Raw genomic sequence first — 68,653 nt, forward strand, 5'->3', positions numbered from 1 at the left:
GTCGTCCCAGGGCGTCCGGGACCCCTGTGTGATGGGCTCGTCAAGCTGCCAGCTCGCCTGTTCCGGCTCCTCCCTTGCTGCCGAGGGGTCGCCTGGCACCCGCGCCTCTCTCCTGCCACCCCCATCTGCTTCTCTCCTGGGCAGTGGGCGCAGAGCAGGGCTCCGTGGGGCCCCAGTGAGGAACTGGAGACGCCCTCAGCCTGCACCCCCTGCCCTGGCTCCAGCACGCTCGGGGCTGGGCCTCAGGCCGGGCTCCCTGCTCCCAGCGGTTCTTGGTGAGACCCGGGCTGGGAACGCCGCTGGGCGGTGCAGCGTGGGCTCTGCCCCCTCCAGGCCCTCTGGGCACCCTGGCTCCAAGCTGACTGCTCGTGAGGCTCTGACTGCTCGTGAGGCTCTGACCGCTCGTGAGGCTCTGACTGCTCGTGAGGCTCTGGTTCGAACTTGATTCGTGTCTGCTCCTTTGCTGAGAAAGAGATGGAGACGGGGCACGTGGGCAGGCCAGCTCCTGCTGGGGGCTCCACCTGCAGGGGAAGCACAGGGGGTGTGGCCCAGGGCGCCTGTCCAGGTGTGGTCCAGGTGTGGCTCAGGTGTGGCCCAGGGCGCCTGTCCAGGTGTGGCCCAGGTGTGGCTCAGGTGTGGCCGAGGGTGCCTGTCCAGGTGTAGTCCAGGTGTGGCCCAGGTGTGGCCCAGGGCGCCTGTCCAGGTGTGGCTCAGGTGTGGCCCAGGGCGCCTGTCCAGGTGTGGCCCAGGTGTGGCTCAGGTGTGGCCGAGGGTGCCTGTCCAGGTGTAGTCCAGGTGTGGCCCAGGGCGCCTGTCCAGGTGTGGCCCAGGTGTGGCCCAGGTGTGGCCGAGGGTGCCTGTCCAAGTGTAGTCCAGGTGTGGCCCAGGTGTGGCTGAGGGTGCCTGTCCAGGTGTGGTCCAGGTGTGGCTCAGGTGTGGCCCATGGCGCCTGTCCAGGTGTGGCCCAGGTGTGGCCCAGGGCACCTGTCCAGATGGCCAGTGGCTGAGCTGGGGCGCCTGCTGCTTACATCCTGGGTGCTGCCCAGAGGCATGGGATGGTATCGAGGCGACAGCCGAGCTCAGCGGGCACTGGGCTGTGGGCACTGCACAACGTGGGCTCCCCTATCCTGCTGTGGAGCTGCTGCAGGGGTGCAGGGTGCCTGGCCTCAGCGGCAGGGGCTCAGCTATAGACAGGAGCCAGGCTCGCCACGCCCAGGACAGGAACACTGCCACCCACCGTCCCGCCCACCCACGGCTTGTCACCACTCCCCTCCTCCGGAATGCTGGCGGGCACGTTGCCCAGGCAACCAGAACGCCAGCGCTGCTCCCCGAGCGTCTCCCGCAGGCACCTGAGAAGTCGGCCGAGTGGCAGCCCCCGAGCCCCAGCATTGCTGCGGGACCCCTGCAGCAGAGCCCCCCGGGATGGGGTCAGAGGGCACCCTGACACCGTGTCATTCCCAGGACACCCCTGCAATGTGGGTACCTGCAGTCGCCCCATTTCAGGTGGGGGAACTGAGGCACAGAGCTGCTACGCAGACTGCCCAAAGCTCTCGCAGCCCAGCTTCCAGTGCCGGAGGGAGGAGCCTGTGGACCCCCAGGCCTCGGCACTTTGGCCTGCGTGAGTCAGTACAAAGAGCCGTGCTGTCCGTGAGCCTCGTCCCCTGCCTGCCCAGGCCCGGGAGGGGCGGGCGATGCAGGTGTGGCGGTGTCTCCCGGCTCAGCCCCCTGCGGGTTTGGGGCTGAGTGCGGCTGTGGGCACCACCGCCTGTTTGCCAGCACCCTTGTCCCCATCAGCAAACGCAGCAGCACCTCGGGTGGCGGTGACCCAGTGGGTCTCCAGGCATTGCCACTGTCCCTGGGCCAGATCGCCCCCAGATGTGGATGAGTGATGTCACCGTAGGATGCCAGGTTGTGACCTTGTATGGGAAGGGGTGGCCTGTGGGGCCACCGGGCCAGGAGGCTGTGCAGGTGTAGGACGCCCCCCCACCCCGGCTCCTCCCGCTGGTGCAGAGCTGTGAGGGGCACCTCTGTGGTGGAGTCACCTCTGTTACAGGGGGCAGAACCGCGAGGTTTGCTTTGCTGCCGCTGGCTTGTCGCTGGCGCCGTGGGTGTGGGAGGCCAGGACCTAGTTCCTGAGCGGTGACTCTGGGCCTCGACCCAAGGCCAGCTCACCCTGCCTTGAGCTTCATCCTGTGCACCGTTGTCATTGTCAGGATAAGACCGCTGGTTCCTGACACGTGGCCTGTGACGTACGATTCGCTGCCCTCAGACCTTCCACGGGAAAGACACGCCACGCGGCCCAGTGCTTCCCGGTGAGCGTGGCTGTGGAGCCCTCTGCCAAAGGTCCCTACGCCCTTGCTGGTGTCCCATGTCCCAGGTTAAGGGCCGCGCATGGAGTGGGCCAGACCACACCTCCCAGCTGGGACCTCCGTGACCCCTGGGGTGGGGCGGGTGAGGGACAGCAGGTGCACCTCCACGAAGATGCGAGCTGCCGTGTTGGAGCAGGGAGAGGTGCTCCGCTCCCCAGGCCCCTCCTAGAGCTGGCCGAAGCCTGACCTTGGGCAGGACTGAGTCCGGCAGCCACGGGGAAGGGGCGAGAGGACCCGGGGACCCTGGGCTGCCCCTTGCCACAGGCTCCGGCATGGCAGATGGAACCCGCCTGTCCCCAGCTTTCCATCCAACCCGACCAGTGGTTCCCACGCCGCTGCCTCTCACGGCGTCAGGCACCACGTGTGTGTCTGACACGGTGATGGGGAGAGGGCGAGTGGAGGAGTGGCTGTGACAGGACACGCCGTGACGTCAGCCGTTAGTGTAAATCAGGACTCGGCGCCAGAGGGAAGTGGGTGGCCCCTCCTGGCAAAGCTGGGACAGCTGCTGGGTTCCCGCGTCGGGGAAGCTGCTGGGGCCTCGGCTCTCAGGTGGAGGCCTGCACCGTCTCAGAAGTTACTCTGGGGCAACCGGTCAGGGTCGGGTGTACCACGTGACGTGGGGGTCAGGTCAGTGTCGGGTACCACGTGACTTCAGGGGTCAGCTCAGGGTCGGGTGTACCACATGACGTGAGGGTCAGGTCAAGGTCAGCTGCACCATGTGATGTCAGGGTCAGGTCAGGGTCAGCTGCACCACGTGGTGTCAGGGGTCAGCTCAGGGTCAGCTGCACCACGTGACGTGAGGGATCAGGTCAGGGTCGGGTGTACCACGTGACATCAGGGGTCAGGTCAGCATTGTGGGTACCACGTGACATCAGGGGTCAGCTCAGCATTGTGGGTACCATGTGACGTCAGGGGTCAGCTCGGGGCACCTGTACCATGTGATGGGAGGGTCACATATACCACATGACATGAGGGTCAGGTCAGGGTTGTGTGTACCACGTGATGTGAGGGCCAGGTCAGGGTCACCTGTACCACGTGATGTGAAATGTTCCTTAATTCTGAAGAGTCCCAGCAGTGTCTCTGCTCTGGCAATTCTTAAGAACGTCTGAACATCTGCTGGGATGAGCCACTGATTGAGGCAAAGTAGCAGCAGTGGGCAGCAGTGGCTGCGTCTGAGCTGCAGGTGTGAGTGCTGGGGCTTCAGGCCTGGGGGGCTTCCAGGGGGGAGCCAGGCCCAGGGCTGCAGGGTCCGGCTCCCAGGCCCGGGGCTGCAGGGTCCGGCTCCCAGGCCCGGGGCTGCAGGGTCCGGCTCCCAGGCCCGGGGCTGCAGGGTCCGGCTCCCAGGCCCGGGGCTGCAGGGTCCGGCTCCCAGGCCCAGGGCTGCAGGGTCCGGCTCCCAGGGTCAGGGCTTCGCTAAGGTGGGACCAGCACAAAGCCCATTGCAGCCGCGTCCTTGCAAACACCTCCGTGCCTGCTGGCCCTTCTCCCTGGGAACCAGCTCTGGCTGTGCCCCGTGAATTATTGATCACAGAGCCCTGGCTCTCAGAAGGAGCCCATTGCCCCGTGGTCTCCCGTGGTCTCCTGTGGTCTCCCGTGACGACGGGAAGGCTGGGGCTGGCAGAGCCGAAGCCGGGAGCCCAGGCTCAGAACTTTTCCATCAGTCCCCGCGGTCCCCCCTGTCCTGGAGCCAGGGGTGTCAAGACCAGGCAAGACCAGGAGCCACTCGGGGTGGACGGGCCACCTGCCAGGCAGCTCCAGGAGCCTCTGGGCCACCCAGCCCCTGGGCCCCGGCCCGGCCTGGCTTCTCCCTGCCCGCGGCCCTGGGGAGCAGACGCTGCCAGCCCGGGAGGTGCGGCGTTCCTGACCAGAGACGTCTTTGTCTCCTTCAATTGACAGCGATTTTCCTCTGTGAAGAAAACAGGCAGAAGGTGGCGAATGGCAGCTCCGTCCGCCGAATCTTATTAAGCTGTTCTTTGGGAAAAAAGATTTCAATACAAATTTAAAATGGAGAGAAGCCAGGAGGCTACAAACCAGAAAACGAAGGCAGAGGGAGCTGCGGAGCTGCATTTGACAGGCGCCGGGGGCGTGGGCGGGGGTCCCGGTGTGCACCCCGGGAGTGAGCTCCGTGCTGGCGGCGTGGATGGGTGTGGTCTCCCTGGCATCTTCCTGGCAGTGCACCTGCTGCTCGGAGGGGCTGCCCAGGCCTCCCTCCCACCTGCTGGACGGCATCCCAGACCCGCGCACCCCCGCACCCCACTTCCCCGGCCCTGGCTCCAGCCCGCCTCTCCGGAGTGTTCCTTTTATTTTTGTTGAGGGGTAATTTGCATGCCATTAAAGCCAGCTTTGAGAGGCCCAGAGCTCAGCGGGTTTCGTGTCTTCACAGACCTGGGCACTGCCACCCCTCTTCTCATCAACCCCTCACCCCCAAAGAAGCCCCCGGCCCCTTCCCTCCCTTCGCTGTCCACCCAGCCCCAGCAACCCTGCGGGCCCTGGGCCCTCCTTGTCCAGTGGCTCGTCCACCACGTGGCCTCGTGTGGGACTTGTTGCACCTCGGGGTGCTCGTGAGGCCCAGCGCACGGCAGCGCATTCCGCGTGAGATCTCCCCGTCCGTGGTTTGTCCATTTCCCATCCCTGACGTGAAACCCGGGGCCGGCCACCCCACACGAGAGGTTGATTTGTGTGCTCAGCCCTGGCGGCCAAGGTCCAGGGTGGTGTCCTTCTTGTGGGCGTCGTAGGGGGTGCAAAGCAGGAGTGGGGGTGGCCGTGTCTGGTTTCTCTCCCTCTTCTTGTAGCCGTCATGATGGGACCATGGGGTCTGCACCTGCTGACCTCACCTGGTCCTCCCCGCCCCCCACAGGGCCCTCAGAACAGACAGTGTGACTTGGTTCTACACTCCTGATGCCTCACGGTGGGGGTCCCACAAAGCCCACCCAGACCCTGCGTCCACGGATGGACATTTGGGCGGCTGACACATTCGACCTTGGGCTGCTTGCACTCTTGAAGATTTATTTATCCATTCAAAAGGCAGAGTTACAGAGAGGCAGAGGCAGAGAGAGAGGAGAGGCGGAAAGAGAGAGAGAGAGAGGTCTTCAACCCATTGGTTCACTCCCCAGTTCGCCACAATGGCTGGAGCTGCACTGATCCAAAGCCAGGAGCCAGGAGCTTCTTTCAGGTTTCCCAAGCGGGTGCAGGGGCCCAACGACTTGGGCCATCTTCCACTGCTTTCCCAGACCATAGCAGAGAGCTGGATCGGAAGTGGAGCAGCTGGGACTTGAACCAGCGCCCCTACAGGATGCTGGCACTACAGGAGTTGGCTTCACCTGCGTGCACTTTTGACGTCGTGCCGTGTGGCAATGCTCCAATGCTGTGCAGGACAGCGTGTGGACGGCCGTCTGCCTCTGAGTGTGGACAGCAGGGCCCTGGGTAACCCCACGTTCCAGGTGCTGAGGGCTTTCCGAACTCCCTGCAGCCGTGGTGAGGGTCCCTGTCTCCCTGGTCCTCACTGTCCTTTGTGGGACGCTCTCTCCATGGGTGTGAGCAGGGAGCATGCTCAGAGGGGCCTGTGGGTGCCCCACAGGTTCCAGGGGAACCTGGCACCCCCTGGCCTGACCCGCTGGCCCGGTGGCCGTGTGGGTGCCCCGCCTCCCTGAGTGGCTCACAGCCCTGTGGTATCTGCCTGGGGTGAGGTCCTCCCAGAGGCCCCTAATCATGGAGTGGGAGGAGTCCGCCCCGAGCTGAGTGCCTTCTGGGTTCTTCTGGCCTCGGAGCTGGGTGGAGGAGCAGGGAGGACCCTGGGGCTGCCCAGGGCTTTTTGGAGACACAGCCTTGTACTGGGAAGGCCCCCGCCCCTGGGTGTTGGGCCCTGGGGGATCCAGAGCTCCCGTGGGCCTGGGGCAGCGTGGAGGGCCTGGGGCCTTTGTGCCCTGGAGAGACCCACGTGGGTTTTTTCAGGGCCTCGTCTCAGTCCTGCCCTTGCGTGGGAGGGACTCTCTGGGTCTCCCCCGGCCCGTTTCCTGGCTGCTGGGCGTGGGGTGGGGCCTCTGTCCAGGCTCGTCCGCCTGCTGTCTCTCTTCTTGCCCTGAGCAAGTCCCTCACTTCAAAGAGACAGAAACTGGACCTGCGGAGGAAGGAGCAGCAGGCTCATCCCTGCACCGCTGCTGTCGCTGGGTTTTCTGCATAACAGCTGGGCGTCTTGGAAATGAGGGGTTTCTATGGTAACGCGTTACAGCCCAGGACTGGAGAGAAACCACAGAAGTATCCTGTGTGTGAGGTGGTGCCGGGCGCCCGGCACAGGCTTAGGTGCTGTGGTTAGCCTGCCGGTGCCTCGGAGGCGTGGTGAGGCCTGGTTTGGAGCCTTGTGCTGCCTGGTTGACCTGGCGAGGCCTGGGGTGCATGGAGAGGCCCAGCGTCAGCGTAGAGCAGCACTTCATTGCCCGGGCCCCGACCCCCAGCCAGCTGTGCAGGCTGTGTACGGCCAGAGGTCCTCGCCCAGGGGTGCCGTGTGTGTCTGTGTCGGGGCCTCGCGCTCCCGGGCAGTGACGCTGGCCTGGTCCCTGCGCCGAGCCGGGTCGCTGGTGCGCAGGTTCTGCACCCAGGAGCCCTGCGAGCAGACATTAGCATGACGAGCAGGCCTCCCCACTGCAGCAAAGCACTTTCAGTCTGATTAAAACCGGGCCTTGTTATTTGGAGATTAGTCCTTTTCGGCAATTAGCGCTCATTAACGCGCGTTTCTTCCTCCCAGCGTCCCCATGACCCTGGGGGAGCAGCCCGTTCCAAGCATCCGTGACTTCAGCCCCAGGCGTGCTGTGCAGGACGAGGCGAGGCACGCACCCTCCCGTGACACACGGCTGACACAGACACCCGTGGGCACGCCCACACACACACTCGCACTGGTGCACATGCTCACACACGCACACACACGCTGGTGCCCACACCCGCTCAGTCTCCCCCACACTCACGCTGACACACTCGTGCAGACACACACACACACGTGACATAGAGCACGCCTACACAGACCACACCCTCGTGCACACTGAACTCCCACGCACGCACAATGAGACACACACACTGATTCATTCTTGTAAAGGCAGGGGATGCTGTAGAAGGCAGAACTGCCCGACGCGCTTCCAGGCCTGGCTGAGTGGCGGCTCTGGCGGGGGTGGGTGCACCTGACTCCCTCGCCCCCACCCCCTGGCAGGGAGGTGCTGGATTCGCTGTAACTTTCACATGCGAGGCTGGTGACGACAGCCGACTTTGAATGGCACCTGTAATGACTTCTCAATTATCCCTGCTGGGGGAGCAGGACGTGGGCTGCAGCCTCCAATCCCTCCTCGTGGCTGGCTTGGCACCACGTGTGCACCCGCCCGTCTGGAGGCGACCTTAGCCCGGGGGCACGAAGCTGCTCCTGGGGACGGAGTAGGGGGGACCTGCCTTGTGGGCCCGGGCCGGCCGCTGCTGCAGCTCCATCTTCCGCCGCCGCCAGCCCCTCCCTCGCCGAGCTGGGCAGGGCTCGCCCTTCCTCCCGCCTGCGCCCGCTGAGGAGTTGGAGGGGGGCTGCAAAGGGCACGGCACTGCAGATAAACAGGAGCGAAATGTCAGCACAACAAACATCTGGCCGCGCGCGCTTCAGCTTATCCAGAGCAGATCTCATTCCCCGTGACGCCCAGCCAGGCCAGGAGCACGACGCTTTCCCACGGAGGCGGGACAGGCGTGCTCGGCCTGAAGGGCAAGTGCTCCGTGAGCGGTGGGTGCCCCCGGCCACGCCCACCCCGGGGGACGGGGACCATGCAGTCCCCTGGGAGTCTGCAGCCCGGTCCTGCTGGCCCTCGGGAGCGCAGTGGCCACATGAGCAGGGCTGCTGTGTCACAGAGGAAGGGGCCTGGCCGGGAACCCCCCTGGAGCCCGCCCTCTGCCCTGGGGTGCCCACGTTCAGGTCGTGTGTCTGAGCCTGCGCTAGGTGGGTCCCGAGGCGCCGTGTTCCCACCCCGCAGTGACCGTGTGCTGGCCAGGTCCTCGGCACCCGGTGCCAGGCGACAGCTCTCAGTGGCGGTGGTGCTGACCCTGAGGGGCCCTGAGCTGTTCCCGGTCCCGGGGTCCCCGTCTCCACTGGGGGCCTCGTCCAGGTCGCGGGTGGAGAGCGTGGGCTTCCGGTGACCGCTCTTCTCTCTCTCCGCACAGCTCCATGTCCATCCGCTGGCCAGGCCGCTCCCTGGGAAGCCACGCGTGGATACTGATGGCCGTGCTCCAGCTCGCTGTGGACCTCCCCTCCTGCGAGTCACGGGGCCCCAGCCCTGACTTCCGGCTCCTGCCCCGGCCGCCGCCCCGGCCGCCCCGGCTGTGGAATCTCAAGAGCGGACATCTGGCCAGGCCCACCACCCCCGTCTGGAGCCCCCGACCGCCCCGCGGGGAGCGGGCGCACGGGCCCATGCAGACTCCACGCGCCAAGCGGGCCCACAGGCCCAGGGACCAGGCGGCAGCCCTCGTGCCCAGAGCCGGGCTCGCCAAGCCCCCTGCGGCCGCCCAGTCCAGCCCTGCCCTTGCCTCCTCTGCCTCCGCCCGGGCCCCGGCGGCGGCGGCCGGCGGCACCGCCACGGAACAGCACGACCTCCTGAGCAGGGCCAGGAGGCAGGTGCAGGGGCTGGGTTTCGGCAGCTTTGACTTCCGGGGCGGCCGGCCCACCACGGAGACAGAGTTCATCGCCTGGGGGCCCACGGGGGACGAGGAGGCCCTGGAGTCCAATACGTTCCCGGGCGTGTTCGGCCCCACCACGGTCGCCGTCATACAGACGCGGAAGACCACAGTGGCCACCACCACCACCACCACCACCACGGCCACCTCTGTGCCGCTGCAGACCAAGGGGGTCACCGAGCCCCTGGATCCCGGGAAGAGGATCCCGGTTGGGGTTAGCACAATGGAGCCTCCCACCAGTCCCGGCAGCAATGGGAAAGACATCCAGCCTCCACGGATTCTGGGGGAGACGTCAGGTAAGGCCCTGGCTGTTGGCTGATTCGGGGCTGGGTGGGGTCGGGAAGGGTGCCCAGACCACGGGAGTCCGTGCCTGTGGCCTGTGGACTTGGACGCGGCCCCAGCCACACCTCTGGCATCAGAGAGCTTTGTGATGGAGTTACAGGGCGGGGGGGGGGGGTCTTCAGAAAGCTTCAGGGCTCTGTGCCCAGCAGGCTGTAGGAGGATGGCCGGTGGGCTTGGGCCAGGATTGGGCATGGCCTCAGGGGCAGGGAAGATGGAGGCTGGGCAGAAGGGGAGCTTGCCTGGCAGCTAACGGGAGCATCACCGGGGTACAGGGTCCTGTCGCTGGGCTGGGCTGGGCTGGGCTGGGGCGTGTCTTGGGGACAGCTTCCATTCTGCACTGTGACCCTGCCCCCGCCCCAGGACACTTGCACTGGCCGGTTCTGAAATCTTCCTCCTGCCTCCGCTGGAGCCCCGGGGAGGGGACTTGGAGCCTGGGTCCCCTGCCGTTGCCCCCACCTGAGGCTCCCTCTGCCTCTTCCCATGGGCCCCGGCAGGCCCCGAGGTCCCCAGACGGTGCGAGTGCGCTTCGGGAGACACAGCAGCAGGCGTGGACTTTGCCGAGTGTGAAGGCTCCCCAGGGGTTCTGCTGCCAAGAGCCAGGGGTGCCGGGCAGCCTTCCCTGCTCGCGTCCCACAGTCTCCAGGCTCGGCCCTGCAGAGTCCAGGAGAAGGAGGGGGACTCTGGGAGTGTCCCCACGCTTGGTGCTACTTCTCACCTGGACAGGCAGGCAGCCGCCAGGGGCTGGGGCAGACGGCGTTCGTCTTTCAGCCTGGGACTCGCCGCCCCCCCTGCCCGTTGTGTGCTGAGCTCCTCCTTCCTGACAGCTGAACCTGAGCCCCCCCCCCCCAAAGCTGGGCTGCTGGGGGTGGGCGCTGCCCAGGCCGCCTCCCCTCTCCCCTCCTCGATGAATCAGTGTGGCGCAAACGACTCGCAAAGCCTTTGTTTTTGCTGCAATAAACTCCCCCGGTGTCGGTGGTCGGTGGAAATCAGGGCTCCTCTCGGTTGCCGTCACCGCCTCGGTACCCGGCGCTTGCCACAGAGGCACGGATGAGAACACGAGTTCCCGTTTATTGCAAATTACATTTGTTATTACTAAAGTTAAACGCCCGGGACAACATTATAGGGCTTAGCAAATTAATTCACAGTACATTGGATGTTGCTAATCCAACACGACAGATGCTTATCTTGGAAAAGATTTACGGTTTTCCATAATGTAATCTGGTGCTAGATTAATTTGTTTGGCAAAACAAATTTAAATGGGGGGAAAATATATGTGCTGGCTTCCAGCGCAGAGGAATGTTAGCTCGGAGGGCGTGGCCGGCCGGCAGAGTTGGGGAGGAGGCACACCTGGCCGCTCTTGCTGGGCGCTGAGCACGGTCCCCAGCGGCCATGGGAGAGGGAATGTGGAGAGGATCCTCAGGGCCGGGTGCGTCACAGCCCTGCGGGTGCTGCAGAAGTATGTTAGACACAGCAGGAGATATTCCGGTTAGACACCAGGCAGAACTGGCTCATGACACAGGAGGTCAGCTCTCTCTGGGCTCCTTCCAGCAGGCTGTGCGGTCTCCTTGTCCTGAAATCGCAGGTGCAGGGGCTTGGGGTGGGGGTGGGAGGAAGGAGAGTGTACAGTTGAAGCTGCCTGGGTGGGGCAGAGAGCACCAGGCCCCAGAGGTGGACCTGGGTCCCCCCGTTTGTGGACTGTGACCACTGCTCACGCTCCAAGGCGGTGAGGGAGCCCGCACGTGAGGGCTGCGGTGGGCGCGCACTCCGAGGCCGTGGTCCCGGTGGGCTGGGGTCTGCCGCCTGCAGCTGCGGGTCCCTGGTAAGGTCTCCTTTCTCTGCGGCAGAGTGGAGGCTCGGCCGCGGTGTGGACAGCGTGACTGGGCACGAGTGTGCGGGCGGTGGCCGGTCCCTGAGCGTAGCTGGTGCAGTGGCTCTCAGGCCAGGGCTGCGGTGTGGGGGGACGGGGACCAGGCCCACCTGGCCTTGCCCTCCAGCCTGGGAGCCCTGTTAGGGCTGTGGGAAGTGGTCGGAGCATTCAAAGCTGGGGTTCTGCCCCTGGAACCGGGCTGTTCCTGTCTGCAGTGTGGGGAAGTAGCTCAGGCCTCGCTGGGCCCGGGACGCTCTGAAATCCCCCGGGGCCGCTGTGGTGCGGCAGAGCCTGCACACTCGGCAAAGGGCCGGTTACAGCGACAACAGCAGTTGCCTCCTAAATGTGGCAGAGGCTCACCCCCAAGTCTCGCGTTCGTGCCAGGGGGAGCAATGCTACAGTGCATGGATGCGGGGTGCAGACTGGGCCTGATGGTGGCACCCGGGGGAGGCCGCAGGGCGGCTGGGCACTGGCCCTTGGCGGGTGGTTCGGGGCAGCGAGTGGGCTGTGTGAGCCAAGAAGCTTCTGTCTCTCCTGGTGTGTCCGGCCCTCAGTCACCCTCTGCGTCAGCAGACGTAGGAACCAGCCGGGCCGCTGGATGCTGGGCTGGGAACAGCTCCCTCCCAGGAGCTCCCGCAAGCGTTTCTATGAGAGGCGGAGGGCTGACCGTGGCAGGGCCTCGGGAGTCCCAGCTGCAGGCGAGACAGCTGGGCCAGCTGCCCTAGGAAGGTGGCTGGGGGCGTGGGGGCATTGCGGTGCAGGGGACAGCTCAGGCCCCCACTGCCTTCCCAGGCCTGGCTTCCCTGCGTGGGAGCTGTGTGCGCTCAGACCACCTGCTTGACTTCTCTGTGCCTCCGTGGGAAGGAGGAGGCCAGCCCTTGGCCAGCTTCCTCGTGAGGATTCCAGGGGACAGCGCAAGCCCAGCGCTCTGTGCCGGCACACGAGGATGGAGCAGGTGGGCCTGCTGCTCCCGATGCCGGAGGACAGCGGTGCTGGCGCTGGGATGATGATGGTGGTGATGGTGAGGGTGGTGTTGGGGGTGGACATGTGTCATCTGATGATGGTGGTGATGGTGAGGGTGGTGATGGGGGTGGACATGTGTCATCTGATGATGGTGGTGATGGGGGTGGACATGTGTCATCTGATGATGGTGGTGATGGTGAGGGTGGTGTTGGGGGTGGACATGTGTCATCTGATGATGGTGGTGATGGGGGTGGACATGTGTTATCTGATGATGGTAGTGATGGTGAGGGTGGTGATGGGGGTGGACATGTGTCATCTGATGATGGTGGTGATGGTGAGGGTGGTGTTGGGGGTGGACATGTGTCATCTGATGATGGTGGTGATGGGGGTGGACATGTGTTATCTGATGATGGTAGTGATGGTGAGGGTGGTGATGGGGGTGGACATGTGTCATTTGATGATGGTGGTGATGGGGGTGGACATGTGTCATTTGATGATGGTGGTGATGGTGAGGGTGGTGTTGGGGGTGGACATGTGTCATCTGATGATGGTGGTGATGGTGAGGGTGGTGATGGGGGTGGACATGTGTCATCTGATGATGGTGGTGATGGTGAGGGTGGTGATGGGGGTGGACATGTGTTATCTGATGATGGTAGTGATGGTGAGGGTGGTGATGGGGGTGGACATGTGTTATCTGATGATGGTAGTGATGGTGAGGGTGGTGTTGGGGGTGGACATGTGTCATCTGATGATGGTGGTGATGGTGAGGGTGGTGTTGGGGGTGGACATGTGTCATCTGATGATGGTGGTGATGGGGGTGGACATGTGTCATACGATGATGGTGGTGATGGTGAGGGTGGTGTTGGGGGTGGACATGTGTCATCTGATGATGGTGGTGATGGTGAGGGTGGTGTTGGGGGTGGACATGTGTCATCTGATGATGGTGGTGATGGGGGTGGACATGTGTCATACGATGATGGTGGTGATGGTGAGGGTGGTGTTGGGGGTGGACATGTGTCATCTGATGATGGTGGTGATGGTGAGGGTGGTGATGGGGGTGGACATGTGTCATCTGATGATGGTGGTGATGGGGGTGGACATGTGTCATCTGATGATGGTGGTGATGGTGAGGGTGGTGATGGGGGTGGACATGTGTCATCTGATGATGGTGGTGATGGGGGTGGACATGTGTCATTTGATGATGGTGGTGATGGTGAGGGTGGTGTTGGTGCTGCTGGCTGTGACAGTGAGAAGGGGGGAGGGGAGCAGATGGTGACGGTGATGACGACGGTGTTCATGGTTATCGTTGGGCTGACTGCCACCAGCTTTAAGGGTCATTTGACGGGGTCACCTGATGAAGTCATCTGATGAGAGCTCAAGGCCTCCCCACTCCCCGGCCTTGGTGCCCCCTGCAGAGGCGCGGGTGGCCCCGGCTGGGAGTGGCCTGGGGTGGATGGAAAATCCCCTGGCACAGGTCCCCAGCAGTGCTGCGCCCTTGGCTCTCGGGAGCAATGGCTGAGGGCAGCGTCACGTGGGCGAGAGTTTGCTTGAGGCCGCAAGCGGAGGCCCCATCCTGTGGGTCCTGTTCTGAATCCCAAATCACAAGGTCTCCCCGGAGAGAAGCAGGAAGGCGTTTCCTGAGCTGTGAGCTGCTGGGGGCCTGCGCCGCCCAATGCCTGCCCCAAACACACCCCGCAGGCCTGCCCGGGGCCTGGGCGCCTCCAGACGGTGGCGCTCGGGAGAGGAGTCTGACCCTGCTCAGTGAGTCTCACGCCCTCCCCATCTCTCAGGAGGCGCAGCCAGGAGGGGCTGGGGAGCCCTGGGGCCCCATTGTCATTCACGGTTTGTCCCTGTGGGGCTGGGCTAGGCTGTGTTGTGTTGGAGTCAAGGATGGGATGGCTCAGGCGCCACCCAGCCTGGCCTGGTAATTTTTGTGTTGGAATTCACCCGTGCGTGTCCAGGAATGATTTCTACGTTGCTTTGTCCTTGTGGTCAGAACGCCTTCACCAGGGACAGCCTGGTGCCCCTTCGTCCCTTCGTCTTCATCCCCCAGCCAGCTGACCCGGTCAGGGACACAGGCTGGCCAACTCGGGCCAGTCTCGAGAGATTGAAGCATTCCTCCTCCTTCTAAGATTTCTTCCTTCATTTTGGAAAGAGCTACAGAGAGAAGGGGAGAGAAAGAGAGAGACCTTCCATCTGCCGGTTCATTCTCCAACTGGCCGTAATAGCCAGGGCTGGGCCAGGCCAAAGCCAGGAGCCAGGAGCTTCTTCTGGGTCTCCCATGTGGGTGCAGGGCCTAAGCACTTGGGCCGTCTTCCAGTGCTTTCCCAGGCTCATCAGCAGGGAGCTGGATCGGAAGAGGAGCAGCCGGGACTCGAACCTGCACCCTTACGGGATGCCGGCGTCACAGGTGGCGGCTTAACCGTCGCGCCACAACACTGGCCCTGGCATTGAACTGTGTTCCGAGGACCAGATGGGAGCGGGAGGGGATGAGGCATGGGTGTGAGAGAGAGGCAGACCCTCCCCCTTCTGTAGGGGCCTCTGCGGCGATTTGAACGCTGAGCCTGTTTTAACTAAGTAGTCGGGGACTGGCTGCCAGGGAGGTGACTCTGTCCTCAGTTTAAGGATATTGGAAGCCAACGACTCACGGAGCTCAATGTTTTGAGGGCTTAATTGGGATCAGAGCAGCAAAGAGCGAGGAGCATGGGGGCAACTGAACACCCTGGACACTGTCCAGAGCGAGGCCGCCTCCCGGGTCTTCACGGAGACCCTGTACGTGGACACAGCACGGCCAGTCCCCAGGACGGGGGTCTCAGGGCACCGGGGGGCAGGGCGACAGAGAGCCAGGGCCACGGAGAGCCAGAACCGGCCCCGCCTCTGTTTCCACCCAGCTCCGTGGGGATGGATGCGCGCCGCTCATCACAGCCTCTGATTCGTCAGGAGACAAGTCTGTCTCAGGCTTCCCTTCAGCTCCCGCCCACTGCCCACCGCTCCCCGCTCCCACGGACTGCGGTCAGGTCACACGCCCTGGTTCCCTGAGGGCCTGGTCCCCTCCTAGGAGCGTGCCAGGGACGGGGAGGCTGAGCTCCTGCACCCCGTGGTGCCCATCCTAACCTTCCGTCTGCCCGGGGGGCTGCCTGGCGTCGGGCCCTGACCGACCCCTCTGTAGCTGATCCCAGTCTCCTCTAGCTGATCCCAGGTAGATCTGTCCTACCACACATCGCACACAATGCTGGATTGGCGACAGATGCTCGACACGCCGTGAGCTGAATTTATGGTTTGCGTGCACTCTCAGAGGAACGGCTCTGAGCGCTGAGATTAAATATTGGGCAGAAAACCATCTTTGGAGTTTTCCTTCCATGGTGTCAGCCAGAATCGTTTTAGAATTTCCGGCTTCTTGATCAATTACCCAATGAACCGTCAGTCTATACTTAGCTGATATTAAAACGCCAGGCCCCGGGTGGGGGAGGGGCGGCGGCAGGAAGCAGGCCTTGCCTCCTTGAGAGGAGTCGAACAACCTGTTCAGGAAAGAGAGGCGGATAAGGACACATCCTGGCACCAGGGAGAAGTGACGGCAAGGACGGCGGGGACACGGCTCGGTCGCTCGCCTGCCTGTCACTCCGCCAACTCAGGTTCCAAGGAGGCGAGGCGAGGTTCGCGGGGATGGGCTGAGCGGTGCTAGAGGCGGAGGGTGGCCCCGGGGCCCAGGCATGGACCCTGCAGGAGTAGAGGGAGGCGGAGCCTGTGCAGACCTGGGCAGGGCCGGGAGTGGACACTGCAGAGGACGGCTATGGAGACCCCGCCTCCAGCTCCGCCCACCCTGCAAGTGGCTGCCACACAGTTCCTCGAGGCTGGTGGCTGGGCCCGTGGCCTTGGAGGGACTGCCCTCTCGGGTCAAAGGAGAATGCGGGGGACATTAGCCCCGCCCCTTTCCACCGGCCACAGGGAGCAGCCGACTGGGCACGCGGAGAGCTGTAAGTGGCTGTGGCCTGGGCTTTGGAGTCACCACTTTGGGGTGACGCGTCCCAGCAAGTGAGCCCCCAGTGATGCTTGAGGGCTCCCCCGGCTTCTGGAGACCCGACCCAAGTCACGGTGGACACGCGTGTCGTGGATGGATGCGCCGTCTGGTTCTGGCTCGCCTGCCGCGGGGCTCAGCAGGTCTCACATGCTCCCGCCTTCTGTTGGGATCGGCAGGTCACAGGTGTTTTCCAGAAATTCCCGTCAGCCGCAGGGCAGCCGTGTCTGCCACGGGCACCGAGTGGGCAGAGCTGGAGCCCAGGCCCCACTGTCATGGCAGCCAGCGGCGTGTCCCAGCAGTGCCCTGTGACCCCGTGGGGCCTCCGCCTCTGTGCTGCACAACTCGGAAGTCATTTGCAGCCCCCGAGGTCGCTCCGAGCCGGGCCTCGTCTGCCTGGGGAAGCCGAGTGCCGCAGAGAGCCTTCCAGAGTTGTCGATCGAATCCTGAAGGCACACGCGGGCCACGTGCCAGCCCCGCGGGGAAATCGCATGGTGCTTATGTCCGGAAAGGGCGGCCTGTTTTCTGTATCCTCCCCGCAGTCCACCAGGGTGTTCGGCCACTGCTCCGTGCCGTTCTGTCCATGTCCGTGGAAGGCAGAGCTAGCCCAGGAGTCAGCCCCGGGCCTGTGTGGGTTCTGTGCCCAGGGTAAGGGGTGGGGCCACTTCCTTTGCGGGAGGACAGCAGGACCTGGTGCCCAGGCTGCTCATGGGTGACCAGAAGTCCTCAGTGACTCCCTGTGAGCACACCTGCGTGGACGCAGAACCTACCTCCACTGTTTTTTTTTTTTTTTTTAAAGATTTATTTATTTGAAAGGCAGCGTAAGGGGGAGAGAGAGAATCTTCCATCCACTGGTTCACTCCCCAGAAGGCTGCAGAGGCCAGAGCTGAGCCAGGGGGAAGCCAGGAGCCTGGAGCTCCATCCTGGAGTCCAAAGTGTGGGAGACCACGGCTCAGGTACTTGAGACCTCAACGGCTGCCCCCAGGCGCCTTAGCAGGAAGCAGGATGGGAACTGGAGCAGGCGGGACTGCAAGCAGCTCTCCAGTAGGGGGTGCAGGTGTCACGAGCGTCTTAAGCCCTGCTGCTCCCCGGGTGGTTCTCCTGGATCTCCGTACGGTGCCCGGCAGGTGATGCGAGGACTTGCCGGGGAGAGGCGCTGATGACCCCGTGCTGTCTGTGACCCTGTAGGTAACCAGGCCCCTGCTCACTTGTTTCCTGGATGGCCCCGTGAGTAGGCCCAGGGCTGGCTCCCGTGCAGCCTCACCAGCTGGGACAATTCGGCGTCTGACTTGAGGGAGGCGGCCTCTGAAATGCTGGCTGATGCCTGGCTCCGTGCGGGACAGAAGCTGTGCTGTCTTTGGATGCTCGTGGTGGCGGTGGTCTCGGCTGCTTCTTGCTTGCTGAAGCCCTGCAGAGCCCGCCCTGGCCCGGGGGGGCCGCCCAGGAGGCTGGGTCCAGCCTCAGCAAGGACCTGCAGTAGCCGTCGGACGTCCGCGGGCAGGGGAGCACAGGCCTGGGGGATACATGGAGCCCCAGCCCTCTTCCAGGAGTGTCAGCCACGGTGACAGCCCAGCGTGCCTCCCCGGAGGCCCTGTCCCTAGGGTGGACATCCTGGAGGCGTCCCCATGGGGTCAGCCCCATCCTACACCATCGCTGGCATCCCATGTGTGGGCATCCCGGGACCCTGGACCAGAAGTGGTTCTCCCTGGCTGGGAGGCAGACATCGGGAATCGGGGGTGGGCAGAGCCACGCTGCCCCTGATGGCTCTGGGAGGGTTCCTGTCCCCAGCCTCTTCGGGGATGGTGAGGGCCACCCCTGCAGGGGCCTCTGGCCACAGGGCCCCTGGAGAAGCGGCTCCCGAAGAGTGGTCTGTGGAATGCCCTCTGCGCTGGGGTTCAAGTGCTTTGGGTATCAGTGGCAGCCCCTCCCCGCCCAGGGCCCTGCCTGTTAGGCTCAGCGCCCACCTGCAGGGGGAGGTACAGGTCCCTGCATCAGGAGAGCTGTTGACCTCTGCCTACCTCATCCTCCCCCCACATCCGTCCTCGGGATCCAGGCCGCCCACCAGAACCTCTCCTAATGCAGACAAGCCAGGGACGTGGACGCGAACCCAGGGCCAATGACCTCCACACACAGGGACCCCCACAGCCCGGGGTCTTTGTGAGCCTTGTGAGGCTTGTGCTGGGTCTCTGCCCCCTGCACAGCCCTGGGAAGAGCACAGGGACCTTGGTCAGGAGGGACACGCCCCTTCCAGCAGCTGAATGGGGCCGGTGTGTCCCTGAGGCACAGACGGGGCAGGGGATTCTCTGCCAAGGGTCTGCACACCCCACCCCAGCACAGTGCACGGGGCACAGCCCACCAAAGCGAGCCCAGCCTGCCGCGTATGGTTTCTCCCGGGAGATCGGTGCCAGCGCAGCTCTGCCGTGGAGGTGACCTTCCTGTCTGGCCTGCTGGACAGGGCTCCCTGCTACACCAGGGTCCCACATGCGGAGACTGCTCCTAGCCCGGAGCTGCTCACCACTGCCCGGGGCTCCCGAGTCTGAGCTGGGACGGGAGTCCCTGGGACGGCCCCTGTGGGTGGTGGGTGTCACTGCTCACTCTGGCCTCGAGCGTGGGCTGTCCAGAGTGTGGCAGGGGCCCTGGGCCGGCTGGCCCGACCAGGCTCATGCAGCCCTGCCCTGCAGCCAGAGCAGCACAGGAGGGAGCCACAGAACAGCGCCCTCTAGAGGGCAGGGCGTCAGCACCCCACTGCCCTCATTTCCTTCTAAGGAGCCAGAGAGCCAAGGGCATCTCAGTGCCTGTGAGCCCATCCCCGTCTCGGCCTCCAAGCCCAGAGGCTGCAGGCGCAGGGCTGGGGTGCGGGGTCTGGGGTGCAGGCCTGCTGCTGTCCCCAGCAGCCCAGCCCCTCCCACTCATGTCCATTCTGCCCCCGCCGCGTTGCGATGGCTGAGACCTGGCCGAACCCAGACAGAAGGGACCTCAGATTGAGATTCTCACTGTGGCTCTCGGCAGGACACGCTGGCCACCCCCTGCGGGAGAGCCAGCGCCTCGCTACCGTCCTTGCCAGCTTCTGTGCAGGCACCGTGATGGACCGAGGGTGGGGGTGAGGACAGGGGAGGGGGGAAGCTGGGGCGCAGAGATCGGAGGCCGGCGTGGCGGGGGCGGGGCTGCTCCGCTCGGGAAGGGGTCGTGTCCTTGCTGCAGGCGGTGCATGCTGCCAGAGAGAGTGACCGCAGCCACGGATGACCCCGGCTGCCCGTGGGAATGACGCAGGAGCGTGACCAAGCTCTCCCGCCTTCCTGAAGGTTCCGGGCTGCTATGGAGACTTGGCGCTGCGACAGGGAGGCTGGGACAAGTCCCTGGGATCCCACCACGGGGTGGGCGGGGCCGAGGAAGAGACAGGACCACCTGGTGGGGGAGGGAGTCCCCGCCCTTCGGCCATAGTCAGCGTCCCTGGGGAGCGTGCTGGCCCTTGGAGGCCCTGGCTGTCCTGGGGAAGAGCTCACCCCGGGAGCGTGTGGCTTCTTCCTCGGCAGCTCACGGGCTGCCGCAGCCAAGAGCAGCCGGCGCGTGGCCCGAGCAGCCGGAACCAACCCTGGCGCTCCTGGGGTTGGCAGTGCCAGGCCAAGGTGTCGGCAGCCTGGCTCCCCCCACGTCTCTGACCGGGTCTGGTGGCATCCCCCGGCCCCGCGCTCTCTCCTCCACCAGCACCGGTGATTCTGCAGTCCCTGAGGGAGGGGCTGCCCCTCTCCGCAGACGTCCAGGGGTCCTCGACCCCGGTTCTGTCCACCTGGGTCCCGTGGGCTGGGGGCTGGGTGCCCAGGACGGACACCAACCCCCCTCTGATGGCAGCTGCACCCCAAGCTGTTCCCCTGTGCTTCTAACCAACTCGTGAAATTGGGGCGCCCAAAGCCCCGTCATTGGGTCAGGTCATTGGAGAACTTGGGGAGACACTGACAGGCACTGGCAGGTCTGTGACGGGGAGGGGGGAGGTGCCGAGGGCAGGGGTGAGGAGGGAGGGGTCTGAGCCCCAGGGCCCGCTCAGGCAGGACCTCTGCAGCCTCCGGCAGCCTGGGGGACTCCCTGGCGTGGGCAGGAGGGCTGGGGGCCTCTCAGGGAGCGGTGAGGCCGGCCTCTACCTGGGGTCAGCTTCCGTCCCCAGGTGCGTGCTGGGGCAGGGCCCCCCGGAGCAGGGAGGGTCCGTGACGGCTCAGTCTGCACGGCCTGTGTGGGGACCGGGTTATGGGAACTGTGGACAAAAACCCGAATATATTTGAGGGGGCTTTAGAAGGCTCACAGAAAGCGGGCATTAGGGGACCTGCGTGGACGTCGCTTGCTCTCTCTGTGAACGAGCTGCAGTGCCCTCGCCGCGCCACATCCCGGCCCCTTCTCCCCACGCCCACGCCCTGGCTCTCCCTGGGAAGTCCCCCTGCCCCCCCCCCCCGTGGCTCCTTGGAGGCTCTGTCCCCACAGACGGTCACGGGGGGCGAGGGTGTCGCCGGGACAGGTCCTGGGCAGGATGGGGACATAGAAGTTGCCTCTGCTCGTTCTGCACCCCGGTGCTAGGCAGAAGGCGTCTGCTCAGAGCTGTGGCCCCAGGAAAGGGCGCTCTCGAGTAGATGGGGGCATTTGGCAGGCGATTGGCTGGGGGCAGGGGGGCGGCTCCAGCCCGGGGTTGGCACCACCTGTGCACCTGCAAAGTCTTTGTTTTTAAAGAGTTATTTGAAAGGCAGAGAGAGGGGGGGAGGGGGAGAGGGGGAGGGAGAGAGGGGGAGGAGAAGGGAGAGAGGGAGAGAGGGGGAGGGGGAGAGGGAGAGAAGGGGAGAGGAAAAGGGGGGGAGAGAGGGACGGGGGGGGGGAGAGAGAGAGAGAGAGGGAGGGGAGAGGGAGAGGGAGAGGAGAGGGAGAGGGAGAGGGGCTTCCATCTGTTGTTTCTCTCCCTAAATGGTCAGGCCTGGGCCGGGCTGAAGCCAGGAGCCAGGAGCTCCAGCTGAGTCTCGCACGGGGTGCAGGGGCCCGAGCACTGGGCCATCTTCTGCTGCTCCCCCCAGCTCATTAGCAGGGAGCTGGGTTGGAAGTGAGGCAGCTGGGACTCGAGCCGGTGCCCCACAAGGGGAGGTCGGTGTTGCAGGCGGCGACTTAATCCACTGTGCCACAAGGCAGGGCCCCACCTGCAGAGCCTCCGCTGATGAGGACGGACGGACGGAAGTTTCCAAGTTTCCTTGGCCGCAGGTGGATTCTTTAAGATCGTGTTGGAGGCCACGGGGAGCAAAGAGCTTGTTGCGTGTGGACAGTTCTGCAGACTTTGGTTTCATTGCTAACTGTGGATTTGGGGGTTGGGGTGGCACACGAGGCGTGGACTCAGAATTCCAGGCACCGCAGTGCGGCGCAGCTGCTCCAGAGCCAGGATGACGCCGAGGCCCAGCCGGCCTGATGCCCTGGACCGAGCAGGTCCTGGGAAGGTGCCTGCTGTCCTCTCGTTTTCACAAGTTTTCAAGAAAAGCCAAAACAGCAGCCGCCGCTGCTCCTGCTGAACCTGTTTGCCACGATCGATTCCTGCAGGGCGTGCCTGGCTCCTGCTAACCCAGATCTGGGGAGACGCCGTGGGGCCTCCCTGCTCCACACCTAGCAAAGACACTGTCCACGTAGGGCCGCCTTGCGGGCCACAAGCCCGAGGAGAGGCAGCCCCCGGAGGAAGACCACGGATGAACATGCTACTCGGCTCGCAGCCGCACCTGCTGGAGGGGCAGCCCCACTGCCAGGTGCAGCATGGAGCCGGGGACCCCGAGGGGCACAGGAGGTGCAGGCGCTGGGGCCAGCACTCAGCCCAGCCCTCCACCAGGCATCCCCTGCGGGGCTGGAGCGCACGTTGCCTGCAGCCCTCCCTTTGTTTCCTCCTCGGCTGGAAGGGGCGTCTGCACCCTTGGCTGTCCCCTGTGTCACTCACTCTGCGCAGGAGACGCGGGCGCTCTTCCCTCGAGAGCCCCTGAGTGTTCTTGGTTGTGCTCCAGCTTCTTAAAGTAGCTGAGGCGCTCAGACGCCTGCACGGCGCCGTCCTGACCGGCAGCTCTGCACCTGCTCTCGGCCCTCGAGGCGTTTAAAGGGGGGCCGGGGGGACAGGCAGGGGGCCGGCGGAGGGGTCCGGGGGAGGGGCAGTGGTGGCGGCTCTGGAACCTTCAGAGTTGCAGGGACAGCAGGAGGGAGACGCTGGTGGCTCTGGTTACTGTGGCCCGAAAGCTTTGCTGGTGGCACCTGGGTGTCCTGGCAAAGCCACGCCCGCTCTGAGATGGGCATGGCGTCTGCTGTGCAGCTCTGTCTGGAGAGAGGTCCGGGGAAACCCAGCTCCTGGGAGAGCTGCCGTCCCTGCCCCCTCCCTGGGCTCAGATGGTGCCAGGCTGGGGGTCCCCACCCACTCCTCAAGGGAGGGGCCGGGAGCTCCCCTCCACGTGCCACTCCCTAGGGCCCTGCCATCCCCTCCTGCCACCAGGGCTCCTCCCCTGGCCGTGTTGGAGACAGAGGGCTGGTGTGAGCCTGTCCTGCTCCTGGGCGTTTGGGAGCCTCCTCCTTCCAACTAGCAGGAGGGGTGCGCTGGGAGCCTCTTCCTTCTGACTAGAGCAGGGGTGCTCTGTGAACCTCCTCCTTCTGACTAGAGCAGGGCTGCTCTGGGAACCTCCTCCTCCTGACTAGAGCAGGGCTGCTCTGGGAACCTCCTCCTTCTGACTAGAGCAGGGCTGCTCTGGGAGCCCCCTCCTTCTGACTAGAGCAGGGCTGCTCTGGGAGAGGCTGTAGGAGGGGCGGGTGGAGGGACGGGTCCCTTAGGTCATGCAAGCACAGCAGCCCGGGCCCGAACCCCCAGCCACGTGGGCGTGAGGACGGCAGCCTTCTCCCCTGCCTGCCCCAGCCGTCCACGCTGGGTGTCCTACGGCTGACCTGGGCAAGACCGTGTCTCCAGGGACGGGGAGAGCTTGCTCCGGAACAGTGGAAGTTGCCCTGCAGGCGCACCTGCCGTGCAGCCTGCCCAGGAGGCTGTGCCCTGCTTGAAGTCGTGAGGAGGCCGCCCAGGGTGGCTCTCAGCAGGTGCAGAGCCACGGATCGGGGGCCAGGAGGGCCCCAGGGCCTGGTGAGCTCACGCGGAAAGTGGGGAGACCACATGCTCCAGGCAGGGCAGCCCAGCCAGGAGGTAACAGGCAGGTGAAGGTGCCCCTACCCCGGGTGCTGCCGGAGAACTGGCCTCTGCAAATGGGCGACTGTGCTGGGCTGGCTCCGGCCCGGGAGTTCTGGCTCCTTCCTGCCCGGCAGGCCGTGTGGGAATCTGTCTGCAGTGGGGAGAACCAACGGCTGCCGCTGCGTGGACCTTCGCCTCAAGAGTCCCTGCGGGATGGTGTGGGCGGGGCTGGGCTCCCGACTTCACGGCCTGGGCCCTGTTTGTGCGGGAATCTGGCTCCGCTTTCGGGTCCTGTGATGCCACCAGGCAGTCGTGGGTCTGGGCCTCGTCCTCTCCACGTCCTGGGCCCAGGGACCGACAGAGGCAGGCAGGCGGTAGGCAGAATCTGCCCCAGGGCACCCCACAGGCTGGCTCATTGTTAGAGCATTCATTCATGGACCCACCAATCGCGTGACCTGCCCAGCACTGCAGGAGAACCCGGGAGCTGGTGGGCAGCAAAACCGATGAAGCCCCTGTCCCCATGGGGTGTGCAGGCCAGCAGGGGCCAAATCCAATGGCCCAGCTGCCTGTGCCGGCCCAGGAGGCTCCTCAGCGCTGGTCTGGAGGAACCCACGGCCTGGGGGGCGTGGCTTGTGCAGCAGGTGCAGTGCGTCCTGGTGGCCTCGCCGGGCCAGGCCACCAGGAGCCCGCCTCTGTGACCTGCGCTCTTTCCCAGAGACAGACAATCCTGGCGTTGCCCTCGGCCCACGAGCCAGGAGTAGAAGGCGGGAGCCCCCACTGTGATCTCTGTGCCCAGAGCTCCCGGAAGACGCCCTTGCGAGACGGGGTCGTAGGAGCTGGACAGAGCAGTCGCACGAGCAAGGTGGGAGCCCGGCAAGCCCGGCCCTGGCCAGAGCTCCGGTGGCTGCTTCTGGAAGGGACTGATCGCACCGCCCCGTGTAGGCTGGGCTCGGCGCGGGAGGAGGGAGAGCCGTGTGCAAAAGGCCCTGCCGCCATGACAGTTAAAGTCCAGCTATGGACCCTCAGGCGGCTGGAATCCCGTGCGCCTGCGGGGGGCTGCACAGCTGTACACAGTGGCGCGGCTGGGAGCCCTGTAGGCTGGAGGCCCGTCCCGTTTGCCACCCCTGTGTTGTGTAACACGTGGCGCAGGTGTAGCCGGAGTTCAGGACCTGAGGTCTTGCAAGGCACACAGCAGGTCTGGGAGGCAGGCCCTGCGCTCGAATCAGCAGAGGCAGCAACAGAGGCCCAGAGAGGTCAGGTGACTTGGTGGAGGTCACACAGCCCGATGGGGCAGCGTCAGGATTGGAGCCTGCGGCCGCAGGGCACTAGCCCGGCCCTGTCTCAGCAGCTCTCGGTGAGAGTTAGGGGCAGACAGCAGGGGAGACAGGGAATAAGGAGCCTGTTCTGTGCTGTGGACCGAATCTCCCCGATGCCGTGTGGTCCTGGGCCACCGGACTGGGGCCTGCTGGGTGCAGGGAATGGGCTGGGCACAGTGCGCCGTGCGCCACCTCCAGTCCTGGGTCGTGAGCCAGCTTGGGGTCTTGTGGGAAGGCTGGAAGGGAGGCCCCAGAGAGGGGTGGAGAGGAGGCGGCCCGGGGCTCAGGCGCTCAGGTCTCCCCCGGCCCCCAGGGAGCGGCTCTGCCGTCCTCTGAGCGGAGCGCATGCCTGGGCCCTTGCTGGCAGCTGGTCCTCCCCAGCACCCAGGAAGCCGCCCCGTTTACTCTCCGGGTGGACGCACACGTTTGGAGGTGATGGGGTGAGCCAGGGACTCCCCAGGTGTGCAGGGTGCAGAGCGGGGCCGGGTCTCCTCCTGCTGGAAGGGAATGATGGGAAAACAACATGCAGCTCAGGCCACTTCCGGCCCTGACTTCCGGCCCTGACTTCCGGGACTGACCCGGGGAGGCGGGCAGAGAAGCCACTCCGGGAACGTGAACCTCGAGTGTGGCGGTGAGACAGGGGTCTGGGACGGGACGGAGTCGGGGTCAGGGGGTGAGACAGGGGTCGGGGCTGGCACAGGGCCGGTGAGGCCCCAGCTGGGGGCAGACTCCCAGCGCTCCTGGTTGAACGTGTCACCTGCTGTGATGGGGTTTAGGGGCCAGCCGTCCCGGGCGGGGCCACCGAGATAGCCAGTGTGTCACGCAGTGACTGTGGGAGCGTCCGTGAGCTCGCTTCTGCGGAAACTGGCCTGAGTCAGTAGATGGGGAGGGAGGGGGTGGGCAGGCAGGCAGGCGGTGGACCACATGGGGAGTGGGTGGACCGTGTGGGGAGTGGTGGACCACCTGGGGAGCGGGTGGGCAGGTGGGCAGCTGGTGGACCACGTGGGGAGTCAGTGGACCACGTGGGGAGTGGGTGGGCAGGCACCCTCCGTGTGGCAGTTGCCACCCTGACATCAGAGGACAGCGGCTTCTCCTGCCCATGGACTTGGACGTGGCAGCTCTGGGTCATCCTGGGGGGGTTCACTCGCACGCCCCCGTCAGGCAGGGCCTCCCTGAGCCAGCGTCCTGGTTGTAGCTGTGGGACGAGCCAAAGCCACGCCCAGATCACGGTGGGGGTGGGGGGTGGGGGGCGCGCCGGGCAGAGTGGAGATGGTTCCTGGGTCCCGTGACATTGGGAACAAAGTGGAGACGGCCGGTGTCGAGCTTCTCCCTGCCGTGCTGTGGTGTCCTTCTGGGTGGAGGTGGGCAGGGCAGCCGTGGGGGCCAGGTGGCTCTCATCAGACCAGGCCCCAGCTGGGAGAGGCTGGGGGTGGGGGAGCCCAGGCTGGGAGGCGCCCCCCTCCCCCCCCCCGCAGAAGGGAGGTCCAAGGCTGTGCCTCTGCCTGCTCCTTCCCAGCCCTGCCCCTGCACAAGCCCCTCCCACCAGCCCTGGTTATACCCGAAGTGTCAGATTCCCACCAATGAAGACCACCAGGAGCCGAGGCTGATACAAATGCAAGAGTTTTATTTCAAAGTGGAGTTTGGACCGAGGTCCGCACCAGGCACAGCTGGGCTGGATCGGCGGCCCCTACAGTAAGGTCGTTAGGGTTTTTATACAGCTGAACAAACAAGTTCGGCTGGACAGCATCTGATGGGCCTATATTTTAAAGTTAAACTTGTCGTTTTATGATTGGCTGAAGTTTAGGGTCCGAGCTGCTAGGGTGTCCGTGCCGAACTGCGGGGTTTCGGGATGTTATCAGTCACCTTAGCTGGGTGAAAGACACCTGGAATTTGAGCGTTTCCCTGCTCTCTGTTAGCTGGCTGTTGCTAGGAGAGTTTACCGCAGGGGGACTTTTATTTTCCTTTTTAGGAGCTTTTGGCTCAGGGTTCAGGGCCCGGTCAGGCCCGAGTTCAAGATGGAGGCCCGGTCTACAATCGCTGCGCCTTGATGCAGGCTCAGGTCTCTCACCCTGGGCACCTCTCCCTCACCCGGCTGTGGCTCCCCTGAGACCGGGGGCTGTGGGCCTGAGGTGTCTGCACAGGGTCAGGGCTGAGGGCGTTTCCATGGGTTCGGGTGTAATTAGAGAAATCCGGCTGCCTGGCTGTGCCCCGGGCCACAGAGGGCCTCCGTGTGTGTGTGTGTGTGTGTGTGTGGCAGGGGTGAGGGTCATGGGTGGTTGGAGAGCTGGGCTTCCCACAGCCCGAGTCAGTGTGTGTGTGTGTGTGCGTGTGTGTGGCAGGGGTAAGGGTCATGGGTGGCCGAGAACTCGGCTTCCCATAGCCTGAGTTGTGTGCGTGTGTGTGTGTGTGTGTGTGTGGCAGGGGTGAGGGTCGTGGATGGGCTGAGAGCTTGGCTTCCCACAGCCCGAGTCAGTGTATGTGTATGTGCATGTCCGTGTGTGTGGCAGGGGTAAGGGTCGTGGATGGGCTGAGAGCTCGGCTTCCCACAGCCTGAGTCGTGTGCGTGTGTGTGTGTGTGTGTATGTGTGGCAGGGGTGAGGGTCATGGGTGGATGAGAGTTCAGCTTCCCGCAGCCCGAGTCAGCGCCTTCCTAGAGCAGGGCACCTGCTGGGGCTTGGGGCTGCCCCGGTTCCACACCCTCCCCTGCAGGGCAAAGCCGCCTCCTCCTGGCACAGCCCAGGAGCCTTGAGACCCAGGACCCCCGGCCCCTCAATGCCCAGGGGCTGGGTCAGGACCCTGAGCTAAGACGCCTGCCCCACGGCCACAGCAGGGACCCGCCCAAGGATCCCATGGAATCCACTCGCCTGTGCCTGGGTCTGTACTGACCTGTGGGCGCCCAGGACACACGGGATGAGCACGGCCAAGCCCTGTGCTCGTGGCGATGCCTGGCCAACAGGGGTGGTTTTTCAAAAATTCTCGTGAACCTGTGAATCCCCAAGAACTGTGGCGGGTCCACGTACAGGACGTCGTGGGGGTCATCTGGCAGACAGGTCCTTGATTGAGGATTTGGGGAGCTCTGAAGAAGGGCAGGGTGGTTAGGAGTGGAAGGGAGGAGGGATGCAGGCAGCACTGGGGGACAGTGATGTGGGGAGGCGGGGCCAGCTGTGATTGGAGGAGCGGATGCACTGGGAGGGGCGGGGCCAGCTGTGATTGGAGGAAGAGGAGGTGCACTGGGAGGGGGTGGGGCCAGCTGTGATTGGAGGAGGGGCTGCAGTGGGAGGGGCAGGGCCAACTCTGGAGGAGGGGCTGCAGTGGGAGGGGCGGGTCCAGCTGTGATTGGAGGAGGGGCTGCAGTGGGAGGGGCAGGGCCAACTCTGGAGGAGGGGCTGCAGTGGGAGGGGCTGGCTGGGGCCTGACAGCCATGGCAGCACGTGGGGTATCTCAAGGTTGTGCTAGGAGGCACCAGGGCCCAGGCTGCAGTCTCCCATTCCGTGGGGAATGAGGACCTGGGCAGGGGGAGACAAGAGGGTCAGGGCACCACGGGAGACATGTGGGTGGGGCGTGGCCTGACTTGGGTCAACCAGAAAGGGGCCCCTGGACATCTGGGGCCCAGGCCTGGGGGTGCCTGAGGGCTGTCACTGCCCTGACGGAGGGGCGGGTGTCAGTCGCCTTTCATCCCTTTAACTGAGATGCTCAGGAGAGAGAAGGCCCGGCTCAGCATGCGGTGTGGGGCCGGGCGGCCCCTCAGGGCGGGTGTGAAGGAGCGAGCAGCAAGGCAGACATCAGAGACCCGCCATCAGAGGGCAGCCCCCCGTGACCCCCGCGGACCACCCCCCCCCCCCACCGCTGGCACCAGGGCTCCAGAGCTTCCTCCTCTGCGTGGGTTTGGGGGATGGGTCCTGCTCAACCCTTAGCGGTGGGAATGGGGGAGGGCACACTTGGGGGCTGGGGCGTGGGGGGCAGGGCCTTCCTGCTCCCCTCTCCCTCCTGGGAGCCTGCTTCTCCATCACTCCCGGGTGAGATGTTGGCTCCCCGTGGTGCCGGGAACCACCCTCGGCGCTGGCCACGCGGCTGGCAGAGGCCGTCCGAGCTCACGGGAAACGCTCGTGACGAGAAGTCTGTGCGTGGATCTCAGCTTCTCCTGCCCAGCGCGAGCTTCCCCTTTAACCCTGTTTTTGCGCCAACTTTTAGGTGTCCCTCGCGCTGTGGGGTGGGCAGCTTTGGGGCGGCCGGCCCTGCTGTGGGCGCCCCGGCCGGCTGGTGCCCCGAGAGCCCGGTCCCCCGACCCTCCTGTGTCCCCGCTGAGAGAGGTGTGCACGCCAGGCCTGCGTGCCGCCTTCTGAGCTTTTTGGGAAATAAGTCAAAAAGTTAATTTGGTTTTGAGCAGATCCCTAGTCAGCCCGGCGAGGGAGGCAGGGAGTCATTCGCGTCCCTCCCCCTCCGACTCAGTCGTCCTGGCTGGGGTTCCTCTTGGCGGCGGCTGCGTCTCCGCTTCTGTCCCGGCCCCGAAGTGACCCGGCGCACGTTTTTACACAGAACGCCCTCTGAAGAGGGCCGGGGGCCGCGCCTTGCGCTTGTTCTGCGCCTTGGCTTCTGTTCTGAGCCGCGTGGCACAGCGTGGCTCGGTCACGTGGCCCTCGCCTGGGAGGCCGAACTGTGCAGTTGGCCAAATTCGCGGTTTCTCCCTCCTGAAAGGGATCCCCCTCCAGCTCATTGACTCCCCTCCATCTTGGAGGAAGAAGACGGTCTCAGAGACCCTCTTGAGAGCGGGGTCCCCACGAGACGCTTCCCCACTGGGTTCACCGGACAGAGGTGGGAATGGATGGACGCACGGCCGGACGGTGCCGTCTCTCCTCGCGTCCACCTTGGGAAGGAAGGAGATTCCGACACTGCGCCAGAGAGAAGCCAGACTCAAAAAGGTGCGTGAGGAGGCGCTTTGCACCCTGAGGTCCTGGATGCAGGATTGGGCGGGGTTCCCAGGTCCGGGGAGGGGGTGGGGAGCCGGTATTGAACAAGCGGGTAGGAGTCTCAGTGTGGGGAGCTGGGAAAGTTCTGGAATGGATGTTGGTGGTGGCTGCACAGGGTGCTGTGGTTACGGAGCCGAGTCCCATGCCCTGTGTGCTCGCTCACGATTGAGCTGCAGAGGGAAGGACCCGGCAGGGAGTGAGGCTTCTTGCAGGCGAGGCCGGGTGTCCCGGCTTGGGGCTTCCTCCTGGCGAGGCCTCTGAGCCCAGGGAGTGTGGGCTGTGCACCTGCTACGCGTCCCCCCCCCCCCCCCCCACCGCGGACAGTGCAGGAGGACCCCGGGCAGGGGGCTGGCAGGGCCGACCTCGGCCTCGTACAGGGGTTGAGGAATGGGCTCCAGGGAGACAGGGCATCGAAAGGGGGAGGGGAGGGAGGGCGAGCCCGACGGTGCTGGGTGGCATCGGGGGCAGCAGCTGTCTGCTTCCATTCCCTGCGGCTGCCGAGTCAAAGCAGTGACTCAAAGCCAGGGACACTGGTGCCTCCCAGCTCCAGGGTGGGCAGGGCCAGGCCTCGCTGTAGTTCTGGGTTCGGGGCTTCCTCCAGCCTCTGCCACCTTGGGCTGGCTCCAGCCTGCCTTGTGTGTGTCCACATCTCCCAGCCTCTGCCTCAGCTCGCATGGCCCTCGCTCGCCGCCTCCCCTCTGACATGGATGCCAGGATCGGATCTCGGGCCACTGCCACGCGATGGAGCCTCGTCTCCAGTTACCCACGTGAGCCAAGGCCCAGCTTCGAGCCGGCTCTCCCTCCGAGGGTCCTGTTGACCAGGACGTGGGGTGGGGGCTCTGCTCTGCTCACAGGGGACTTGGCACAGTGCCAGTGTTCTGAGCGTGTCCTGAGAGCGGCACCCAGGCACGTGGGCCTTGCCTACCAACATTGTCCACGGAAGGCACCGGGGCTGTCTGCTGGGTGGTTGATCCCAGGACTGGGACAGCGAAGCCACAGCCAAGCCTGGAAGATCTTAGTGCCCCCGGCGTCAGGGAACCGCGCTGCAGGGTGACAGCGGGGGCAGAGCTGAGAGCGTTTGCAGGAGAAAATAAGACACAGGGCCGGCATCTGGCCTAGGCGTGCTGATGCCCGCCTCCCGCGTCGGAGCGCCGGGGTGGTTCTCAGCGGCAGCTCCTGGTCCCAGCCTCCCCCGGGAGGCCACAGGGCTCAGCCACCTGAGTTCCTGCCAAGCCGCGGGAGACCTGGACTGAGCTCCGGGCTCCATTGCAGGCATCTGGGGCGTGAGCCAGACGATGGGCTCGCCCTCTCTTTCGCTCCCCCCCCCAAATAAACAAACACAGCAAAACAGAGTTCTGTGGAGTAAAGATCGTGGTGGAACCCAAGAGGAGACAAAGGAAAGGCGTTCACGTGGTGGGCGCCAAGGGCGGCTCCGGAAAGCTGGGCTCTGACGACGGCGGGCCGGAGGCCTTGGCTGCTCGCAGGGCGGCGATGGGTCCCGGGTGAGCAGGGACTTTCCGTCCCCATACATTCGTTTCCTACAAAATGCTGGGGCTCACGGGGGCAGGCATGACGCAGTGGCCGTCCCTGCCAGCGAGGGGCGGCTTGGAGCTCGTGCACCTCTGGCAGGAGCCGTACGGGAGTCAGCCTCGCCCCCTGAGTGTCCCCTCGCGCTTGTCCCCCGGGCCGCTCCCAGGAGGCTCCGGGAAACCGCAGCTGGGCCCATTGCACAAAGCGACCGGTCGCTGGCCTTCACAGCTGCCCGGCTCATGGCTGTCATGGGTGGGGGCACTGGGGAGTTGCTCCAGGCTGAAGGAGACGAGCGAGATGCGCGTGCTGTGTGCACTCTGGAGTTGAATCCTTTTACTGCAAAGGCCGTGTGGGCCTGGGACTCCTGGGGAGACCACCGTGTCTTTCAAGTCGGTTTTCCTACTAAGTTCTTGAAATGTTCACTTTTGTTTGAAAGGCAGACACACACACACACACACACAGGGATAAGGATACACAGGGAGAGATCTTCCGTCGCTGGTTCACTCCCCACCTGCTGCACCAGGCTGAGGTGGGGGTCCAGCCCTCAGTGTGGATCTCCCACACAAACGGCCCACGTGTTTGAAGTGTCATCACCTGCTCCTCCTAGGGTCCACGTGAGCAGGAGGCCGGGCTGGAAGTGGAGTAGTCGGGACTCACACCAGGCGTCCCAAGCAGCAAGTTGGCCAGACGCCCCTCCCCTGCCCCTTGGACTTTCTTGCTTTTCCCTCGAGTGCGTGCACACGCCTCCGTTCGGACGTGCGCGGGCCTCCGGTCATGGGCTCACCCACTCGGCAGCAGCCCGGCGAGGAGACGCTGAGACGGCTGGCAGCGCAGCACCACGTGGGCCGAGCTGCGTTTCGGGTGTCTTCCCCCACGCCCCGCCGAGAGTTTGTCTTTTACGTTTTGACCTGAACCATTAAGTGCTCTGTGCAGCTGGGAGGGATCTGCACGGTGAAGGTCAGGTTGGCTCAACCCCATCTACGGGAGGTCTCAGCACGAGCCGCTCCTGCCGCACCTCCCCACAGTCGACCGGGGGTAATTGGCCTCCTGACTTCAATCACGCTGCCTGCTGACTCAGGCCTGATGGTACAATTGCAGGAGAGGGCGGGGCTGCGGGCCCTGTACCGGCACAGCGCTGCTGGCTCAGCCTGCAGGGCGGGCGGTGAAGGGGCGGGGCGGTTTAATGCGGGGACGAGCTGGGGTCCGCATGGGCCAGGCCCAGGGAGGAGTGGGAGGGTCGTGGAGGGCCTGGCGTGGGAGACGCAGAGCGCCGACTCGGTCAGAGTCGCCAGGACCTGCAGGGACCCTGCCCGTGCCGCTCGCCCGGCCCTCCCAGGGTCGTTCTGCGACGGGCAGGGAAGCCGGCTCCAGCCATTCGGCCCTCGCGTGCCGGCTCCGAGGCTCCCGAGTGCTGATGGAAGAAGTTTCGCGTTTGGTGCGAGCTGCCCGCCCTGCTGCGGTGCCCGCGCGGAACCTTCCGCTTGTGCAATGCGTCTGATTGTTAAAGGGCCCTCAGGCATTTCTCCCTCCGGTAGATGAGTGGGCTGAGGACATAGGCGATGGGTCCAAGGTCAATGACTCACTCACCGGAGCAGTTATTGCCTGTGTCAGCGTGCTGCTCAGGGCTGTGGGGAGCGGCCCGAGGAGGAGGAGCCGGGCCTGACCCAGCCCGACAGCGAGGGAGGGTGTAGGCTAGGATGGGGGCGCCCACCCAGCCAGGCACACACAGCACACACACTTGTGCACACGCCTTCACACAACACACACAGTCACAGGTGCCCGGGCACAGTTGCCCATGTACACACCCACAGATTGGCCTACAGCAGGTGGGCACATGTCACATACACCCTCACGCCCGGCCGTGTGCACAGAACACGGTTGGACACGTACAAACATGTCCTTGTGCACATCCATGCACACCTGGGCACACTCACGCACACACCCCCTCACACCCAGCCCTGTGCACACAGCACACAGCCTGGCTGTATGTGCACAGGCACACACAGGTGTGTGTACACACAGCATGGACACACAAAACAACTACCAGGAGCAGGCTGAGCGTGAAGACCTGCCCGTGGGCGGGGCCAACCGTGAGTGACAGGCGAGGAGAGGAAGCAGAGCCCAGGTGGGCTTCAGGCTTCGGAGCTCAGAGGGGCTGGAACGTGGGCTGGGCAGCACTTGAGGGGCCGACGGTTCAAACCCGACCTGCGCTTGGGCAGGGCTGGGCTGCTGCCCAGGAGAGGACCCCGAAGCCAGCGCCCGCTGGGGACCAGGGGACAGAAAGGAGCCCACATGCTGGTGCCTCCGCCTGCACGGCTAGAACCTGAATCGTCGCAACAATCAGGCGCAATCAAGCTGCGTAGCAACGAGTGGCGACAAGTGGTCGCCAGAGACGCCCTCCGAGGCCTGGGGCTCGCTGGAGAGAGCAGGACGACGATTTCCTAAATTAATTGTTTCGGGGCTCGGGTCTCAGCCACCCGTACTCGGCTACGTGCAGGGCAGGGAACAGGAGTCCAGGGCTCTGCTGTCCTCCTCTGCACATCTCGGGGTAAGGCCGCCCGCCCCCTCCCACCTCGGCAGATGCAGCTCTGGGATGCTTCAATCAGGAGACAACGGAGCTCTGTACAGCGTGCAGGGCGGGGGCTAGGGTTCTGCGCCTCTGTCCACCAGGACCACATTGCCCTCGTCCGCCTGCCGCCAGCAGTGTGCGCCTCTCAGGCCAACGGATGCTCCAGGATGAATTAAGCATGTCCCGGAGTTCCCAGCGCACTGGCCAGGCGCAGCGGACGGGAGATTAAAGGCGTGAAGCACACCTTGTGTGTTCGGCTGAGTCCACGGGGGCCGTGGGTAGTGGGGCAGGGGTGGAGTCCGGCCAGGGAGGCCGCCGAGTTCCGGGCACCATGTGCTCTGAGCCCAGAGTCCTCTCCCACCTCCCTCTGCTGTGGGGGTGAGGACTGGTGGAGGGAGCGTGGATGTGGGCGGCAGGTGCGCCTCTTAGCGGGCTGCAGGAGACCCGGATGCATCTCCCCACACTCAGCCTCGCGGTCCCCTTTGCAAAACCACGGCAGCAAATCAACTGCACTCGTTTCCCGTGGCTGCCACGACACGGTGCCACGCTCGGGGCGTTGGAAACCCGGTGTGGGCCGGCCCAGGTCAGGAGGCCGGAGTCTGAGATGAGGGGGTTGGCAGGGATGGTCTCCTCCGAGGGTGCTGGGGGGGACCCCCTGCTCTTCCGGCTTCCGGTGGCTCCAGGTGCCCCAGCATCGCCGCGGTCCCTGCCACCATTGTCCCCTGGCTGTCCTCGGGGCCCTCTGTGTCCCAGGTCTCCTCCTTGCTCTTACGGGGGCACCCGACGCTGGTTTTCCGTCTGGGATGATCAGGCTCTTTAATCTTGTCTACAGAGGCCAGGTTTCCGGATCCGGTCCCACTCGCAGGGCCAGGACTCAGACCTGTCTTTCGTGGCATGGCGGGTGGGGACCCGGCTCACCCTCCTCCACGTGGCTTGTGAGGTTATGGTGGCAGTCACAGCGAGCAAGGTGCCACGGAATGAACGGGCCAGTGTGGCACCTGGCGTGTGGCAGGAGAGCAGACAGGTGGGGGGCACACGCTCACCAGCCGTGGCCAGGCCCACACTGCCACATCGTCCACTCCAAGCCCATTCTAAGGCTGACTCTGCGTCATGACCCGATCAGCGCAAACCGCGCCTCCCGAGTCCCATTCTGGCCAGAGCCACACAGAGGAGGCTGCGTGGGCGCCCCCGGCACGGCTGGTGGGGGCAGCGCCGGTGGGCCCCGGCACTTCTGGGGACATCGAGGCTGGGCAGCGTGGACGTGACAGGGAGGCCAGTGTGGACGGAGCCCAGAGTCACTCCCCAGCCCACCTCTCTTCAGGAAGCTCTGTCCACGGGGACACAGGGGCCTGGTCCCCAGATTCCAGTCTGTGCTGTCTGTGTTGGTCCCCGTGGCTCCGTCACTTCTGCACGCTGCATGGTTTCAACAGCAGAAGCAGCTGGGCTCGCGGCCCAGGTGTCAAGGCGCTGCTCGGGACGCCTGCACCCTTGTCCCAGTGCCTCTGGAAGCCAGAGGCTCCACTTCCCTTCCTGCTAACCCACCTGGGAAGGCAGCAGGCGATGGCGCAAGCTGCCCACATGGGAGGCAGGGATGGAGCTCCCGGCTGCTGGCTCTGGTCTGGCCCAGCCCTGCTGTTGCAGGAAGTTCTCTCTCTCTGTCTCTGTCTGTCTCTCCCTCTCCGGCCCAGCCCCACCCCTCACTCCTAGCCCCACCTTTTAAGTAGATGAAAAATAAAATTAAAAACCAGAGATTTCTTCCCTCGCGGATCAGGAGACCAGAGGCCCGATCCAAGGTGTCCAGGGGCTCCTCCAGCGTCTGGTGGCTCCGTGTGTCCCGTGGCCACGGCCACCTCCCTCCCACATCCTCTGTCTTCCCGCAGCCACCTTCCCTCTGCCTCTGTCTGCCCATGAAGACTCCAGCCGTGCTCGATCCGGGCCCACCCTCTCCCGCTGTGACCCCACCCCACCCCACCCCCTTAGCTCATTCCCCCTGCAGCTCAGCCAGCCCCAGATGCAGTCCAGTTCTCCAGGCCTGAGGCTGACGCTGGCCGTGGCTGGAACACCTGTGTCCAAGCCCCGGGGGACGGAGTGGGCCACGGGGGAGTGGATCGGCCATGAGAGGCTCTGCTCTGTCGCCGTATGGAGACATGGCAGCGATACAGGACCCAGTGGGACACTGGGAGGCTCAGGAGGACCCAGCCTTGCCCAGCACAGCCTGGCCAGCGGTGAGAGCCCCCCAGTGCTCAGGCAGGAAGGCAGCTGCTGGCATGAGGCTGGGGGTGCACTCACTTCCGCCATCCGTGGCCCGCGGCTGCGGCTCGGCGGGGGCGGGGGGGCACAGTGAGTGAGGGAGGCTTCGTCCAGGAGAGCAGGATGTGGCGCCGCGTCCTCGCAGGCCCTGCACCTGTGGTGTGGCTCCTTCCAGTCTGCCGTGCCTGTGTTGGCCTGTGATCATCCCGCCCTTCCCCTCCCCGCCAATGCCGCTCCTGCCTCTGGAGCCGCCAGGCTGCCCCTCACCCTCGCCCTGACCCAGCCAGAGACTCCCAGCCCCGTGTGGGCTTTGAGCTGAATCCCGCCTGCCCGCGGTGGGAAAGCAGACGGGAGGCGGCACTGTCCGGAGAGGCTGGGGGTGGCCTGGAGCTGCCCCTGGACTCTGCTCTATCCCCTGGGGGCTGCAGGCTGCAGGGGGCAGTGTGGAGGCCACCGTCAGAGGCCCAGGTCCCCGTCGCTCTGCTGGGGAAGCTGGCACCCTGGTGCTGTCCTGTGTGTGTGTGCTGGAGATTGTGTCCGAGACGCCCTGGCTCCACGTCCTGCTGGCGTCCTGCACCTGTGCCGCCCCCCCACCCCGCCCCCCAGCTATGAGGCTCTCTGCACAGTTGAGTGTTGGCTTTCCTGCCGTGAGAAAATTGTTCACAATTTGAATTTCAGTGTGCAGGACCGGGGTTTGATTGGCACGTGGCCACACCCACTCCCCCCAGCTCTGGGACTCCTATCACCGTCCATGCGGACCGTGCCCCAAGACCCCTCCCCAACGTGTCTGGTCTACCCCGTGGCTCCTCTGGGTCATTCTGCATCCCTGGCTCCGAGGGGTCTCTGCCTGGTTCTGAGCTGCGTGCAGGGCAGAGCGGGTGGTCGCAGAGGGAGCCGTGTGGTCTGTGGGCGTTTGCTGACCCTTGTCCCTGCCACAGACGGAATCCACGCTGTCTCCGGTGAGCAGCGACGCTGGGATTCTGTGGATCGGAAAGAGGGTTTGGGTCCCCCACTGAGGGTCCCTGTCGGCCTCGGTCTGTGTCTGCCCAGCCTGCGGTGCCTCCAGGGAGCCGGCGCTGGGGAGGGGAAGATGGCACTTTTCCTGTGCTGTGTCCCAGTGCAAGGGCCGTCTCGGCTGCCCCTCCCCCGCTGGCTGTGACGTCTGGGTGTTTGCTTCCGTGTGTCCCCGTGACTCCATCTGTCTTGAGCCTGGATAAGCCTTCTTGGTAACAGGAGTCAGGATGTTGCAGGACCCTGAGCAGAAGCGCAGAGCTGTTCTTGTCCCGTCGGCCTGCTTCCCACCCCTAAGCCCCCCTACGCCCAATCTCAACCCAGAGCCTGGTGTTGTGGGGCGGTGCCCACGGTCCCACCGCCTGGGCCTCTCCTGCCCACCGGCAGCAGCCGCAGTGGGCAGGTGCAGGGACCCCAGCGGTGCTGGGCCAGGCCCTTGCCCTCCGACCCCAGAGCTGCAGCAGTGACGGCCCACAGTCTCCTCGTGTGGCCACAGGTGCCTGCCTCCATCCTCTGGGGGAGGAGGCACCGGACGCCTGGCCCTCCCCAAGGGAGCACCCGGGCAGGAGGGCGCCAGGAGCCCAGGGGCCTTGCCCATGCATCTGTGTATCTGTTTACGGTTTTTAATCGTGACTGTTGGTAGCATAAGGACAGCAGCTGTGCTGATTGTAATGACATTCCCACCAGGGAGCCTCTGACAGCTCCAAGGACCCCTGGGAAGCCGACCTCTTCGACTCCCCGCCCCCTCCCACCCGTAAAGCAGCATTGAAATTCCCCTGAAGTTCCCGCTGCTTAGAGGCTGTAGCGGACCACGGGGCCGGGCGGGGTGGGGGGCGGTGTCCCTCCTGCCTGCCCCCTGACACTGCCCCTGGGTGGGACTCTGACTGTGGCTCTGGGCCTTGCTCGCTGGGGAGGATCAGGCTGGACCCGTCCACTCGCTCTGTCCCCAAGCTCAGTCCAAACCTGGGCCCCGTCTCAGAGCTGGCAGCGAGGGGGGTGGGAGAGGCTCCCTGATGGGTGTGGGGGCCTGGGTGGGACTCACAGAGCAGAGGAGTTGGGTGGGGGCGGGGGAGGGAAGGACCCGGAGGAAGCATGGGCAGAGGGCGCTGCTGCTGGCTGTGGCCACAGAAGGGAGCGTTGGCCGGGGACCATCAGGTGGCCCCACCTCACCTACGTGGCAGGGGACTAGAGACTTGGTCAGATGTCGAAGGTGGCCGGATGTGGAGGGAGGGGCTCTGGGCGCTTCACTGAGCTGGACAAAGGCCCTTGGCACTTGTAGAAGCTGTGTCTCTCCACATGGAGGCTGCGGTGTGGCCTCTGTTCCCACCTGGGGGCCTGAGCCAGAAGAAGCCAGCCGAAGTGAGCCAGGGACAGCTCGGGGAGGGCAGAGGAGTGGGCGGCCACACGGCAGAGTGGGCAGCTGGAGCCCAGGCCCAGCACGGGAGGGGCGGTGAGCCCGGTCAGCCCCGCCCTGGAGGGAGCAGGACCTCGCCCAAACCGCGAGTCAGCAGCAGGTAACGGCCTCCCTGGGCCGAGTCCTCCTCTCAGCCACCCTGCTGGTGCTCCTGGAGCCGGAGTGGAGGAGGTGCAGACCACAGACCCTGTGGTGGCTCCCTGCCTCCTGCTGTGTCCAGGGAGCCCCTTCCCCCGGCAGATCAGACACAGGCGAGGGGCCTTCAAAACATTCCTGGAGAATAAAATTCAAAGAAGTTTATTTTGGTGCAAAAACAAAATTAAAATCTGTGCCTCTGCGGGGAGGGTGTCTTCAACAAGTTGCTGAAAAATGTGTATTATGGAAAATTTGCGTGCGGATTTCAACGTTATTTTGCCCCCAAATGAACCTAGCTTTTGCTTCCATTGTCCTGGAATCGTTTGGCGTCCCCGGCGTGTTCCGTGGGAGAAGCAGGCAGCCGTGAAGTGGCCCGGAGAAGCTGGACCCAGAGGCTGCGTCGCCGTGGGGAGGCTGAGAATGGTCCCGCGAGGTGGCGAGGATGGGAGGCGGCCCTGGGCTTGGCCGATGCTCTTGGCTCTTGGAATTGGTGGCTGCTTCCTCCCAGGGTCGTGGGGGACAGAAATTCCCCTGTGTCCTATTAGCGGTGCCACCGGCTGGGAGCCTCCCGGGCTGCCCTCCCCCAGTCCTACCACAGTGAGGCCTCGCCCCTCCTCGTCAGTGTGTCAGCCCCCAAAATGCCGTGGGGCAAGCTCATCCCAGTCCCGAGTGGACTGCTGGGCGCACTCACGTGTCTGCAGCCAGCCTGGGAGGGAGCAGCAGCCAGCCCCCGCCGTGGGCCCTGGCTTGGCAAGCGGCTGTCTGGCCACATTCTCACGGTGACAGGGGACCCGCAGACCTGCTGCCTCTGCTGGCCGTGCTGGCCCAGCCCAGGGGTGACCGCCGCCGGTGTCATGGCAAGGGCAGGGCTGGAGAGGCCAGGCCCACGTGTCACATCCAGGAGCAGGCCCCAGGCCTCTCCCTGGGCTTCCTGGGGGGCTCCATTGTTGGCCCTCTCGGTGTTCTGGTCATCAGGGCGCTCACAGGTGCATTCTTTTTCTATTTTTTAAGATTTTATTTGTTTGTTTGAAGGACAGAGTTACAGAGCGAGGCAGAGCCAGCAAGAGAGAGAGGTCTTCCATCCGCTGGTTCACTGTCCCATTGACTGAAGCCAGAAGCCAGGAGCTTCTTCCTGGTCTCCCATGCAGTGCAGGGGCCCAAGGACCTGAGCCATCTTCTACCACTTTCCCAGGCCATAGCAGAGAGCTGGATTGGAAGTAGAGCAGCCGGGACTTGAACCGGTGCCCATATGGGATGCTCGTGCTGCAGGCCGGGGCTTTAGCCTGCTGCTCCACAGCGCCAGCCCCCAGGTGCATTCTTGCGACTGGTCTGCTGGTGTCTACTCCTGAGCCCCAGGGCTGCAGCCGGCTCTGGCCGGGTCCCGGCCTGCGCCTGTCCCCATGGCAGCCTCAGGAGCTGACCTGTGTCCTCAGCGAACAGTGTGGGCGGAGGCAACGGCACCTTCCTGTCTGGCAGGGCCTTCTGGGGACAAGATGTCACGCTTCGACACTGTCCCCTGGGGGATGAGGGAGGGGAATCTGGGGGTGGCATCTGAGCTCCTGGGGCACAGCAGGGAGACGCGTCCCCATCCGGCCTCGCGCGGGGCCCAGGGCGCACTGCGCGAGTCCCCGGCTGCTCAGTGTCAGTGTGGCTCCCCCAGGACATCCTGGTGCAGGAGCAGCTTCCATCTGCAGCCAAGTCCTGGGCACTGCTCTCCTCCGCCGGGATCGCAGGGAGGAGCGGGGAGCGCTCCCCGGCCCCGTGCCCCGTGCTGTGCTCAGGGCTTTTTGTGCACCGTCTGCAGGCTGTGCGCCGTTAGCCGGGAAGGCGGCGGGAGCAACAGCTCAGCTGGGAATGCAAGGCCAAGCGGCTCCGCACGGCCCGGCTCGCCGGCTTAGCCCATCTCCTGGTGCTACAAGGAAGTCCCCAGGCTGGGTCATTTGCAAAGGACAGATGTTTTCAGCTCACGCCCTGGGAGCTGCGGGTCCGAGGGCATGTGTCCGGTGTCCGTGGGCGGCATCACAGGGCCGGACAGAGCAGGCCGCCAGCTTTGCCCCCACAGAGCCACAGTCATGGGCGCTGCACCCTGGTGGCTCTGTTTGATCCTAACCCCGCCTCCCGGTGGCTCCGCCGGGAGAGAATCTGGAGATGGCTTTGGGAGACACTTGGACGGCCGCTAGGGCTGCCCCGTGCCTGGACCACAGCTCAGGGCTTCTCTCTGGGTTGCTGAGCCGCTCCCTGGTCCTTGGCTGAATCCGAGGGCTCTCGAGTCACTGGGTTTTTGCTGCTTTAACTAAAGCTCATGGGAGGAGACTCAGGCAGGAGAAGGTCTGTGCCGGCTTCTGTGTCTGCAGGTTCACAGTCTGAGAAGGCCAAGTGTCTGATGAAGCTTGAGGAGGGCGAGGCTGGGGCACCTGTGGGCAGGGCAGCACCTGGGGAGGGGGAGCAGCTGGGGAGGGGGAGCTGCTGGGGAGGGGGAGCAGCTGGGGAGTGGGGGACACTTGAGGAGGAGCACCTGGGGAGGAGGAGCACCTGGGAGTGAGGAGCACCTGGGAGTGAGGAGCATCTGGGGAGGGGGAGCAGCTGGGGAGGGGGAGCACCTGGGGAGGAGGAGCAGCTGGGGAGGGGCAGCAGCTGGGGAGTGGGGGACACTTGAGGAGCACCTGGGAGTGAGGAGCACCTGGGAGTGAGGAGTATCTGGGGAGGGGGAGCAGCTGGGGAGGGGGAGCAGCTGGGAAGCCAGGAGCAGAGGGCCGCGGGGGCCACACTACAGCTCCTCCTTGGCGGGTTCCCTCTTTGGAAGCATCGTGCTCTGGTCCTGGGACCCCACTCTAGCCCAGTCCAGTCACCTCCCAGAGGCCCGGGTTCAGACGCTGTCACTGGACCAAGCCTCCGCCCGAGTCCATGACCGTGATCCACTGCCTGTTCATTTAGGACGTTGGGACTCGAGCGTCTGCCGGAGTTTGGGAGGCGACTCCTGCCCGGGCCACACCAGCCCCTGCTCCCTCCTCCATGTGCTCTGACTTCAAGGTCACCCGTCCTGGGCCAGGGGGTGTGTCTTTCAAGAGACCCCACAATGCAAACCAATGGGCTTGGTCCTGTGGGGATGGGATCTGAACACGGCGGGGTTTTTGGCAAGGGACAGCGACAGCCATCGGCCCCAGCGTCTCCGCAGGCTGAGTCTGTGCTCTGGGTCACGTACTGAGGGTGCCCAGTCCCGTCCCCCTGCTCTGAGGTGCTGGCCTGAGGCTCTGTGTGGAGTCCACTGTGCCCCCGGCCAGGGCAGAGCCCCGCTGTGTGCAGGCTCCCGACCTGGGCGCCTTCCCTCGCTGGCCATGCCTGCAGTGCTACAGGGGGAGCTGCAGGTCCCGCCCTGCGCTCCAGGGGGCAGGTGCCCTCGGCTCTGCAGGGACAGTGCACCGCTGGCTTGGGAGCCTGGGTCCCTTCACTGTCTCTGGGCTAAACCCAGCTGCTGGCAGGGCCAGGGTGCCCACCGCGCCCGGGGAGCAGCCTGGGCAGCTGACCCCTGCCAGGCACAGGCCTGGGATGGCCTCTGGGACTCAGATGGCCCCTGTGCCATCCAAGGCCTCCCTTGCTCATGGGCACCACTTGGGGTCCTCCCTCCCAAGCCCCCTGACCTCTCCTTGGCCTTAGCATGCGGCCCGAGCCCTCATCCTTTGTAGAGCGTCAAATGCCGCAGGGGATCCGGTGAGAGAAGTGAGTCATCTCCACTCCAGTGCTGAGCTCCGGACTCCGTGTAGGGCTCCTGTTCTGCAGTGAGGACACAGAGCTTGGGGGTGGGGCTGGGGGGCGGGGTTGCCCTGCAGGTTCACACCTGAGTCCTCCTGCCAAGGGGCTTGGATCCCCCCCGCCCCCCCAGGCCCGGCCTTGCTGCTGGGGGAGGTGCTGCCTGCCCACCAGTCCCCGGCCTCTCGAGCTGCTAGGGCTGCAGGCCCGGAGCCACGCTCCCTCCGCCCTGCTCGGCGTCCTGGTCACTGCTGACAGCTGGACGATGTTCGGCGTGAGTCACAGCGACCAGATGGACAGCCCTGGCTTCCATTTGTCACCCGTTTTCACAGCCATTAAATTCAATTCAGAAATTGCTTAGCCGAGCCTTCCTGTTGTCTGCAAGGAACGCCCGCTGGCTCCACCTGCGCTGCCGCGGGGGCCGCGTGGTGGGAGGGGTGCGTGAGCCAGAGCCGCCCGTCTGACCTCTGCCACGTGCTGCACACCCTGCAGCGCCCACTCGGCAATCCTGGGTCCTCCAGGGCGGGGGTCGTGTCCTGGTGCTGTGAGAAGCAGCAGTGAATGTGCGAGGCTTGCCCTGACCGCTCCCCTCTGCCCCTGTGTGCAGGCCGGGATCTGTGAGCAATGAATGGGCTTGAATGAGTTCCCATAAAGCTTTATTGACACGAGCAGGCAGAGGGCCACAGCCCTCTGACCTCCGTTTCACCACTCCACCTGGTGCTCTCAGGGAGGGTGGGGCAGGTGCACGGCTGCGTTCAAGTCCACGTGCCTCTGCCTTCCCAGGGATCCGAGCGTCCCCGCAGGACTGGGGCTCAGCTCCGAGGAGGAGCTCCAGGGCCCCCCTGAGGCGGACAGCGCTGTGTTCACTGTGGGCCCCTGTGCACCAGGCATGGAGCTGACAGCCCCACACAGCCTCGGAGGGACCCCTCTGGGGCCTGCTGCGATTGCACCAGCGAGCGAACACCTTGCTGTCCTGGGCCAGTAGCAAGGGACAGAGGCCACCATCGTCCCAGAGTGCACAGTGCAGGGGGGAGGCCCTGCTCTCCGTGCTGGCTCTGGGGAGGGGTTCTCCCTCTCCTCCTCCAGCTGCTGGGGGCTGCACACTCGTGGCTGCCACACCCCAGTGCCTGCCCCGCCCACACAGGGTTTCCTCTCCGTCTCTCTCCTTTGTCACTTGTAAGGACTCTAGCTGTGGAATTTAGGGCCCACACTGACCCACACGGACGGGTCAACTTGGCAAAGACCCCATTCCAGATGAGGTCCTGCTCTGAGGCTCTAGGGACATGGATTCTGGGGGACGCCGGTTAGCCCAGTGCAGCAAGGTTGTCCCGTACCCAGGGGCTCCACGCCAGTGTCCACTGTCTCTGGGGCCAGCAGAGACACACACTGGGGTGTGCAGTCCGCGACATGGTGCTGTGAGAGCACACACTGGGGTGTGCAGTCTGCGACATGGTGCTGAAGTCTGTCTGCTGTCCGGTGGTCTTGGGGACCCCTGGAATCCGCTGTCCAAGGTCCCTTCACCTCCCAGTGCACTCAGGGGGCTTCCAGGCCCACCTGGTGGTGGTGTTGTGAGCACAGGACATGGGTGTTGGGGGGTGCCCTGCCCAGGAAATCAGTCGCTTCCTGTTGAGTCTGCAGGGACACGAAGGGAGCCCAGGCCCCTCCCGGCCCCTCCCTGCCCCTCCCGGCCCCTCCCGGCCCTGCTTTGCTGTCGCTGAGGAAGGGGCCAAACGAGAGAGCAGCTCCCGGGGTAGGGGTGTGGGACACCGAGGCTTCTCACGCCCGGCTCCACGGAGGCTTGGGGCCACATCCCTGGTTCTCAGAGGGGTCTGTGTGCTGTGGGCGCCTCACCGGTGGCTTTGGCCTCCACCCACCAGCTGCTGTAGATGCACGCCCCTGCTCCGGGCGAGACGGCCAGGAATGTCTGCAGACGTCACCCGCTGTCCCCCGCCCAAGGCTTCTGGATTGGCCTTCCCTGCACGAGGCAAAGCTGAGCCCTGAGCCACCCCCACCCCCCCCCCCCCCAGCGTGGGCACACGGCGTCTCATCTGCCCGGGGACAGCGCGTGGCCCTCTTGGCGCCTGGGAAACCTCCTCTCGGTCGTGTCTGTAGATGGCCGTTGGCGCCCAGCCGTCTGTAGCCCCGACTGAGGCCCTGGCATCCCCGCTGTGCTTGTGTTTCTGCCAGCATCGTGGTGCTGCTCCCATCAGCCTGCCCGGGCCCTGGCCCCGGAGCGAGCCTGGACGCTGAAGCAGCTGCAGCTGAAGGCGTCACCGGGCCCCTCTCCTGTCCTGCACTGGACGCCACAGGCTGCGTCCCACTCAGGCCGGTGTGCACCGGAGACTGCGTTTGCACGCCTTTGTGGGGGAGGGGGTGGCTTGTTCATGGCGGGACTGGCACTTTGAGGCTGCTGGGTCCTCTGCCCCCACCACACTCACCCCTGAGGACAGGCGTCCCTGGAGCCTGTGATGTGTGGTCCTGGTTCCCGAGCCGCAGGTGTGCAAGACCCCGGTGTTCTAAGACGAGCTGTCAGAAGTATAGAGATGCCGTCCGCTCACCTCGGCACTCGGGGCACGGCTCCTGTCTGCACCCAGGAGTGACAGGTGTGTGCTGCCGCCCCCGCGTGCCGGACGAGCAAGCCCTCTGCGGGTTTGTTTCCTGGGACTCGTTCGAGCCCGGAGAGGCGTCGCCTCCTTCCACATCCATCTCCACGGCCTGATGTTACTACGAAGCCCCACAAATATAACCATAAAAGCCCCATTGACTCACACCGAGCTGCGTGATCCGTCTGCCCCATCTATTATGCGGTGTATAATTTTTCATTATCGGGATGGCTGCTGACTCCTAGCCCATTAGCACACAGTGACAATTACCAGGAGCGAAGAGAGCCCCTAAATTAGCAGGAACAATCACCTGGCGGGCAGGCGGCGGCCGTGTGCTCCCGGGCTCTGGGGCCAGGCCCCAGCTGCAGGGCTCGAAGATGGGGCTCGCTCCTGACCTTGGAGGGGGAGAGGAGGACGTGGGGTTTCTCCCTCCTGTCTAGGGGGCCAGTCTGTTCTGCCGAGGTGACCTCATTATCATCTGTCCCCCCGACAGCTGGCGAGGAGCCTGGCCTGGGACTGCCTGGCCTGGGGTCGGCTGTGTTCATCCGAAAGACGTTTGTGCTGTGTCATTTGATGGGCACCAGGGACCTGGCCGGCGGGCTGTGGAGGACGCTGTGAGGAAGGGGAGGATCCAAGGGGTGCCCCTCCTGAGACGGGCGCCCCTGCGAGGCATGGCGGAGCCCTTTGGAGATGGTGGGCAGCGTCCCCTCCACCTGTGCCCATCCTGGGACCTGGGGCTTCCCGCCCTCCACAAGTCGCAGGTTCTTTTCCTCGTGGGGAGTGGACACTGAGCCCACGTGGCTGACGTCCTTCTGAGGCCCCTGAGGACGTTCCGCCAGCAAATTCCTTACGTTGGGTGCCCCAGACCAAGCCTCCTATCCGTGTTCTCAAGGGACGGTCCTGCAAAGGCACCCGCTCTCCAGCTGTGTTCCCTGGACCCTCCCGGCGGATCAGGCCTCCCACTGCCTCGTCCGTGGCCCACGGGCAGGGGTGGCTGGGACTGTCCTCGGAGCCACCTCCGCAGTGGCCTGCGGGTGACCGAGCAGACCCTAGCCCTGGCTGCTGGGGCTGGGAAGGGTCTTGAGTTTCGAGTCAGATTGCATTTTGAGGGCAGCTTTAACCAACCACCAAAGGCCGGCAGATGCCGCTACTTAACTGCCCAGGGAGGCCTCCTGTGGCTGCTCCCCGAAGGCAGCCGCTGTCGGGTTTTGTACGTTGAGTTTGGTTGGAACACAGCCAGGCCCGTTTGCTGGCTGGCCTGTGGCTGCTTCTGTCCTGTGATGGCTGGGTCCCCCAGGCCACCCTGCATGCAAAGCCTGAAGTGGTGACTCTGGCCTTGAAGGCAGGACGTGCCTCCTTGGGACCCACGTGGGGACATCAGGGACTTGGCCAGAGTGGACGCGACTGCTGGTGTTTGGGGAGGACCGAGGGGCCGGTCAGAGGCTCGAGGCCCTGCCGAGCCATGCTGCTGTCCACTGCGTAGCCGGCTTCCCAGGGCGACAACGCAGTGCCCTGTCCTCCCGCGTTTTCCGTTCCCAGCCTGCTTCCCAGGAACGTTATGTGGGTCACATGTGCAAAGGCCCGGTCCTGGGCTGGTGCCACGGCTCACTAGGCTAATCCTCCGCCTGCGGCACCTGGACACCGGGTTCTAGTCCTGGTCGGGGCACCGGATTCTGTCCTGGTTGCCCCTCTTCCAGGCCAGCTCTCTGCTATGGCTCAGGAAGGCAGTGGAGGATGGCCCAGGTCCTTGGGCCCTGCACCTGCATGGGAGACCAGGAGGTAGCCACCTGGCTCCTGGCTTCGGATTGGTGCGGTGCGCCGGCTGCAGCGGCCACTGGGGGGTGAACCAACAGAAAAGGAAGACCTTTCTCTCTGTCTCTCACTGTCCACTGTCTGTCAAAAAAATAAAATAAAAAAAGGCCCAGTCCTGGTCTGATCATCTTGGCTGTGGGGTCTGTGGGGGCTTCTTGTGGTGGCTTCCTGTGCAGAGCCAGTGGCCGGGCTTTGAGCCCAAGGTGGCTTTCTTTGCAAGCAGAGTAGGTGAGGAGGAGGAGTTAAATGGCGTCTGTCACCGCGTGCGTGGCAGGACGCGGCTGCCGAGGCTGGATTTGCGTGTGGATGTCTGATTTTCTCAGGGGCTCCGGAGCACAGAGCTGCCTTCCTCCCGGCCCTGCGGGGGACCAGGGCAGAGTCATTTCACTGCCGCGAGTGTCAGGTGCCTGGCTGGCCAGACAGGTGCATAAAACGCTGGATAAAAATGGATGGGATCAATGGTGTGTGAAGACTTCGCGGGGCCCTGGTGTGAAGAAATTGCTCCAGACAGCCTAACTGTGGTGGTGCCTCTTCCAGGTCCTCTCGCTGGTCGTCGGCACGGCTTGTTCCCTCCGGGGCTTTGCGTGGGGAGGCTGGCGGAGTGGATCCACATGGATCCGCAAGGGCTTCGGGACCCTGGCGCCTGCTCTCTGATGCTTGTTCTGAATTCCGTGACCTTCACTCGGCTGCACCTGCAAGTCTGTGTCAGGCAGCGTGTGTGCGGGGCAGAGGGTGGCTGTGAAGCCGGCCGTGGGGTGGCCACGTGGTGCACTGGTTACGGCGCCACGTGGAATGCCTGACTCCTCTGTCGAGTGCCAAGATTCCCGTCCCGGCTCTGCTTTCAACTCCAGCTTCCTGCCCGTGGGCATCCTGGGAGGTAGCAAGTACAAGTAATGCCTCAGGTACTTGAGCCCCTGCACCCACGTGGGAGACGCGGGCCGAGTCCTGGGCCCCCGGCTCCCACCTGGCTCCGCCCCACCCGCCGTGGGCATTTGGTGACTGAAGCCGCCATTGGAAGATCACTGTCTCTCCACCTTTAAAATAAATCGAAAAACATTAAAAAATTACATGGAGATGATGAAGATTTGGTTCCATTTTTGTAAGGGGCTCGGAGGCTCCCACAGGCCTCAGGGGAAGGGCTGAGCTATTTGAAAGGCGTCCATGGGCAACCGTTACTCCCTCTGGGCCCCGTTCTCTTCTGTGCATCAGAAGGTCTATCAGAAGGCGTCCCCATCCCTACCCACAGGGAATTAAACACTGAAGCCACAGGTGGCCGCAGGACACGTCCAGGCCCTGGGCTTGGCCACCGCAGAGAGTCAACCCAACTGAGGAATTCCCGTAGTCAAGACATAAGAGGCCCAAACCTAGGGCAGAGCGCCCGACTCCTGCAGGCAGCCCTCCGTGCCTCCCAGGTGAAGCAGCCCCTGTTGCTCCTGCTGACCCGCCTCTGCCCGCCTTGCTCTCGGGCAATGCCCCTCTCTGTAGGCACCGAGTCCTCAGCCTTGGTCTAGAAGAAGGCAGGTCCAGCTCTCACTATGTGGAAGGAGATGCGACTCACCGAGAAATGGATGCGAGTTTTTGGCATGGGCCTGGAGCGCTCCCGAGAGGCCTTCCCAGGGTGTGGGGTGGGATAAAAGCACCGGTCCCTTGATTGTAGAAGCCTGAAGAGGAGCAAGATGGAAGCCAGGAGAAGGGAGAGGAGCCAGCTCCGATCTGGGAGGAGGGGGGAGTGTGGCCCTCAGCTCAAAGTAAGCCCTGCGTCACCAACCCGAGCTCAGAGTTGTCACCTGCTTACAGGCAGGGCTTTGAGCCAGCAGACCCTGTGAGATGCAGGAGCTCGCGCTAACTCTCCCAGAGGTTTCCACCCCATAGTCACTAGTGGCAGGGTCTGTCCTCAATGGTCATTGCCAGGAAAAATGAGATAACACACCTGGTGAGCCTCCCAACACTTGTTAAATATGTGGATCATCACCACCATGATATTTGTTAGCCCCTCCAAATCATCCCCACCATCACCATCAGCACCATCATCATCACCAACACTGCCATCACCACCATCATCGTCTTCACCAACACCACCACCGTCATCACCATTATAACCCTCATCGTCATCACCAACACCACGACCACCATCATCATCACCACCACCAATGCCACTGTCACCATCATCACCAACACCATCATCACCAACACCACCATCACCATCACCAATGCCACCGTCACCATCATCACCACCATCATCATCATCTTCACCAACACCACCACTGCCATCACCATTATAACCGTCATCATCATCACCAACACTGCCGTCAACATTATCACCACCACCATCACCACCACCACCATCACCATTATCACCACCACCACCATCACCACCATCATCATCGTCATCACCAACACCACCGTCACCATCATCATCATTACCACCATTACCACCATCATCATCACCAATGCCACCATCACCATCATCACCACCATCATCACCAACACCACCATCATCATCACCACCACCAATGCCACCGTCACCATCATCACCAACACCACCATCATCATCACCAACACCATCACCACCACCAATGCCACCATCACCATCATCACCACCATCACCACCAACACCATCCTCACCATTATCACCATCATCACTATTAGCATCATCATCGCCACCATCACCATCATCACCACCACCATCACCAACACCACCGTCAGCAAAGCCTTCACCCTGTCCCCTCGCCTCAGCCCCCTCCAAGTGGCACAGAGCACAGATGGGATGAGCACCCGGCAGGACAGCTTGAGTGTCTTCCTGACTGGCCCCAGGGGAGTGTGCGGGTGCAGGAGGCGGGGAGAGTGAGCAGCCACACCTCCGTGTCCGTGTGTGAAGGTGCACGGCTCTCCAGCCCTCCCGCTGCCTGCAGGTCTGCTGGGTGTCAGACGCCCTGGGGAATCGGTGTGGACAGGGATCTGCTGGGCACTCTGTTGCTGGCGAGGCAGAGGTTGGTCTCTGTGCCACGACACAGTTTTCCTCTCCACTGGATACCAGAGCTGGCAGTTCTCGGGGAGAAAGGAAAGTGGCCTGCACGTTGGTAGCACAGGCGTGTGTGAGGTCACTGGCCAGAACCCGCAGTGAGTGCTGCAGCTTACAAGGCCCCGTGCACCTGCTCCCCGAGGGTGGGCACCCTGGCTGCGCTGGCCGCCCCTGGCACGGTGTGGCACACAGCAGGTGCACGGCAGTTCTCCAGTCCATGGGCGACGACGGAAGGCACCCACGTTGCTCCTTGCGTGGCCCCTGTGTTCCCGTGGAGCCGGCCCGCGGGCTCAGGGTGAGACTCCCTCATGAGGAACAGCAGTGAGCTTGTTTCCTGGTTGTGCCAGCTTCTCCTTTTTCATCAGCCGTTTCTCCCACGGGCGTCGGTCCGTGGAGAGGTGACATCTGTGTGCGACACTGTGTCCCTGGAAGGCTGCCAGCCAAGTCTCCACTCTCAGATCTGCCGTGCGGTAGCAGGCCCATGTGGCATCGTGCCCGGGGCTGCCAGGTGGTCCGGGGCTGGGGGCGGGGGCAGGGTGGCGTCCCGATGTCTGGAGAACTTGAGCGCTTCAGGGGCACAGGTGCTCCAGCCGCAGGTTCTGCAGGCTCTCCTCGCCCCTTCATCTCCCTGCCCCTCGGGTGGCCTCCTGTGGCCGTGTCTTGGGAGGGATGTGGGAGATGCCTGCTGGGGTGCGGGCCCATTTGCCCCTCGCCAGCCCTGGCCCGGTCGGCAGTCACATGACAGGAGTGTGGCGGTCAGAGGCGGGGGCAGGGGCAGAACTGCTGTGTTCATGGCCCGGCTCTGGCTGCCCTGCTGCTGGGGCAGTGAACCCTCAGTGCCTGCTCTGCTGATCCCACCGGGGCTGGGGGCCCCTCCCTGGGGAGCTGCACCCTGGGTGTGGGTCTTTTCTTGTTGTTCCTAGACAGACACTGAACTCAGAGAGGACTTGGGGAAGACAGGGTTGCCCATCAATGACCCGAATGCCCCTGGGGGTACAAGGGCATGTGTGCACCCCCTCCAGTAAGCCCCAGGCCATCCTGGCTCCTTCCAGATCAGCTCAGCCCTGCCCACCTGCCTGGGTGCTCACAGCTCCAGAACTGAGGAGCGGCACTGCCCCAGAGTGCAAGGGGAGGAGAGGGGGCCACGGGTCCTCAGACGCCTCAGCCGGAGCTCCCCTGCCCCAGGTGAAGAGGTTGGCAGGTGCAGGACACACGCGGGCCGGTCCTGGGCTCCATCTCAGCTTGGGAACTGAGGGGCTGCTGGAAAGGAGAGGCCGGAGCTGGAGCCTCCCCTCCCGGACCCCGGTGAGGGCAGCCTCCGTGCTGGCAGCCCCTGCCACCCCGCCAGCTGTGTGTGGGGAAGGGGAGACCCCCGTGCCTCCGTGTTCCCTCGAAAGCCTCTCGGGGGCATTTGCTGGCTGCTGCTGTCTGGGACCTTCCCCAGCGCCCCTGTCCCTGACCCCTGATCCCGCTCACGCGGCCCTCTGTCCCCCCAGGTCTGGCCGTGCACCAGATCATCACCATCACCGTCTCCCTCATCATGGTCATCGCTGCTCTCATCACAACTCTTGTCTTAAAAAACTGGTAAGGCCTGGAAATGGGGGTGGGGGCGTCCGTGGGGGTCCCCAGGGAGGTGTACAGCAAGGACTCGCGTTCCACACACGCCCAGCCCTGACTCACAGCCCCGGGGCTGACGTTCCCCTTGGGGCTGTGGGCTCCACGTGGCTCCCGCCCCCTCTGGCTGCCACAGGCTGCAGCGCTCCCAGGCGTGGCCTCTCACCTCACCATGCACGGGCCGGCCCTGGTGACACAGTTTTGCAGCTGCTGCTGCCCCGGCTCCCGGGTTCTCTTGGGCCCAAGTGCACCTGCGGCAGTGGCCCTCGCCGGGCAGAGCCCCTGCTCTGTCTCCCTCCAGACCTTCCCTGGGGAGGCACAGGCAGCAGGACCCTGCGCCCGCCCCTCACCGTCTCCTGGCTTCCTGCCTCCACGGCACTGTGTCTGCTGAACTAGGTTACCGCCTTGCTCCAGGCGGCTTGCCTGTGCCCGTTTCCTCCGGAAACCGGCCTACTTTGCGGCTGGCCTTGCAGGGTGCGCACCTGACCCGCCCCTGGGAAAATCGGGGAAATGTGGGGTGACCCTGTGCCCGCCCGCAGCCTGCCTCTAGCAACCGCAGCTGCTGACAGCATCAAAGCTCGGTCTCTTCCCGGAGTAATAGGCTCAGAGAGCGGTGCCAGCTCAGACAGGGTCGCTGTGGGGACAGGCACCGAGCCTGTCACCAGCAAACACATGCAGCCAGGACAGAGCTGGTTGCAGGTCTCTGGCTGAGAATGAGGCAGGTGCACGGGGCCGCAGAACCCTGGGACAGGCCTCCCACCCTACCAGAGAGGCCTCCACGCCCCCTCCTGGCGGCCAGCAAACTGCTGTGTTTTCTGGGGACGGTGACAAGGACAGCTCGACAGCTCACTGCTGGGCTTCTCGGGCAGGGGTTGGCCAGGGAGGGGGCTCCAGACCCTCGGCCCACCCGGCTGTATGGCAGGACAAGCCCACACTGCCATTGTGAGGAATCTGCCAACCCCAAAGGAGGCAGCTGCCTTGGGAGGCCATGATGTGCTGGGTGCCCATCCTCACCTCTAAAGGGTCCTGAGAACCTGCAGAGAGGCCGCCCGGGAAACAGCCTGGGGGGCGTGGGCCCTGACCCCGAGCCCAGGTGGGCGTGGCCTCCGAGCTTTGCCTTCACCTCCCCACTTGCTAAGGGGGGGCTGCACCTGCAGCTGTCAGGAGCCCTGTCCCTCGGAGGCCAGGCTGGGCTGGCTGAGATGCACGTGAGACTGGCTCCTGAGCCCGGCCCCCAGGCAGGGGCCGGGAGTATTGCAGAAGGGAGGGGCAGGGGGCTGCAGGGGGCCCTCCTAAGCACCTGCATGTCCTTGAACTTGTCATCCAGGTTGCACCCGGAGCGGTGGGTGGAGGGGTCTCTGCTTGCTCTGCCAGTCCCTACCCTGGTGAGGGTGAGATTCTGTGGTGGCCCCTGGTGGCCCCGGTAGCCCCTGCAGTCCACAGGAACAGGACGCTCCCTGTGTAGACAGCTCTGGGGAGGGGAGGGGAGAGCCCTGGCTCAACATGGGACCAGGCAGGGCCACCCTCTCTGAGGACCAGCTGCACCGTCTAGGCCCTCCAACAGCAGGTGCCCGTCATGGGAGTCACCCTGGGGAAACAGTCACCTGTGGGGGACGCACGCTCCTCCCGTGTGTATGGGCTCCCAGGTCTGTGTCCGCCAGAGCCTTCCCGGGCAGCAGGGGCACTGGCCTGGGGGGAGACTGCCCACAGCCGGGGATGGGTCCCTGCCCACCCTGTTCTATTTAAAACAACTGGAAAGAGCCGACTGCTGGATCTCTCCAGAGAGCCTGGGAGTCTCCACCTCGTGCTAGATGCAGCAGAACTAAGCTCTGGAAGCCCAGGCCCGGCCCCTTGGGCCCCGGGCCGTGTCCAGGGCAGGGCTCGGCGTCTGCCCGCCCCCCACCCTGCCCCTCTGTCCCCAGCTGTGCCCAGAGCGGCCGTGCGCGGAGGAGCAGCCACCAGCGCAAGATCAACCAGCAGGAGGAGAGCTGCCAGAACCTGACCGACTTCCCGCCGGCCCGGGCGCCCAGCTCCGTGGACATCTTCACGGCCTACAACGAGAGCCTGCAGTGCTCCCACGAGTGCGTGCGGGCGCCCGTGCCCACCTACGCGGACGACACGCTGCACTCGGCCGGGGAGTTCAAGTCCGCCTTTAACGGAAACCGGTAAGCTGGGCCCGGCGTGGCAGAACCCGACTCCGGCACGGGGCAACTCGGGGCCGCCGGGCTGCTAAGGGCCCCCCGAGGCAGCTCTGAGGGCTCAGCCAACCAGGCCAGAGGGAGCTCCCCCGAGGGAGCCGCAGCAGCCAGCAGCCCCGTGCACCCCCAGCCTGGGGCAGTGAAGGGGGCGCCGGCTGCACAGCCCTCAGGCCCCAGGCCCCAGGAGCCCAGTTACTGGCCCCTAGACACCCCCCAATTCCGCCTTGCTGAGCCCCTGTCAATAAAATGTCAGCCGTCAGTCTGGTGAAAATGTGAAATCCCGAGCGACTCCCAGAGCAGACGCTTATGAAATACTCGTCCTTATTACACGTGTGGGACCCTCCAGGAGCCGCTGCCACGGCCACCCCGCCGGTGCGCGGGGACCCTGAGTCAGCTCTGGGAGCCTCCTCTGGGATGAGAGTGTCGCAAGCTGTTTCCTGATGTGAAGTGTGAGCGTGCATCATTTTGTCAATTAGAGGAGAAAAAAAACCTCCAATAACTTAAAACCAAGTCTTAGGGAGGAGTCAGGAGGCTGCCCTGGGGGACCCGGCCCCGCTGTCGGCTGCGGGGGCTCCCGGAAGGTCACGCCCGACCCAGGGGCCAGGCCTCCACCGGGGTCGCTCCGGGAAAGCGTGGCTCGCTGTCTGGGGTGCCGGCTGGTGAGGGCTGCCGGGGCAGCCGTGAGCTGCCGTGTCCCTTCAGCGCCTGCCTGCTGCACCCCTCCTCGGTCTGCACTTTGAGTCCACAGATGGCAGGGGTGTGGCCCCGCTGCTACGTCGACAGCTGAGATGCCCACCTCCCGCACCAGAGGGCCTGGGTTCAACCCGCAGCCCTCTCCTGGCTCCAGCTCCCTGCGGATGCACACCCTGGGAGGCAGCAGGTGTGGGCTCCCGGCCACCCACGGGGGCCCTGAATTCAGCCCTGGCCCAGCCCAGGCCGTTGTGGGCAGCAGGCACCTGGGGAGGGAACCAGTAGACAGAATCTCTCTCTCAAGCAGTAAATGAGTCCATTCATGCAAAATGGATTAAAAGACAAGTTTATGTCAGGGCAGACATTTGTGAAACCCTAACAGCCTTACCGCAATGCGTATTCCCCGTGAACTGTGTGGGGCTCCTCCCGGTCCTCCCTGGAGGCACCCACTTCTGTTCCCCGAGAGCACGGGGCGCTGGGGAACCTCCCACCTGCTCGCAGCCTCCCTGGGCTCGCACCTGGGCGTCCCGGGAGCTCCCCGGTGCTGTCCCAGCCTCCCTGGGGCCGGAGTTCGCCGAGAATTGGCAGAGGGGCTTTCAAAGCGCTTGATTGACAGTGTGCACGGGCGGCCTGTGAGGGGAGGAGGTGGGGCAGGGTTGGGGGGCTGGCCCTTGCTTCATTTTGTCCACTCGGTGCACCCGGTCCCGTGAGCACTGGGCCCAGGCGGGCATCGCTGTGGGGCGCGGGCTCTGGCCCAGGCCCTGCTCTGTCCGACCTCACTGCTGGCCGTGGCGAACACTTGCTTAGACTCAGAGCAAAATACGGGTGCTGTGCTGGGGGGCGGGGCCTGACCTTCTGTCCTGCACCTTGGGAACCTGAACTCCGCAAGTGGCCTAAGTGTGGGGGCCGGGCAGCCTCGGGGCCTGCACCCGCGATGGGCTCCTCGTGTGCGCGTGGGCTCCAGGGTCTGTGTCCGCCAGAGCCTGCCGGGGCAGCAGGGGCACTGGCCTGGGGGAGACTGCCCCCTGCCCACCCTGCACCCACACGCCCTTGTCTCTGCTCGCTGCAGACCCCCCTCCTCCGACCGGCACCTCATCCCCGTGGCCTTCGTGTCTGAGAAGTGGTTTGAAATCTCCTGCTGACTGGCTCAAGCCTTCTTTACCTCCTGGAGCAGGGCAGACGCCATGTGTCTGATTCACGGTAGGTACCTCTCCCGGGACGCGGGAGCTGACCCCTCCCCCACACCCGCCCCTCCCCCACTCCCTGAGTGCCCACCAGGCGGCTGGGCTTTGGGCCTCCACACTGCCCTCCTTAGAAACGTCCCGGGCCCCTGGGCCCAGCAGAGGTGGGTGACAGACGCCGAGGCTCTGTGGACCGATGTGGCGGGTGTGGGCGGGGCCCGCGGGACGAAGGCAGGGAGAACCCTCTCTGGCCACAGCTCGGATTGCGGTCTCCTACCTGGCGGCAGGAAGAGGTGAGGCCAGCCCAGCTGAGTGGCAGGGACCCAGCATCCGTGCCGGTTGTCTCTGCATCGGGGTGGGCGCCAGGTGGAGTTAAAACTCACTTTTGCAACGGAAAAAGAAGCGATAAGAAAAAACACGACAGAAAAAGACAGTGGAGAGTGGAGACATCTACTAATTTGAAGCCAGGGACCGGCACCAAAACAGGATGAATTTTCCACGCTCTGCTAGATAGGAACATTCGGTTTGCTTTCGATGATATTAACTTTAATGCTGACGTTAAATTGCTTTCTTCTGCGCGGAGTCCTGCGTGCCGGCTGCCGGGCGGGGAGCTGCAGACAGCACTGTGCTGTTTGTGATTGGCTTCTCTATGCATCGTGGCGTCCCAAGGACCCTCGATTGGCTGACTTCCCTCAGCCACAGAGGAGCTGAACGCCCCCCACCCCCACTGCGCCATCTTCCTGCTCCCGTGGCTGAGGTCCCTCCCCCGGCGTGGGAGCCCCACGCCAGGATGGGACTCTGCCCTCGTCCTGGGCACTCGAGCGTGCGGTGCTGTGGGGGCGCCAGCTGCCGTCAGAAGTCGGCAGGAACCGGCCGGTTCCTAATCCCAGCGCTAATGAATCGCGTGTTTGCTCCAAATCCGATCTGCAGCCTCACTCACACCCTGTCCCGAAGCCAAGATGTTCCGCCGGCGGGCAGGGGAGTGTAATTAGATTGGGTTGGAAATGTAGCCGCCCGCCAGGCCTCTGCCAGGGCTGCTTGGCCAAGGCAGGTGAGCGGCCGCCTGTGCCTGGCCGCTGTGCAGGCAGGCGCGCTGGGCACGGCACAGCCCCCAGGCCCATGCTTGTCCATCTCAACGCGACTCAGCTCCTTGGGGCTGTGGCCGAGCCACCTTGGGAGCTGCAGCCGCGCCAGCCACGGGCACCTGCTTAGCGCCTCCCCCCCCCCCCCCAAGAAGCCTCTGCAGGACCCAGGGCCGGGTCGCCAGCATCTCTGACCATTGCCAAAATTGCCATTCGCTGACCTGAGAGAGGCTGGGTTGGCCCTCGGAACAGGAAGCTGCTCACCATGTGGGTTCCTCAGGTGCAGACCCCGTGAACACAGACCCCCAAGGAGCACAGAGGGACCTGCTTGTCCTCCCAGGCAGGGACACTGAGGCCAGGGGCGGTGGGGTGACCTGGCCGCACTGTCCCCAGGCTGCCGGGTCCCAGGGCTGCTCCCTGCTCGGCCCTCACAAGGCCTGGCTGCAATCCCCTTGGATGGTTCTGGACCAAGCCCCTGCATTGCCTTATGGGTACTTGTCCCTGTTGCCCCAGCCCAGCCTCAGGGATGGACAGCCAAGCAGTGAGGGTAAGGGTGGGGTCCTGACTACATGGGACCCCAGGGACACGCAGCTGGGCCCTGCAGGCAGAGGGGCGGCCCCTGCGGTCTGAAGGCTAAGGACGGGCAGCCGCTGCCTGTGCGTCGGTTCACTCCTCTGCCCCAGAGAGCCTGCCTGTCTCAGCAGCTGGGCCAGCAACACCGGGGCCCCCACTGGCCACACCCCTATCTCCCATGTCCACTCTGCTCCAGCACCACCCCCCGAGAACTCGGCCCCTCCCCGTGGTCTCGGGTGGGCCACTTGGGGGTGCGAGGGGAGCCAGGCCGACAGGACTCGGGCCGAGCCAGCCAGGGATGTGATCCGACGTGGACACGGAGCCAGCGTCACTCCTGGCGAGTCTGTGCGGGTAGCCCTGTCAGGCCCGGATGAATGCCGGCCGGCTCCGTGGCTGCTTCGATGAAGGTGCTGGGATTCCAGGTACCTGATTGTGCGATTAGCGCCCGGCCGTGAGAATCCAGGGGAGGACAGCCAGAAAGATCGCTCCGATTCGCCAGGCCTCATTGTCCCTCAAACAAAGAGCAATTCTCGCTAAAACGTTTAAGAGCCGACAGAGAGATTTGTCTCTCGCAAAGCCGCTGGCCTCTCCAAATGGGTTTTTAATGGCGATGCGGCCGTTTGGTGTGCCAGCGTGCGTGGTCTTCCCACCATAACCTGTACGCCCTTTGGGGACCGAATACCTACAGGTGGTGGTGGTGACACCCTGGCCCCTGCTTCCCTGGTTCTGCCCCAGGGAATCTGGAACTCCAGCCCCAGTTCCTGCGCCCACTGGCCACCTCCTGGCACAGCTGGACAGTTCTGGACACAGGGAGCTGCCTGGGTTAGGCGGGGACCTCGGTCTCAGTGAAGCCCCCTCCCCAGCGAGGGAGAAGTGCACCTGGGCCCCGCGGTGTTTGAATCAGGGCTGGAGGATCAGGCTGTCGCAGTGCGGGCGAACAGCCAGGCCTTGTGCTGGCTGCCGCTCTGAGGCCCAGCCCCAAGACTCGGGGGGCGCAGCCGGCCGCGGGGCTGCTCCATCGGCTCGAGGTTCTGCTGGTCCATCTGTTGCGGGAGCTGCTGCCCCTCCCAGAGGTCGCTGCCCAGGTTGTTCTGCGAGGGCCTGGTGCCGGGGGGGCCCCAACATCGCCCAGGCCGCAAGCCGATCCGCGCTGGTGAAGCTGGGGTGCCGAGCAGGCTGGCCACGTCATAGCCGCCCACGCGCGCCTCTGGATGGGCTCGGGGACTCTCAGCTTCGGCTCCGCCATCTCGAGGGCGGACTTGTCGGGGTCCAGCCCCAAGGCCTGCTTGTTGTAGGGTGCAAAGGCTACAAGAGCCCCCCTGGATGTGAAGCCCGAGGGCCCACGTGCGTCCCGAGTCCCCTTCAGCCAGCAGAGGGCAGGATTTATCCCGGATCCCAGGACCACTCCGCAAACCCCCCACACAGCTTCCCTTGCGGGCCAGGAGCTCCGGGAGCCGGGGTGGACGCCGCCTTTGCTGGGGGGAGGGCCTGCTCCTCCCCCTGCCCCAGCTGGCCGGAGCGCCTCGGTTCTTCTGTGGGCTCTGGGCTCAGGTACCGGCCTTTGGAGCAGCGACACCCAAGCACTCCCCTGTGGACTGAAGCTAGAACTTAGATGAGCCTGGGAGGGCCCCCGACGCTGGGCCTCGGCCCTCCCTGTGCAGGCAGCCAGCACTGCTCCCAACAGGGCTGGGCAAGGTGCAGGTCGGAGCCCCCTCTCTGTCTCTCGCTCTGTCATCCCACAGCGCTGGCGAAGGCCAGATGCCTGCGGAGCTGGGTGAGACGCTCGCTTCCCTGCAGGCCACAGATGCCGCTACAGGGGACAGGGTGCCTGCCAGCCGTCCCTGGGGCTGGGCTCGTCCCCCTGCGTCCAGCGCAGCCTGTGACAGCTCAGCTCAGAGGCCCAGCAGGAAGCTGCGTCCTGGGCCGTGCCTCCCCACTGAGCCACATTTGTCAGCCTCCTGTCCATGCCAGGCCCAGCGTTGGGACCTGGGTGGACCGAGGGTGACCTTGGCAGGAGTGCTGTGGAGGGAGCAGGGGACGCCTCGCACCTGCAGGACAGCAGTGCAGGTGACCCTGAAGGCAGCGAGGACGGACACCAGGGGGCAGACTCCACCCCGCCCGGTGGCCTCAGCTGTACCTGAAGGGGCGGGGGTTAGAGATTGGCCGTCTGAGGTCAGAGAATCACCCAGGACACAGGGGGGATGAGGAGGAGGGGCGGCAGGGACCGGTCTGGAAGGGCCCGAGGGCCGAGCGTGCAGGAGGACAGCGCCTAGCGGGGTCTCCCTAGGGACACCTGGGCAGAATGGCCCTGGTTCGGGTAACGGCCAAGCAAGGTGCGTGCGGGAAACCTGCCTCCTGGGGTCAGGCGGTCACGTGACGCGTGGCTCAACCCCAGCACTTCTGCCTGTAGGCAGCTCCGTTGCTTATCAGCAGTCAGGGAGCACAGAGACAGCCTCTCAGACCAGAGACCGGCCCGGAGCACCAGGACCAGGTTGGGGGCCACCAGGCCCAGCCTCGAGTGACCCCTGGTGTGAAGCCGGCTGCTTCCACCACCGCGCCGTGCACAGCTCAGTGGCACTCCGCACACGCACGCGCTGTGCGGCTCCAGGTCTCTGCCCAGCCCTCGGCTCCCACCCAGAGCGCAGTGTCTGCCCTCACGTGTCACCTCCAACCACTTGGCATGGACAGCGACATTTCTGGCTGCATGAACATGGAGGAGGCGGGCGGGGAGGGGCGCCGCGGAGGAGGCTTCCACGCCGCCTTGTTCTGCATGGCGACGCCCATGCCGCTGCCGGGCGGGCACTTCTGCGGGCACTCGCTCCATTCGGGGCTAGCGGACTTGCACCTATGGGTGTTATAGGGAGGCAGCCGCCGAGGCGAGACAGTGCTTGGGAGCCCGGAACTGGCCATCTCCCCCGACCCCAGGAGAACTGGCTGTGGCTGTGACCTGCTGAGGTTCTTGGCACAGGGGAGGAGCCGGCGCTGAGCCGGAGGAGCTCCCGGGGCACTGCCAGCGCAGGTGCCTCCCTCTGTCCTGGCCAGGGCTGGAGCTCCAGGCTGATGGGGTCAGGAGGGAGAAGGCTGCTCCCTGGCATGGGAGAAGAGCCTGGCTGGCCGTCAGATTCACCCCGGAGAGCTCCTAGAGCTCCTGTGCACAGGCCGCACGCAGACGCCGTGGAACCGGCGTTTGTGAACCGCTCTGCAGACGGCTGCGGTGGAGCCGGTGCGGGCCCCCATGGCCTCGGGGAGCTGCGGTGGAGCCGGTGCGGGCCCCCATGGCCTCGGGGAGCTGCGGTGGAGCCGGTGCGGGCCCCCATGGCCTCGGGGAGCTGCGGGGAAAGTGCCGCGCTCCAGCTGCCTGCCCCTCCCGGCGCGTCTGGGGTCCCTGGGCGGCCCTCCCCTGCTTCCTTCTGTGTCTTCTGCTAAGACGAGGGCTCCGTGGGGCTCCCCTGGGTATTTTTGGGGGGGTCCTAGTGGCCTGTCATCAGGGGGAAATGGTGGGGACTCTGGGTGACAGTGGAGACCAGGAACAGCTCCCAGCCTCCCACCTGAGACACGGCTCCCAGCAAGGCACTTGCTGACCCAGCCTGGGGGTGCTGACCTGCGAGGGAGGACCCCCAGTGGCTGCCTTGTGAAGCACACGCAGAGGCCGGTCAGGGCCACCCCCCTCCGGCCGGCCTGCTGACCAGGGCAGCTGTGGCCAGCAGACCCGGCCCCCTTCAGCAGGCTCACCTGGGAGGAGGCACTCCTGACGCAAGTTCTCAGCTTCTTCTGAGCTCAGAGAGCCAGAGCGAGGGGCCGGAGCGGGGCTGGGACCGGGGCAGGGCCAGCAAGCGGCACAGCCCCCCTGTGGGCCACAGAGTTCCCGAGAGTAGAGGGGGGGTGGCCCCAGCCCATCTGCCGAAGCCTGGCCTGCACGGATGGACTGTCACCCCACGAGAGCCGGCCCGAGGTCCCGGCAAGGCCCCTTCCCCTGAGGGGACACTCGGGCACCTGCTGACCGAGCGGAGGCCTCGCCATGCCCAGGCCCGCTGCCACTTAACCTCTCCTTGTCTTCTCTCCACACAGGATTCCGTTGGTGAACCTGTAAAAACAAACAAACAAACAAACAAAAAACAAACCACAAAACCTAGGACTCAGCCGTCTCCGGGGAGGGTCCCCGCACCTGCCGCTCCGCCCGCCGGGGGGAACCCGCAGAGCAAGGACGCTGGAGGCCAAATCTATTTTTGTAAAAGTGCTCGTGCCTAAGGGTGACCGCCTTCGCCCAGCGCCGTCCTGGAGAGCGGAGGAGGAAGGCAAGGCAGGACCTGGGAACGCAGGGGGAGGCCCGGCAGGAGGCCCGGCAGGACGCACCCCAGGCCGGGACTCGCCCCGGGATCGGAACCTGTGCCAATAATACCACTATGTGCCATGTACTGCCCCGAAGGCTCGGCCGCCAGGAAACAGGGGTGGGACTGTCTTCCGACAGAGTCGCTATTTCTGGTTAATATACATATATAAATATATAAATACCAACAGACACACACACACACCTTTTTTGTACTGTAGCAATTTTTGAAGCTCTTAAATGTTCCTTTTTAAAAAAAAAAAAAGAATTGTGTTCTAGGTTACCAAAACCTGATTTATTCTCCATGCTTAGTATGAACAGAATAAACTGGTGTTTTCTACCTTGGCCATGCACCCCACACCTGTACCACACCCGCATACACGCATACACACGCACCCACACACATGCACACGCGCCCACGTCCTGGAAACCCAGTCCCGCAGGTGAGCATAGTCTTTATTATTTCTGGCGACCTAGTGTCCCATCCCCACCCGCCCAGGGGACAGCCTCGGCCCGGGCCGCGAGGTCCTTGAGTGACATGTCCCGAGCCTGCCAGCCGTTCGGTGAGCGGCACCAGGGCTGTGGGATCTGCCGCCTCGGGCCTGGGTCGAGGATGGCCTGGTTGTCTCTCTGTATCCACACCCCGCCCAGCAACGACCTTCTCCATGTCACCGTTTGTAAACGCCACCTAGCGGCCCAGCGCAGGGTCCCCAAGGCAGCCGCCGCTCCGTGGGCCCCAGGTGGCACCGGGAGGGAGTGGTGGGTCCTTGGGCCTTTGTGTTATACAAGCATAGACTGAATTTTAAAACTTTCCGGTTCCAAACATTAAAGGAATATATCCTTAGCCTGTGTGTGCGTGAGTCAGGGCGAGGGCTCCGGCTGCTCCGGAGATGCTGTGTGTCCCCACAAAGGCGCTGCTGTCCTGCCTCGTCCCCTGCCCTCTCAGGGTGCGGCCATCAGGGAGCCCACGAAGGAGCCCCCCAGGGGAACTCAGAGTGCAGGTGCAGAGAATGCGCCCTCCTTGTGCGGAACTGGAACTAACGCCAGGCCCAAGGCAGGCAACCTCGGGAGGCGCTCGTGCCCTGCACCCACCACCAGCAGGGGGCGCTGTCAGGGCCACGGGGACCCAGCTCAGGCGCCCACTCCCACGTTGGAGGATGCTCCCTCCCTCCAGGGAGTGGTGGGTGGCTTGTCCCCGAGGGATGCGTGTCCGACGTGGGGCCCAGGTGCCACTGATTTCTCCAGTGGTGATGGAGTTCGGCTTTCCCTCGGGCTCCGGTGCAGCGTGCGGGAAGAATCCGCAGTCGCCCCAGGCCGCTGCTGGCCAACGGGCGACTCCTTGGGTTTGGGTTTTGTCATCCCCCCCCCCCAAAGCTTCAGCAAACGCCGAGACCGAGCCAGCATCTGCCACTGGCATTGGGCCATCACGACTCCCTGGGACTCACCTGCAGGGTGTTCAACCTTGTACCCCGCTCTGTCTCTCTCTCCCTCTCTGTCTTCCAGCCCCCCGGTCCATCCCATGGCCCTCAAATTGTCCTCTCTCTGGAGATAGGGGCGGCCCCGCCCCGAGTGCAGCTGGGTACTGTGTGGGCACCAGCAGGAGGTGAGCTGGCTGCTCTGGCCCAAGAGCTTCTGAGCTCCCCAGAGTGCTGCAGGAGGGCGGCACGGCCAGGGGCCGCCCAGCTCGGGGGCAGAGGCTCCCGGGGCTCCCGACGGGATGTTGGTGTCTACTGTGCCGTGCCTGACCAGAGCTCGGCCCAGCTGCAGGCCCCTGGGCTACGTTGACTGCCCTGAGGTCTGGAGAGTCCACGCAACATCGAGCTTTTGGAAGGTGGTTCCCAGAGTCCCCATCGGCACACACTCTGGGCAGGCTCAGATCCCCGCAGCTCAGTCACGGGGCAAGCGAATGTGCACCCGGCTCTGCAGAAAGTCCACGTCCATGCTGCCGCCTGCCCAGCCAGACCACACGGGGCTGTGGATTGGTGGGAGGGGCGGTGGACGTCATGTTTTGGTCTCCCAGGCTCTCCGGTGGGAGGTTGGGCTATGCCAGTGGAGACACACAGGTGGAAAAGAGACGGCCCTCGGAATCCTGCCCCGACTCTGGCGAAGTCTGCAGGCGGGGGGCGCAGGGCCTCCCTGCGTGTGGCCCGAGCAGCTCAGGTGCCGGTCCCTGCCGCGTCTGGCCGTCCTGCGCCTGGGGTACAGAGTTCTCTCTTCTGGGGTACAGAGTTCTCTCTCCTGGGGTACGGCGTTCTCTCTTCTGGGGTACAGAGTTCTCTCTTCTGGGGTACAGAGTTCTCTCTCCTGGGGTACGGAGTTCTCTCTTCTGGGGTACAGAGTTCTCTCTCCTCTGCTCAATGCCAGCGTCCACTCACGGACACCACCGTCTGCACCCGAGGCCTGGCTCTCACATCTACTCTGGGTTCCTTGCCCAGGAGGGACCTCGGGAAGGCGCTGTGGTTGGGAGAGGCCCCCAGCATGTGTCCACCTCTGCCTTGAGCTCTCTGTGGCTCTAATATTCCTGGCCGGCACTGACTGTTTGCCATCGGCTGCTGCAGGCCCCAGAAGCTTCTGGGGACCAAAGTGCTCCTTCTCGTAGGGTCAGGTCCACTTGCAGGCACCTGCCTGATGCCACTTCAATCCTGAGATGTGGGTGCGGCTGCTTCTGTGGTGGAGTTCGGGTGGGGGAGGTGTGGCAGGTTCCCGACCACGTCCTGCTGGGCATGGTGGCCTCTGTGGCCAGGGCAAAGGCCGCGCCCTCCAGGTCTGGCTTCTCAGCCCAGACCTCTCCTGCCCAGGGGGGTCGTGCGGTGCCAGCCAGGGCAGGGCGTGGCCGTTGGCGCTGTTACAGGGTGACCACCTCGCGTGGAAAGGAGAGGCCGCTTGGCTTCCCCGTGGGCTTCCTCTCGCTCCAGTCTCGAGTTGGGGCAGAGGGCTTCAAACTTAGGGGCCCAGTCGCGCCAGCCTCACGGGCGGTGGCCTGCAGCCGCAAGCCTCTGTTCTCACGGCGCGTTTCCCTTAGCCACACGGCGCCTCGGCCTCCGGTCTGCAGGACTCGTGCGTGTGCAGGGCCAACAGGAGCAGGCCAGGGGCCCGGCCTCTCTCCGCTGGGACTCCCCACCTGAGGGGCGCTGCCTCCTCTCCTTCCTCACCCACGGGGTCCAGCAGCACCTGGGGCTCAGGACCCCCGTTTGTGGGAAGACGAGAGAACAGCCCTGAGGCCAGGACCCTGTCCTTCCCTTGTGTCCATCTCACAGTGACACCAGGACACACCCTGCTCTGTGCACCTGCTGCCATCGTCACCTGTGCTCCTGGGGGGGGGTCTCACTGTGGGGCTCTGCCCCCTCTCTTCCCCAGTCAACCCACAGTGGGAGCAGACACTGGGACCCCCGACTTCCGGGTCATTCTTGGTTCAGCTGTGCGTTCTTCAAGACACAGCTCACACAGGTGCTTGGAGGCGAGCGGACTCTGCCTGGCATGGCCTTAACCGGCCGGCCCGGCACCCACTGCCGCTGCCCGTGGGACTTCTCGCGTGTCGGCCGTGGGTAAGAAGCAAGATGGGCTCGGTCCTGCCCTCGTGGGTTTTAAGTTCCGGGGAGTGGGGGCGAGGAAAAGTATCGAGGGAGCAAAGGAGCTGGTTTCCAGGGGGAGGTAGAGTGGGGGCAGGGGCTATCAGTCACTCCCCCACCCCCAGCCGTGACTGTCATCTCCTGCGCTTTCCCCACCTGCTCACCGAGGGCTGGCCTGGGGCTGGGTGGCACCGGGAGGCCTTCTTCCCTCTTGGACACAAGCACAGCCCGGCGGCCAGGCCAGGCCAGGACACGACGTCCGATGGCTGCAGGCGGTGCCACCTGGCCCGCCACCCAGCCCTCATCAGGCTGCTGCAGCCTGGGCCGAGCGCCAGGGCCGTGGTGAGGGACCCGGGGTGAGCACCGTCCCTGCCTGGACCTCCTGCCGAGCGCTCCCTCCCTGCTGAGTCCCCGGCGGGGGCACCGGGCCGCCATGGGGACCAGATAGCAGAAGGGCAGGGCTTCTGGGCGCAGGGCCCCGGCCGCCATGCCGCCCGGTGCGAGACGGCAGCTGCCTGTCCCGAAGTCGCCTCCGCCAGGGAGCTCGCTCAGCAGCTCCTTCCCGGCAACATCTGTTTCAGCGAGCGGTGCCCCACACCGCACCGAGATTCACACAATTTTGGAGTGGTTGCTTGGGTGCTGTGCGTCAATTTGCTCTGCCGTTCTGCTTTAAGATTGTTTGTTTGTTTTTCCATGTAAACAGCACGGCCCACATAAGTGAGCCAGGCTCTCATCATCCGCCCGGCTCGGTCTCCTTCCTGCTTCTTCCACGTCCACGTGCTGCCGGCCTCGGGGACGAGGTTCCTGGGCAGCTTGTACCCGGCGTTGTCTGTGGGCTTCTGGGGAGGTCTCCGTGGCTGCCAGATGTGGGAACACGCCCCAGCCCTCACGGCTATGAGTGGTTCTGTACATCTGTTTTAGGGCTTGGGGTTGGATGTGAGGCAGGCGTGATAGGGATCTAGGCGGGGAGTCACTCAACCCGGCCAACACATGAGCAGAGCTTCCTCTGGCCTCAGATCATTCTAGAAAGATCTCAACAGGCAAGCACCCAGCAGCCCATCTGCCCGGCTCACAGTGTAGACCAAGGACAGGAAACGTGCCCCTGGGCACGGCCCCGTGGGCCTGGGGGCTGGCAGTCACCCTTGCCCCCCCACCCTGGGCCCCCAGGCAGGAAGCAGCCACAACAGAAGGCAGGAGGCCTGAGTGTCTGCTCTGTTTCTCTCTGCTTGCGGGGGGCTAAACATGGACAGCAGCTGACTGCGAAGCCATGTGCCCCGGAACAGCCAGGGTACAGGAGCTGGGGGCGTGGCTTGTCCCGGGCCCGAGGGTGGAGCACCTCTCCATGGACCCCAAAACGCTCAGCGACGGTTGGCACTGCACACCTGCAAAGGCACAGCCCAGGCCTGCTCGTGAACGTGACCCGAGAGGTCAGAACACTCAGTGCGTCCATCCCGTGGCTCCCGGAGGGTTTCCCATGAAATGTTCTAAGAGCTCCTGCGTGTGGAATCAAGGGAGTGGTTTGGAAAGAACCCGCGCATCTAAGTTGTATGGCGACAGCCTCAGCTGAAGAGGCACAGTGCCAAGCGGGCCGAGCTTGGTCATCTGGGACACACGGGAGTGTAATGACAGGATGGGGAGGCTTGGAACCCCTGGTGAGCAGCAGCGGGGAACGGGGAAGGTGCAGGCGGCAGGGTCGTGCCGTCTTGTGTGGGCTGGAACCAGGACACAGAGGCATGGCTGACGTCCGGGGAGATGGGTTAACATGGGAGAGTGGCGGAGCCTTCCCGGGGGCTGAGTGCACTCGGGCTGAGGTCTTGGATCCCCCAGGCAGTGCCTGCTCCGCCGGGTGCGGCGGGATTGGGTGCAGAGGCCAAGGCATTGGAGAAATCCTCTTTTATGAACACTTGCTAGTTTTCTCTCAAGTGGTCCCCGGCTTGGAATCCCGTGGAAAGGCCCACGGGGAAGGCCCACGGGGATCTCACGGCACCCAACCAGAAGCTTCCTCGGCCTGGCTGCTCACCCTGGAGGGCTTGTGTCTGACTTCTGAAATTCTCCGGTCCCATCATCAGCGCTGCTTCCCCGACCTCGGCACGCCGATGTTTCTGGAGACGTGGGTGGCTTTGGCTGTGAGAGGTGCACGGGAAAACACCGTGCATTCCTGCCTCCTATGTTTCCACATGTGTGGCCCCTAAAAACCCAGGTGGGAGACTCCTGGTAAAATGGAGCCGGCAGAGGCAGACACCTCCGTCACACTCCGGGAGCCGCTGTCCCACTTCCCGATGGCATCAGCCAATAGGGACCATCATACACCTGCTCAGTGCAGGGTGTAGGGGTGGCGGGGGAGGGGAGGGCTGCTGGAAACCTCCAGGGAGCACTGATTGGCGTGGTTTTCTGTGATGGGGCGGCTCCTGCTGCCTCCGGCCTGGGCACTCCCCTCTGTGCTACTACTCTCCCGATACACAGGTCCCCGACACTCCATGTCCACAGGGAAACAGGGTGCTTTGTCTCGAGCACGTCCAGAGAGTCAGTCTGACCCCAGAATGTCCCGGGAGCTGACTCTCCAGGTCTCTGGAGCAGGTCTCCCCTGTGCATCTGAGCACAGTCTCCCCGTGGACAGGAGGGCTGTCGTCCTGAGCGTCTGCCGGGTTGAGCCCAGGGGCCCTGGCCACAGCCTGCTCGGATGCAGCCGTGGGCCTGCTGTGCGCTCCTGCTGGCTTTGTTTGCACTTCTGCTTGGGTAACTTCTCCCAAGTGCGTTCTCAATCAGCGGCCGACAACGCGGATCCTTGAAGACAAACCCCGAGCGCGGGTGACACCCGGGCATTCAGCAAGGTCCCAGCCTCCCGCGCACAGCCTGCTGGACGTGGCGACGCAGCCACGGGCCACGGCTGTTTCTGCTCCCCCGACAGCGTGCCGAGCAGCAAGGTGGGGACCTGCGAGGCTGAGTTTTGGGACACTGAGACGGAGGGCCGGGGGACCTGGGGCCAGTTCCCAGGTGCAGAACATCGTTTTACTAGAAACGGATTTCCAAGGCTGGCGCTGTCGTGTAGCGGGTAAAGCCACCTCCTGAGATGCCGGCAACCCATATGGACCCTGGTTCAAATCCCAACTGCTCCACCTCCAATCCAGCTCACTGCTGATGTGCCTGGGAGAGCAGCGGAGGACGGTCCAAGTGCTTGGGCCCCTGCACTCATGTGGGAGACTTGGAGGAAGCTCCTGGCTTCGGCCTGGCCCAGCCCTGGCTATTGCAACCATCTGGGGAGTGAACCAGTGGATGGAAGATCTCTCTCTTTTCCAAATACCTAAATCTTAAAAAAAAATTAAAAAAATATACTCCCTCTTCTTTGAGGCAGCCCTGTTTGGACCATTTCTTCCCCTGTCTGGCAGAAGCGAAACAGCGGGGGGTGGCGTCCAGGGCAGGCTCAGCCTCCAGGGAAGATCATTTTGCTAGAGAGCAGAGAGAGACAGGCACACCCGGCGTGGGTCTGACAACCTTGCTGATGGTGTTGATGTCACTTGGCAGTGATGGAGGGCAGAGGAGAGGGTGGGGGAGGGGTTGTACAGTCGGGGCTCAGCTGTGCCTCCTGGGACCAGAGTCCGACCCACAAGGTCTTAAACCCTGCAATGGAGGAAGTTCAC

General features: G+C 64.4%; 1 protein-coding gene across 1 annotated transcript; it reads left to right on the forward strand.

The window, feature by feature from the left end:
- The first annotated feature begins 3,051 nt into the window (after nucleotides 1-3,051).
- Nucleotides 3,052-55,425, forward strand: AJAP1 (adherens junctions associated protein 1). Its single transcript, XM_062193792.1, has 6 exons — nucleotides 3,052-3,056; nucleotides 7,111-7,191; nucleotides 8,547-9,352; nucleotides 51,278-51,365; nucleotides 53,318-53,560; nucleotides 55,353-55,425. The coding sequence occupies exons 1-6, from the start codon at nucleotides 3,052-3,054 to the stop codon at nucleotides 55,423-55,425; spliced, it is 1,296 nt and encodes a 431-aa protein (XP_062049776.1).
- The last annotated feature ends 13,228 nt before the right edge of the window (nucleotides 55,426-68,653 follow it).

Source organism: Lepus europaeus, chromosome 5, assembly GCF_033115175.1.
Source record: "Lepus europaeus isolate LE1 chromosome 5, mLepTim1.pri, whole genome shotgun sequence".
Lineage (NCBI taxonomy): Eukaryota > Metazoa > Chordata > Mammalia > Lagomorpha > Leporidae > Lepus > Lepus europaeus.

Bases quoted from the DNA above. Each gene is read 5' to 3' on its own strand.
- AJAP1 (XM_062193792.1), top strand. The intron at 51,366-53,317 runs GTAAGGCCTGGA...CTCTGTCCCCAG, and splicing joins ACTCTTGTCTTAAAAAACTG to CTGTGCCCAGAGCGGCCGTG. The intron at 53,561-55,352 runs GTAAGCTGGGCC...TGCTCGCTGCAG, and splicing joins TCCGCCTTTAACGGAAACCG to ACCCCCCTCCTCCGACCGGC.